Genomic DNA, 64,611 nt, shown 5'->3' with positions numbered 1-64,611 from the left:
GGGAGCTCTGGCGCACTGTGCAAAGCAAAGCTCAATTGCCAACAGGTTATAGCAACGACAACAACAATATCAACGACGTCGACAACTGTTGAGGTTGCGGCTGCAGGCGCAGTCTCAGTCTCCGTCGCAGTCGCAGTCGCAGCGAGTAGTAAAAAGGGCCATGACAGTGACACTTTGAAGTTTGAGGTTAAATTGTCAATGTTGTTGGTTTGCTGTTTGTACATTGCCCTGGCTCTTTAATATTTTCGACATAATTCGTGCGCAGGCATCAACACAATTGTTGTTGTTGTTGTTGTTGTTGTTGTTGTTGTTGCTGATGCTGCAATTGTTGCATTGCATGTAAATTCAAAAGACTTAGGCTACAAACTTGCCAGTGGCAATGCATTTTTCTAGGGGGGCCCAAAGCGCACGCACAAAAATGCTCACATGCTTTTATTTAGTTTATTAATTATTTGTACACACACACAGACACATAGACATACATATAGCTTACACACCGACACTTACATTTGAAAAGTGAAATTTCAAAGTAGAACAAACAGCAGCAACAACAGCAACACGTACAGCTCGCCGGGCCACGCAACTTGCAGAGAGGTTCCAATAAAAATGAGGTCACTTGTCGCTGACCAGCAACACTCCTCTCTCTCTCTCTTCCTCTCTCGCTCACTCGGTCTGGCTCTCTGCATTATTGAATAGATCACGCGCCACAGTTGTTGTCTGCCCCTTCAGAATGTTGCAGTATAAAGTGCGCAGCAATCCACGAGTAAATTAATTGCAGTCGCGTCGCTTTCGAGCTGTTCTTAGCTTTGGGTTTAGTTTTAGGCCATCCTATCGTATCGTGTGTGCCATTAAAATGCAACACGAACTTGACAACGAAAAAATAAGCATATGGAAATGAATAATTTGCATATGCTGTAGCTGTAGCTGTAAGAATTAAGAAAGTTGTTTATAAGCAGGCGGCGCTCATTTGAATAGCCATTGTGCACTTCTTCTATAGGGTATGCTCAAGTCCCACACTTTCGTTTGCAGGCGGTTGCTCGGCTCGGCTCGGCTTGGCGCAGCTTAACAGTAAATTGAAAGTTAATTCGACTTTATCAATAGCTTTGGCCAAACAGAATCAGCGCAGTCAGCTCCACTCGACTCGACTGTTAATCATTATAATCAAGTTTAATTGCGTATTTCATAAGATTTTCGTTGTGCACTGTTTGCTTTTGCAGTTAATTAAAGTTGAAACCGAATTGTTAGACGCACACAGGCAATAACAAAGGCAATAAATAAACTGGCACAATGCTTAAATATTAATTTAATATAATGTAATTATGGCTATGCTAGATTCTGACTAGAATCTTGGTCAGCTGGCAGCTGGCGAGGCGTGAAGACGCCGCATTGCAACATCGACATTAACTTGAAGTTTTTCTCAGTCTCTGCTGCAAAGTTAACCGAAAAAGGCGAGCGCATAAATTATAGCTACAATTTGTTGCGAAAATTGTAAATATTGCTAATTTTTGCCAGCCCTTCTGGCCCCCCTCTAATCAAGTCAAAGCTGCTTCCTGCACGCGAGCAACTTCCGTTCTGTTTAGTCAGCTTCAAATTGAAATCGAGTTCGATATTGAGCTTCTCCACAGCAACGGCAAGAGCAACATATAATGGAAATTTACGACAAAGCAAACGAACAAATCATGCACAGTGGGAAAAGACACAGCAGCGAGCAAGAGACTGAGGGAATGAAGCCACGCGTAGTTAAAGAGACAACACATAAACAGCAGTGACAACCAAATCGTTAGGCAAAAACAAAAATAACAATAAATATGTATAAAAATGGCATGCTGGCAAATAGCAACAATAATAACAAAAGCAACAGCAGCAGCAGCAACAACAGTCAACAGGCAGCAATAGCAAAAACACACACACACACACACACTCATACACATACATAGAAATGGAGAGCAACTTTCTCCCAAGGTCATTGTGTCTTTAACTGCGCCACAGCCGCAATGGCAACAACTGCCGGACAATATGCGACAAACGCTGACTGCGGCAGCAACAAGCTTTTTGTTTTTGTTTTTTTTTTTGTTTTTGTCAACTAGACAGCAGCAGCATCGACTAAAATGGATGAGGGCAACAGGCGTTGCCTGTTGCAAAGCTTTGTTGCAGGTGATGTTGCTGTTGTTGGCGCTGTTTGTGTTGCTGCTGCTGCTGCCGCTGCTGCTGTGTTGCATACAAAATCAACTTCGGTATGCTGCTCTAGTTACTGGCTTTTGTTTTATGCTTAGATTGTTGTTGATACGCCTACAAATGCTGAAATTATCGATGCCTTAAACAGGTGCATGCTAAATAGACACGTAGCTTGAGTAGTTTGAATATAAATTGTTTGCGTGTAGACAAAATTAAATGCAGTCCAAAAGTAATACTAAACTACAATTAGTTGAAGCTAGTAGTAGATAGCATGGCTTTTGTTCTTATTTAAGTTGCTCAGAGCAAAGTTTGTGCATCATTAGCAGCTTCAATCTATTTTCAAAACGTGACATAGATAACTCCTGCACCACCGAAACTGAATTCTATACTTAAATAAATATTATCAATGAACTACAAAGTGAAAATGTATAAACAACTATACATGAGATCAAAGAACTTCGTACTAAATAATTACTAAATATAAATATGTATGGTGCTGATTGTGGCGAATGGGGACTCAAATCTTAGAGTGTTTGTTTATGCCACAATATTACAATTTATTGTCTCATTATCGTTAGCAAGCTTCTAATGGATTTGAATTTAAAAACACTTATTTTATATGTTAGGAGATGCAAAAGAGAAATGCGAATAGATTTATTGCAAGATACAATCAAGATCAAGATCATACCAATCACTAGTTTGTTTAGCATTTCAATACAGATTATTTATTTAGTATAACAGATCATTGTTATTTAGCGACCACCCATTTCTGCTACAAATAGATACTTTTGTGCTTATCCTTCCAACAATTAAAATTTAACAGCACTTACTTTATCTTTTCTATATCTCCAAAGCTGCAGCAGTCGTTCCTGATTTGAGGGAAGATAGCAGAAGGACATACAGATGTTTGATCCTGAATATGCAAACTTTATATATATAATAACAATAGCTAATTTTGGTTATCCTGTTTTTGAAGCTACAAAGACTGCATCCAGTCTAGAAATGTATAAATTAATAAATCGGAATTTGGTACATTTTTGCATAGCCAAATATCTAAAGCTTTTGTCGCTGCTTTGGTTTATTGTTAATAAATTCTTTTGTTTATATTCGAATTGAATGAAATTCAATATACATCATTAAAATTTAAAATTGTCTAAAAACATACTTCACCTATATTTTGTGTAGTAGGAACTGCAGATGAATTGCCCCATCCAATCATTTTATCGCTCGTTCTTTTTTAAAAGCTTTATTTATGAGCTTTATCAATTTAAAACAAATACATTTTGCATTCATCAGAAAGTTTCAAATAATAATTTTGCACATTCACTGATTATAAATTTGTCCATAATTCGATTCGAATTGTCTAACTGTAACTTTATACTATACATTTTATGTACGGGCTCTATATAAAAGACAATAACTCAGCATGGAGTTCAGCTTAACTGTGAGTAGACTTACTGCAGTATACTGTGCATACGACATGTTGCACGTACTTGGGATACACTCCCACGTCTAAGCATTATGCGCAGCAGTGATCTAGTTTATATTGGTCCATGTACACATGTCCAGATGTTGTCAAGCTTGAAGTTAAGGCGCCCACGCTCACGCCCAGTGCCAAGCAGAGCAGTCTACCAAATGAGTCTTCTGGCTTGTCGGCTCTATCTTGGCTCGAAAGTGTGTCATGCTCAGCCTAAATGTAAATACGCAGTGCAGCATTTAATTGACATAGAACTTAATTTATAAGTAAATGCCGTAAGAAGATGAAAGACAAGCGCAGTGAGTGGGGCAACTCAAATTCAAGGGAAACATGTTAATAAAGTGAACTAATTGTTGTGCATTTGTAATTGTTTTAAATTGCAGTTTTTAGTTGCTTTTTGTTTTATGTTTGCGTCAGTTTGTTAATATTTTTGAGTTGACCTTTGACAGCAGCGCAAGAGAACACGTAGCACAGTTTGATTAGAACAAAACGTGGATGCTATAAAAGGGGCTGCCAAAGACGCAGCAGCAGCAGCAGCAGCAAACAGACTATGCCATGATGTTGCATAAATTTAAGTGCCACAGATACGAGGCGCAAGATACAGAAACGAGTTTAGCTCAAGAAAACTGAAACGCGCACAAGAGCAAGCATAGAAATGCGGATGCGATGCAAACACCAACACATAGATAGATACAGCGTCAGTCTTGAGCTTGAGCTTGAATCTGTATACACGAGAACGAGTATTGGCGTCTGGAGCTGGAGCTGGCACTGGAGCTCCGGCTACAGCTTTAAACTTTGAGCGCTGTGTACGAGTATCAGCGGTGAAAGAGCATGCGACCGGGCAAAGTATCTATGTGTCTCTCAGTGGCGCGTTCAAGCATTTTAAATCCGCTGTAGCTGCCACAGGCAGAGCTACAGCCATGTGCGGTTGATTCTTTGACTCGCCACAAGCAGCAGCGGCAGCGGCAGCAGCAGTGGAAGAAAACGAGTCTGGAAATTGGGTCAGTGGCACAGTATGCATGGCATTTGTCTCTGTATGTGTGTGTGTGTGTGTTTGTGTGGGTTTTGGGTTTGCCTCTGGCTCTTTCTTTATCGCATTGCTTTCTTTGCGGCGGCATTTGTGGTCAATATAATGGTTCTGTCTCTGACTTTGCTATGGCTTGGTTTGGTTTGCTTTTTGGTTTCTCGTTTAGTTTGTCGCTAAGCTTGCGCACCTACTCCATATTTTCTGCAGACGCTGCCTCCAAGTCAGGTTCTTCTGCTGCTCTATGGCCGCCAAGAGCAGATGCGTGCAGCATAAGCAATGCGGACTTAAAATTTCTTGAATTTCACGTAGGTGTTTTAGGCCAAGACGGCGTATGCTTAATATTTTCATTGTTGTTTTTCTTGTCTCGAGAGTAAGTGTGTACACAAATTGTTTCTGGCTTTAGATGATTATTATTTTGCACATTTAGAATGACAAATTTTTGTATATTTCTTTATTACATATTAAACGTTAAGCCTAAACTAAAAGAAATAATAAAAAAATAAATATTTACAGCGAAATGTTTGTTTGTTTGGTTGACAAAGCGATTGACAACTTGAATAAATAAAATTGCACGAAACTAGCATAAAATTAAATAGTTGAATTATTAAATAATATGTATATTTTTTTAGGTTTCAGTTTGATTTTTCTTGTGAATTTTCCTTTTACATACATTATGGGTATGTGCTGAGATTTTGTGTGTGATCATAAATAAGTAATTTCAGAATTTGTGTGGGAATATTTTTAAATAATTATTAAGTGTATATAAATTGTAGAATTAACATAAACTTTAGCAACAATTTATATTTTTATTAAACAACAAATTAACAACATTATTACTTGAGTACTTTTCTAATTTAATTGTAAGCTATTGTATGCCGAAAAGATTAAATAATTATAAAAATTGTAACAATTAATGAATTTGCCAAGCCCGCTACAACTTAGACTACAATTTAGTAACTAATTAGACGTAAGTATGCATGTTTAATATTGTTTGTACATTTATTTACTATTATTAATAATTTATAATCGTATTGCTGTTCTCGCTTAACAATTAATAATGTTTAACTTTAACTTTAACTTTTATGCGCAAGCTTAAAAAGTTTTCAACACAATGAGGTACAAAACGCCACACAAACTATTTATACAAACTACAAGTTCATTTAGCTACGGCTTACCAACTAAATATATAGTATTTAAAATAATATAATATTATTATTGCATATATATTTGCAATAACTTTATACCTGTGCCAGGCTGCTAAGGTGCACGAAGCGCGCAGATTTGCATCAAAACAGAACAACAGTTGCAAAAAGACAATTGGACGCTTCGTTGTTCTTACATTGCTTGTGGTCTCTTTGGATTAACTGGCCAACCAACTAACTAGCTAGCTAGTTAGCTAGTGACACTGCTTGGTTATAGAGTTTGATTTGTCAAATCGCGCGACTAGAAGCCTCTAAACAGACTAACGCATAATTTGGAAGGTTCTTGAGAGAAACTATTGGAGGTAGTAGGTTGAAAGTGCTAAGACCCAACTGCTGCTGATTTGCGTTAAGGCGAAGAGATCAAAAGCAACCAACAACAACGAATCTCAAATGCTTTGTGTATGGCCTTGCTGCACCCTGGGGGGAAACTTGTGCGCTACCCTTTGGGTAGCCTGTGGGGTGCAGCAAGGCGATACACGAGAAGCCGCCGCTGACCAAAGACCCGGACATGCAAAACGCGCAAGCAGCGAATTGAATTCGCTGCAATTGCACGCATTGGTGAGCGGGTGGCTTTGGCGTGCGCTTTCTCCAGCACAGTCCACAGCTGAACCGGAGTCCAGTGTGGATTTTGGGTGGCTGCTTGTTGTGGTGGTGGTTGTTGTTGTTAGTGGCGGTCTGGCCGCGGTCAGTCACGCCCAATTCTCTTATGTATCTGTTGATGTTTGAGCAAGTGCGCCTTCTGCCGAAAAGCCTTGGCACACACATCGCACCTGAAGGGCTTCTCGCCCGTGTGCGTGCGCAGATGCACCTTGATGTTGGACTTGTTCAGGAAGCCGCGATTGCAGATGCTGCAACGATGTACCGGCTTCTCCTTGCCCAGCAGTCCGCTCAGATCGCTGGCACTAAAGCTGGCCACGCCCGAGGGCGACATGGCGTTCAGCTGTGCCGCGCCAGCATCCGCCGACTGCTGCTGTTGCTGCTGTTGTTGTTGCTGCTGCTGCTGTTGACTGGACTTCTTTTGCGCTCGCGAGCGCTTGGCCTTGGGCGTGCCGCTACTTGTGGTGGTGGTGCTGGTCGTATGCGGATAGTTGCCCAACATATCGGGACTGCACAGACCGTTGTCCTTCATGCTGGCGCCGCTCATGCCGCCATTGCTCGTCAGCTGAGCGTAAGCAGACTGTTGCTGCTGCTGCTGCTGCTGCTGTTGCTGCTGCTGCTGGCTGCTGTTGTTGTTGTTGTTGCTGCTGTTGGTCAGATAGCGCGGATTGATCATCAGATTGTTGTCCGTGGTGCTGACTACAGAGCCCGGCGGACTGCAGCTGCTGCTGGCTGCGGACAGCTCATTGCAGTATGAGGTAGAACTGGGCGCCTCGCTCTTCAGCGTTGTTGTCGTCGTGCCCGCGCCCGAGCCTGGCGGCCCGTGCTGCAGTCGATTCTGCAGTAGCGGCATGTAGCCATGGCTGAGTAGACTCTGCAGTGTGGAGCTGCTCGCGTGCATGGGCAGCGGCGAGTGCGGCAGTATGAAATCGCTGAGCGTGTCCTGCTGCGAGACCAGCACCTTGCCCTCGGGCTGTATGCAGTTGCCATCGATCCAGGCATCCAGATCCATCCAGCTGTCGCGTGTGTCGTTGCCCTCCTCCTTGTCCAGCTGGTTGGGCACCGTGGTGTCGGCTATCGCGGAGCCAATGATGGCCGCAATGTCGTCAATGCTGTTCATGTCCACGTACTCCGTCAGGTCCTTGTAGATGCGCACGCCGCTGCCATGCAGCGAGTCCGCCACTTGGTCGATGGGCGTCAGGGTAGAGCCACTGCTGGCCAGAGTGGTGACGCCCACATTGTTGTTAGCGCTTGGCGCATTCATAACACAGCTGTCGGCTACGGAGTAGAGCTTAGAATCTAGATGACTATCGGCGAAGAGCTTCACATCGCCCAAACAGGCGTCCGCATCCGCGCTCAACACGCTCTCGGGCAGGCAGGTGGACGAGGAGACAATGTTGTGCTCCTGCGTCGAATTGCTATTGTTGATACCTCCATTGTTGCTGCCGCCGCCGCCGCCGCCTGTCCCACTGCAAGTCGTCGTTGCCGTTGTGGACGTGGGATTTGCATTCAGATTGCTGTTGTTGTTGTTGTTGTTGTTGTTGTTATTTGTCTGCTGCTGGTGATGATGCTGCTGCTGCTGATGTTGCTGCTGGTGCTGCTGATACGCACTCTGTATATAGTTGTTGTTGCTTTCGTCTGGCAGGCGCTGAGCTATTGCGTGATAATGATGACCCGAGATGCCATTGATGGACAAGTGGCCAGTGTAGCCGGTGAAGGGCGGCAGTGGCTTCAGGTCGGAGAGCGCGTTCAGTGAGCTGCTGCTCAGCAGCAGATTGTCGAGCACATCGAGCGAGTTCTTTTGGTCCGTGTCGCTGGGCAGCGAGTCGAGATCGTGCTCCAGCAAGAGCTTGTGGCCATCCAGCAAATACTGATCCTGGCTGCTGGTCTGCGTGGGTCCCCAGCAGGGGCTCATCAGCAGGCTTTCGACTTCCGATTCACTTGGGCCGTTCATGCTGCACAACTTCATTGTCAGTTGACCCCGTCGTGCGATGTGAATTCTTTGCTGTGGCGCCCTCTGGCGTTCAAAAGTTTAGCTGCCAACAATTGTAGCTGCAAGGAGATAGATAACGCTTTGATAAACAAGAGAGTTCGTAGATAAGCAACAGGTAAGTAGATTAGTAAGATATCACACAAACTTAAGCTTGGATATGCAATAAAATCAATTTAACTCTTAGCTGCATTTGCTATGCTCTTCAGTCATTTCCCACGAACCCTAAACTAACTTCTAAGCTTCGACTTACAAGCAACTTCCGCTAGCTCTTTAATCTGGCTTGTTTCATCTACAGATCTTGGCTTAAAGTGCATCAGCACTTGTTGACAACCAACATGTGGCCCCAAAATGCAAATACAAATACAAATACAAATCGAAATCCATTTGTGGCCGCCCGTAGTGTGAGCTGCATATCGGAAAAATAATATCCATTGGGGCTTTTCCTATTTCACACAGCGATTACTCACGACGAGCAGACGCCGCTGGCTGAGATCTTCAGGCATTCTTGGCACGATAACGAAGCGCTCGAGCGGTTCGAGCACAAACAAAAATAAAACCAAATATCAGAAAATCGATACTCAGAATGGCCAATAATAATTTTCAAGCGGTATTTGGGTCAAAACATTAATAAGCTGCTAGATTAGCATATAAATTGGGTAGAAATAATGCGACAGAGACTCACATTAGTAGTATAAGAGCGGCTACAACACGCACACACACTCACACACAAACAGACAGACAAATATTTCTAAAGCGGCTATACGCTTTTGGCCTGGCCGGCAATGAAAGTACTGTAAGAATAAGCACAGGTGTATCTACAAAATCAAGCGCAGCGACTGCGGATATATGTACAGACATTTGAGTTAAAGACGCAATGAAATAGAAAATTCGGCACTCGAACAACAGACGGACGGATAGATACGGCGTTTATATATAAATATGCGCGAGTGTTCATTTGCCTAACTTTTATACATACTTATGTATGTAATTGGGAGAAGCAAACGGTAAAGCAAACGAGGCAACAGCTAAAGTTGTTTTTGTGCATAAACAGTTAAGTTGATTTTTTGAGGCTTGGCCAGTTCTTTACTTGTGTGCGTGTGTGTATGAAGAAAGAAGAAAGCACACAACAAAGTTGGGCAAAAAAAAAATACTAGACTCTTTTGGTATTGGTCAGCACACAAGAGAGCCTGAGTAAATTTCGCTTTCAACAGGTTGTTGTAGTCGAAGAGCAACAACCAACGGCAAGACACCAGCAACAGCGACAGCGGCAGCGACTGCGACTGCGACAGCGACAGCGACGTTGGCAGCGACAGCGATTTGAACGTTAGCGTCAGTTAAGCATGCGCAGCTAAGCGTGGCAGCAACAACTGGCTGAGGCAGCAGCAGCAGCTAAACTACCGTTACACGAGAGACCTGCTGACATACTTCCGTGTTCGGGCGCAAAGCCGAAGTGCGCATAGCAGCCACGAAGCTCAGACTCAAGCGCAGCTTTTGCACTGAGCGAAAAAGAGTGAAGTTTACAATTGGTATACAACTATTTTTTGCTTTGACGTTAATAATTTATAATTTATTTTACAAATAAAAGCTGCTTATATTATGTGCTTTTGCTAATGCATTTTCGCTCAGTGTAAGCTCTTTAGCAGTTGCTTGCTCTTTCACTCTTTCTTTCTCAGTTACTTTGTGTAATTGTTGTCTGCTGGCGTTTTTGGCTGCTTTTTAGTGATTCCCATTGCTCATTACTTCTGCTTCTTCTGCGTCTGCTTCTTCTTTTCAGCTGGCACAGTTTCGCTTTATGCCTTTTGTTATTGTTGTTAAGTATTTTCTGTGATTTTTTTGATTATAATTTATTTCTTTCTTGATGAATTTTTAAAATGTTGCCGCTACTTTTCGTCGTCAACTGAGCGGCGACTGAGCTTGAGTGACGTTTTGGATGCGCCTACAAAAATTGGCGTGAAATATTTCATCAAAAGATATTCGGGTTCTGTCATTGTTTGACTGGCGCGTCAGTTCTTGCACTCTTTGGGTTTTTGTATTGTTTAAATTAAAGTTTTATTGTTGCTGCTGTGTGGCTACTCAACTCTTTTTTTTTTTTAATGAGCCACATGTAACGGTTGTCCGTTGCTCTTTTTGCATTTGAATGCCCCCAAACACCAACACCAACACACGCTCACACTCACACTCACACATAGCCAAAGTGCGTGGGTGCGCCAGCCAACAATAAAAATAGATAAAGCAAACAAACAATGCGCCGCTATTGTAATTTGAGCTTGTAAATGGGATTTTTGAGATTATGCTCAGAGAGCTTTTGGCTTTTGGCTTTCGGCTTTTGAATATTACTGTGGGCATTATAATTACAAACAGTTTGTGTGTGTTAACGGTTATTTTGAACGAATTAGTGCAATTTTTGACAGCTGAGTGATTTTATGACCCTGAGCTGTGAAGCTCTTTATATATTTATATTTTTAATGGGTCAGTCTGTGGGCGCACTTGAATAAAAGCCGTTAAACAACTTTTATTATAAATCAGCTGACAACAAAATCACATAATTTATGCCATGATAATGATATAAATTCAACGTTAAATTTATATTCTAACGTGATGCTGCTCGCAAATCTTGCAAACTTGTTTAACCATCAATTGACCCAATCAAATGAACTCTTTGACAGCAGCAAATTGAGCTGAACTGAGCTGAGCTGAGCTTCGCTAACAGCTGCTACAAGTCCAGAAAATTGAGTTCTTAACTAAAGCAAGAAGAGACCGCAAAAGACGGAAAAGAGAACAAGCTGAGTTGGAGTTGCAAGCTGGAGACTTTAACGGAAATTGTGCTTAACCTTTGGCGGCAATCAACTTCCGTTTAAATGTTCGAACACGAAGCGGCGGCAAAGGTCAAAACGTTTTTCCACTGCCAAACTCCAAACACCAAATGGCCAACAATACAGCCTGGGTCTGGGCCTGGGCCTGGGCCGCTAAGCTGCTGCTGCTGCTGCTGGTTTCGGCACAAAATGAAAAGAAAAATCGGGTCGTGCGCTGGCGTCGGAAAAAGCGAATGAAAAATTATTTGATTGCAAAATTTACAACCGCAACGATTTCCACTTGGAAAAATCGCACGTACAAGGCTGCCCCAGCGGTTTTTCAGCCAAACAAAACTTTGACCAAGACCGAGAAGCCGAAAAACAAAGCAACTACAACAACAACATCAGGCAGAAGCCCAGCCGCAGCATCAACAATAGCAACAGAGACGTGTAAGTTGGCTGGCATTGAGGTCGGCGTCACTCAATGAAGGTTGCTGCCCCAACGACTTTGACTGCAACTGCAACTCCGAGTACTCAAAGTTGCAGCAAATTGCAGCAGCCGCTTCAATCGAACGAGCTAAACTACTGAGAACAGCCAACTGGCCAACAACAATGGGCCATGGGCCATGAGCTTCGTTCTGAGCCAGCTGCGCACTTGACAGCACATGTGGCACGTGTGTGTGTGTTGTTGCCACCAAGTTAAGCCCATCTGCAAACAACTTGGACACAGTCCACTGTTGCCCCAGACTCAAACTCAAGATTGAGGTGTGTGTGTGTGTGTGTGTGTTCGGTCTTGTAGGCGTTGTGCACACACGTAAGTAGGTGATATATAATGCTGAAGGTGTAAATTAGATTGCAAATCGAGTGTGGAGCAGTTGGCCTAAATACTTGGCAACAATGTGTTGATGAGCGTTGAGTTAGCACGCGCCAATATCAGTAATAAATAATAAATGGAATACTGATTAATAACCCGATACAGTCCATAAGCAGGCAAGTCTCAAGTCGCTGCTCTATAGTTGACTTAATTGGATGTCCAAGCGCTGTGGCATGTGGTCAAGTCGAGCAGTCGAGGCAGCGAGCAGCGAGCAGCGACTGTAACGCTTTGTTAACTACTCGCTGACTCGGACTGACTGCGTTTCATGAATGGAATGGAGTAACGACCAAGCTAAGAGTATCGAACGCAAATTCCGTTACACGTCCCTTGAAAAGGTGGCACAAAGCTTTGTGTGTCCAACAAGCAGATGACAACCTGGCGATAAACCCAAGTTGTAGACCCAGCAATATCTGCTCTCCTCTCCTCTGCGCTGGGCTTGGCACTATTTTTATGACTGAGGCTGTACACGCGCTTCAAGCTAACTCCACACCCTGTGTCTATGTTGCTGCTGTTGCCGTTGCTGTTGCTGCTGCTGTTGCTGTTGCTGTTGCTGTAGCGGTCCAAGCAAACAGACGAGCAGCCAAGCGACAACTAACAACAACTATGCAAATTTTTATGATGTTTAACTATTTTTAGTTGGTTTTTACTTTGTTGTTATTTAAATGACGCCCTCGTGCCTCTTGCGGTTGTTTTTGCTGTTGTCGTCGTTGCCGCTGTGCGTGCCGAAACTTGATCTACTCTGTAGTATGTTGTTGGCTTGTTGGCCAAAGGTTGCATGCACTTCAAACTTGGCCAAGTTATGTTAAAATATTTAAACTAAGCAGCGTGACTTGAGCTGCTGCTTACAGGGTATTTGCCCAGTTCATACACCTGCAATGGCCTTACCAACTTGTTGAGCCGAATGTGATCATCTGAAACAACAACAAGCCAGCATGTCTGGCAAGTCGAATCTCCCAAAAAAATACAAAAAAAATTCAAAACATTGTTCAGGTCAGCGAACCTTTCAAAAGCGCGCAACTAAAATTGTTGTTTATTGTTATGATTGTTGTTGTCTGGCTAATATAGCTTGTTGTTGTTGTTTTAGCCAAATATTATCTAAGCAGCCAAAGGTGCAAATTGTACATAAAAGCTAATGCCAAGCTATATCAACGAACTAATTTTTGTAATAAATACAAATTGAATGATGAATTTGCTGTCGCTCTGCATGAAATTTGGTGCAAGTTCCAGCTACCGTTATACTCATAACCAATTGATTTCTTAGTTCTCGTTATGCTGCTGCATTCAAGTGAAGTCAAATCTTCATTTAATTGTTTATTCCGGGCCTAATTGATATGTTAGAGACTCAACCCCAATTTGAAGACTAAAGCTCAACTTTGAAGCCTCAGCTAATGATAAAGAAATCAAATTAAAACAAAATCTGTGCTACCAAAATGCAACTTAATGCTCAGTCGAATTTGCTACGCTCTTTGAAGCTGACAGATGCCGTGAGTTTTCATTGTTGTTGTTGTTGCTGTTGTTGTTGTTGCTGTGCCTATTTTTAAAGAGTGTAATGCGCACTGTGAGCTCAACTGCCGCTTTTAACTGAATTTGGAGTTCTCCTCTCTCTCTCTCTCGCTCTGTCCCTCTCTTTATGTTGGGGCTGACACCTCGTTGAATGAGTAAGCGTAATTTTGCGTCATCTAACGGTATTAAAAAACAGCCGCTACTGTTGTTTTTGTTGTTGCCGTTGCTTCTTTACTTTATTTTGGCTGCTATTCCGTTGTTGTTGTACTTTAGACCATTTTGGTAGACAAACAAACGGCTTTCTATGATTTATTTTTAGCTTGGCCACAGCCCACTTGGCAACAGCTTTAGCTGTAAATACTTCCGAATGCAGTTTGCCATCTAAATGGTCTAAATGGAAGGACTCAGCTCATAAGTTCAGCAACTCTGTAAGCTACTGCTGCTAATTAGCAGCTTGGGACTCGTGGAGTCTTTGAATAGACACGCGCCCACTTGTGAATTTTTTGGCATTGTAAAGATCGAACGTGGAAACGATTCTCAGTGCCCCCCGCCTGCCCAGAGCCCACCTGGCCTATTAGCTTATTGCGCTGTAGTATTTCATAACAGGTGAGTAATATCGGAAACGAATTCGGTCAATGACTTTTGGCTGATTTGTTTATAAACCAGGCTTGAGAATGTTCTTATTGCGGTGGGGCCAATGACATAACAACTCGTTGATCTCTAGACATGATTTACTTACTTTTATGAAATAGCTTCAATCAGCTGCTGTAATCTGTTAATTTCCTTGATCAAGTTGTGTTTTCTGTTTGTAATTTTTAGAACTGTATAATCCTGGTTCAGTTTTTAGCTTGTAATCGTTTCGAGCGCATTTTGTTTTATTCCTTTAAGAGTTAAATTATTTTTATATATCCATATGTGGTTGGCTTTGAAGTGTGAATTGTATGTCTGTGTGTTAAGTATGGCTTAGACTGATTCTGGGTTAGTACGATGAGGTTGCAGTTTTAGTAAAAGCCCAAAGAGAAATGATTAGATAGTTATGTATGTGTGAAGAGGCATGCAAAGTGCTACGAAATCATAAAGAGAGCATTGAAATAAAAAGCATAAATATATTTTTGTATACTCACAAAAAGTATGGGAGGAAGACATAAATATATATGCATAAAATAATGAACGGGGAGTAGTACGATTGGGTAAATAGTATATATATATATATAGAATATATATTAATCCAAGCCTTGATTGGAATATGTGTGTATAAGGATTATTAATTTTTTATATATTTTCTTTATATTTTTTTTTTGCGTATTGTATGTACAATGGGCGGCAGCTTTTGGTTTGGGCGGGGTGGGGAAGTAATTTGAAATATTTTTTGTGAAAATATTTATTTACAACAGCGTTTCTCAAATGTTTTATATGTATTTTATATTTGCTTTGATTTTGATTTGGTTGCTTGGACGGTTAGAGTATAACTTTTGATTTAGATTGCATATATCTTTGTTGTAGTTGTTGTTGATTTGAATTTTAACTTTTTTGCGTATTTCCTTTCGATTAAAAGATTGCACTGCGTTTTACACTTTGCACTTCAGCTTATGTATGTGTATGTATGTGTGTGTGTGAATATTTATTTAAACACAAATTGTGTAGCACTTGTTAATAATATAATTAGTTGTTGTTGCTGCTGTTTTGCCTCAAGCTTTTTGTCAACCATTTTCACAGATTTTATAGCGCACTTTAAACATATTGAATACACTCGTTCAATTGTTGCAATTGTGACTGCTGATGTTGTTGTTGTTGTTTCTTGCTGTTTTTATTGTACACTTATTTTTATTGTAGCGATCACTGCTTTTATTGGTTGTTCCAATTTCTGTTGCTCGCTCTTTTTCTTATGCCACTTGAGCTTGTATTTATGCGTGCGTGTATGTGTGTGTGTGTCCACGTTTACAGCGACTGACAGCGATTTGCCGAATCGGAAGAAGCACGCGAAACCAACAAGCGATTGAAATATTGCTGCGCGCCAAGAATCGCACAAATCCGAAGACGTCAACGGTAGAAAGCCAACTGTGCGCAGGCGCAATACGAAAAGAAATTTTCGAGCCGCAACGGCCCAAGAGCAACCGGCGTCGACGCTGACGCTAACGTCGAAGCCAACGCAGCAGCAGCAGCAGCAGCAACAGCAGCCGAAGTGGTTACTCACCTGGTGAGCAGCGAGAGACCACGAACAACTCTGCGAGCGGCGAGAGAACTGTTGCACTGCAACATGTTGTAGGTCCAACGTGTTCGGGTTTGGGTTTGGACGCAGGTGTTGTCGAGGTCGCTCTTGCTGTTGGCTGCGGTCAAAGTCAGGGCTAAGTTTGTTTACGTTGCTCAGCTGCAATCAAGCTGGGGTCAAACTCAACAATTTTAGATCAAATTAAACAAAGTTCAATTTAAACTGTTATTCATACATTTAATATTTATTTAAATTGTTAGTTTTTAGTTTCATGATCAAGTTCTAACATTGCTGTCATACCTGTTTGATGCTTACTCTTTTACTCTCTCTTGCTCTCTCTTACTTGTTTTGCTCTCTCCCACCGACAGTTCGTTCTCGCAGCACTACTTGACCTACTTAACAAAAGTTTAACATTTTTTCCTGTTATTTTGCCTTGTAAACATGCGAGCAACAATTACAGTTGCCGGCGCTGCTGCTGCGTCGCTGCTGCGGCGACGCGTCGCTGCATTTGCCATTTTGTTGTTGCATTTCCTCTTTGACTGCTCATTTCGCACTTGTTGTTGGGCTGTATTTTGTATTGTGCTGCGCTTATTGCCGCTTGTTGTTGTAATTGTTGCTTCTCTTTTGGGCATCGTTTTTAGATTTTTCTGTTTATTTCCAGCGTTTTGCAGTTAACGGTAATGCTTCGAAAATGAAAGCTCACACAGATACAGATACAGATACAGATACGCCGTGATAGATACAGATACACTTATAAAAACAGGGACTGTTTCAAAGACCTCAGACCACATCACGAAGCTTGTTGTTGTTGTTGTTGTTGTTGTTGTTGTTGTTGTTGTTGGTTTTGCGGGTGCATTAGCATATGCTCAAGCAACAGCAGCCGCCTTATCATCATCTTGGTCACTTGGCCAAACTCAAGTTACTTTCCCTCAATGCACCCTTAAACTTAGTCATAGCTTCATCGCTGCTTAGCCTTGATTTTGTATCAACAACAGTCTCCATGGCCGAAAGTAAGTTTGTTTACAATTTTGCTTTTATTTATATGACTCATGTGTATTACAATTTTTGCAGTTTTTGAATTTTTCTCGAATTTTGTCAGTCATCAGACAAGTTTGTTGCCTAAGTCATTTGTTTTGTTGGCCCAATAATAAATGGTTTTTGCATACGTTTGCATTATAAATGTGAAAAGTAGATAATGCACAACTAAAACAACTTGAATGATGAGTTTATTAATATTTCAAACTAAGTTTGTTGCCTAAGTTATTTGTTTTAAGACGATATTAAAATAGTTTGATATTATTGGGTAAAGAGAACTTATTTCACTAGCACAATAAAATATTTTAGGCCAGTCAAGCCAAATCATTTAAGCCAGTTTGTTGCCTTTGCTATAAGGCTAAATAAAAATATTTTTATTTTATTGGCTTAACAGAACTTTGACAATTTTAACTATAGACTATTTGAAGCCAGTTTTTTGCCGATTTAGCTATAAGGCTAGATTGAAATGAATATTATTGAAATTAACTTGAAGAGCTTACACTATGGAACTATTTAATGATTTAAAAATCAATATTAAATGATCTTTAAATATTTGGCCTGCCAAAGTGAACTGAGGGCAATACATTAGAATACCAAAGACCAAATCGGGCAGAAAAGTCAAAAGACAACAGAAGACAGACAGCGTCAGAGTTAGAGTGAAGCTTTATGGGCACGGCAATGAAACAAGGCAGACGCAGAGCCAGAGCGCGCACCAAAGGCAAAATACAGTTAGACAAATTCTATGCACGTCAAATGTCAATCTCAGAGACAGTACAAACAGTACAGCAACAGTACAGAGCAACAACAACAACAACAATGTGCAGGCGAAATAAGCACACACATATAAACGAAAGAAACAAACGAAAAATCAATCTTGGCCTTAAACATGGCAAGGCAGGGGCAGAGAACATCAGCCTCGGCGCAGCTTTTGAAGAGTGGCATACAAAACTAATTGAACTTGGACAGCGTGACACTTCATCAAAAGCCGAAAAGGCACCAAATACTGAACAATGTAGGTGAGTGCCACAGCTGAGACTTCAGGCCAGGCGAGGCCAGGCGAGGCCAGGCCGGGTCGAGTCCAGCACTCAAGCTATTTGCTCCAGACAAATAAAACAAGCAATCAAATGAAGCCAAACGCCACGGGAGTAACACCTGGAAAGGGCTACCACAACGGTAAAAGCCAAAGCTTTGCCATTACCCACAAACAATATTGACATCGCTGGGGGTCAAAGTCAAACCGCATGCGGCATCGACACGAATTGTGCATTTAACCAAACTACAAATATGAGCTTTCGAGCCTAAGAATATGGGTTAGGCAAGCAATCTAAGCGAAGCGCTGCCAGCGTTGTAATGGATATTGAATATCTTTAGACACATATATGGGCGGTCGTCTAGTAAATGAAGCAAGTCAAGTTTTGCTATAAATAAACTTTGAAATTTAAATTTAAACTACTCAAATTTGCTTTGCGCAAATTTATGGAAAAGTAATTTGAGTCAATTTCAGCTTTTTTATAGCTAAAAAGCATTGGCCGGCCGAACTGTGCTGGGCCCAAGATATTTATACACACTTAGACATTTGGCAGGCTCTTTGTCATTTGTGCGGGCCTTTCTATTTGCAACTGCCACTGTCTGTGTCTCTGTCACTGCCACTGTCACTGCCAAACTGCAAATGTGACAAATCTGTCTTTGCTCGACGGGTGCCATCGCCTTGGGTGGGTTTGAGCCTCAGTCTGAGTACCTGTTGCGTCTGAATTGTGACATGAATTGAATTGTTTGCTACAGTTGCTTGTTTGTGTGCTGAATTGGCAAAACAATTCTCACCCACGTGAGGTACAATGGGCGCAGGCAACAGTGGCAATAGTCGCAGCAGGAAGCGACCTAAAGATGCAAACTGCGCGTTCGATTTGCTCTCGACTCATTTGCAAGTGTTATGGCAATCATATTTGGAGCATTACCAAAGCTGGCGGCGAGTATATATGTCAAATATTGCATAAAATTCGCATAATCTAAAGTTGGAAAGACAACACAGCAAGAGAGCAAACAATAAGTAACATTTTGCATGCATAATTTTGTTGTAGATTCTTGTATTTAAATGTCATGCCTGGCAGCGAATGCGGGTGCGGGCGTGAAGCTCCAAGACAGCTGAGTAGAGACCGAGAGGGAGATGGAAGCTAATAGCACGCGAGCAACACAACTGAAGACAGCTGGAGCCGGAGTCGGAGCCGGAGCAGACGATAAAAATAGATGGCGAGCATAAAGAAAAAGGAGAACAACAAAACGCGCCACAATAAAAATGCTAAATAAATTGCCGTGTAGGAGAGCGAGTAATAGGGATAGCAATTGAGCGGGGTGAAGGGGTGAGATGAACAGCGAAACAATAAACAAAACAGAACAATCAACAGCAGCAGCAACAGCAACAAAAGCCACAAGCACAAGCAGAAGAAATGCCAGCCGGCACACACGAAAGAAATATGAATGTAGTGCAAAGCGTGGGTGTGTTAGCTGGCGCTGAAGCTATGGCTAAAGTTACCTAGGCGTAGACGAAGGCGTAGACTGGAGTTGAAGAGATGTTGGTGGGCTGCTGCTGCTGCTGATGCGGCAGCAACAAGAAAGTATTGGGGCCAGGGGGAGAGGACGAGACAAAGGTCAAATCAAACGCAACTGGCAACTGGCTACTAGCAACCGGAAGTAGGTCAAGTCAACGAAAACCGGATCCGCAAATGCAAACGCAGCTGTGTGTGAAGAGACACACACACACACACAGACAGACAGACAGAAAGAGATAGAGAGATAAATAACAACAGTAGAAACTGCAAACAAAACAATGTAAAATGCAATTGAGATGCAAATGCAAATTGCATTCGCCACATGTTGCTGCACTCAAGGAGTGCGTGTGTATGTGTCTGTGTGTGAGTGTGCCATGCTGGCAACAACATAAATAAACATGAAAATAATGCACACCATTAACATTGCCAATGGCCCCCAAAATGCAATCGCTCTCTGATGAAGAACAGACGCATGGCGCGGATGCAGACAGAATTGCATGAGGCTGCAGCTGCAGCGGCAGCGGCAGAGGGGGCAAGTGTTGCTGATGCCATGACCAAGAACCGAGCAGACATTTGACAATGCAACGCAACTGAGTTTGCCGTTGCTGTGGCTGCTGCTGTTGTTGCTGCCACGCTTGACTTACACTTTGGACAGCAGCGGGCGACAACTTTTGTAAGCTTATTTGTGGCCCGCTTTGGCTGCCTCTAATGAAGTTGCAGTGTGACAGCAAATAAAAGCGGCCACAAACAATTGTCAGTATTGACAATCTACGTGTTTGTTTGTTTGTTTGCATGCATAAAGATAAAGCTTTGGCCTATAATACTTACCCACAGCAATAAAGCTGAAGTTATATTGATATAAATATAAAATTTCAGCTGGATATCATCATCTTTATTTAAAAGCGCCATATTCAAAAATAAACTGGTCAAGAGGCTTGTACTGAATACTCCACGCTTCTTAATAAACAGCCAAGATATTTTGATACCACTTGTAAGACTTTGGACATAAAAAATTTACAAAAATTTGTTTAGCATTTTGACTACAAATATATATAAATGTGCTAAACACCAAATTGGATAGCTTAAAAGTTTACAAGACAATTCTTGCCACTGAAAATAATAAAATATAAATAAGTTCAATTAACAATAACCCATTAAAGTTAGGCGCAAGCATCTTTTTTATCCATATTAACTAGGGAAACCTTAAAAAAAAATTTTTAAAATGATTTTTAGAACAAATAAAGTGGATATTTTATTTACTTCTTCTTGCCATGCATTGAATAAAGCATAAGACTTGTTAGATATAAGTTTAAAACTTTTAAATTTGCATATCACTTAAAAATGCAATGTATTCCATTAGCTGATATTCGCAAAAAATCTTTACTGCTGCTTGTCTTTTACTTTGTATGGCTTGGTTTTGTATTATCAAGGGAGTTCTTTAACGGTCGCGCAACATTTATATATATTGTTGGTCTCTTTCGCACACGATGCTGTGTCTCTTTCTGTTGTTAATAATAATGTTCTTTAGCAGATTCGGCGTATTTATGCGATTTTTATTGATAGCCCAAGAATTTATTGCATTCAAAACGAATGACTGAGGCAACGAACTTGCCGTTAAAGTAACAATCCAGCAATTGTGCATTGTAAACTTTATGATACATTTGGAATCGCTTGTGGAGAACGAACGCTTTGTGCAACCAAGCGCAGCAACCACAGCAGCAGCAGCAACAACAACAACAACGCCTAACGGATAAAGCTACAAGGTATAGAAGAAGAAGAAGTAAACCAAAAAAAAAAAGCAAAACAATCAGTAAGCAGAATCCCAAAAAAAATATATAAAAGAAACATCGCTTGGTAATAATAACGCAGCGTTTTGTATAACGGTGTACAGCTGAGCCCAAGAAGACCCACAGACAACGGAACTTTTTTCACTTTTGCTGCTGCAACAATCAACTACAACAACCCGCTGCCACCTGCAACAGTGTAACAGTGCAGCAGCAGCAACAGCAAAATAGACTTTGTCACTGACTCCGTAGCCGATGCAGCTTGATGACTGCGCGCTTTGTGTGTTCGGTTCGTCTTGCCACCGAACAGTTGTGCTGTTGGTTTTTTATATATCTGTTGACTGTTTTTTAATTAAATTTGTCAAGGTGGAATTGGTGAGGGTTGGGGGGGGAGCCAGCGGCAGCTTTGGTCGCTGATAATCAGTAAAACGTAATGGGCCGTTACAGTCTGCAGATTGAAGAATACGCAGCGCTAGAGTATTTGGTTAACAGCGGGACAGTTTGGCTTGACTGGGTTACCGTTTAAGCGCCTTAATTGTTTAATTGCCAAAGGCATCGGCATCTGCCATCGGTATTGCAGCAGTGCACGCTTTGTGCGGCGGAATGGGATGCGACTCTTACCGTTGTGACAATCCAGTGAAGCAAATTAATCGATAGACAATCACTGCCGCGACTCCGACTCCGAAGAGACAGTCACATGAGCTCAATTACCAACGCTGCCACCGTTGCAACCGCAAACCGTAGCAACGTGGGTGACGCTCACTACTCAAAGGCGACTGCAACGATTTGCATATCTGGCTGACATGCCTCCAGCGATTCCCAAGCCCCGTCGCCAGCAAAAGCAGCGACAGCAACGCCTCTTGTTTCTATGTCACTTTGCAATCAGTTTGCAATTAAATTCAATGCAAGAATAGCACTTGGCTAATCTTACAGATACGAGCTGCCCTAAAAAAACGTAGTATCGTATATTGCTTTACAGCAGTAACTGTAACACAGTTTTATACGCATAAAAATATTTGCTGTCGATTTGTATCTATTTTATACCTAAAGAAATAGAATTAAATTAGCAAGCTATACAGTAATTTTATAGATATTCTCCTTTGCACTTGAATAGAGGCAAATAAATGCATGAAAAGAAACAACCAAATTCAACAAATACATTTTTTAAATTATTTAATGAGCGCTCCAATTTGATGATTTGCACTCTATATTAGACACTATCAGAGGGAGTGATACTTTCAAGAAAGAGAGAAAACTATTTCATTCCTAAGAGAATTTATGATAATAGTACTAAATATTTAAAATTAATATGATTTATATAACCTTACATATGTTAAATAAGTCAAAATAAAATTATTGCATTATAAACTTGAATTTTTCTAATTTTGAATTATTTTTTTTTTTCTCGTTTGTACTTTATATAATACAGAATTAAAACAACAAACGACTGTTGTTTAGGTCGAAAAATTCAAATTTCAAATGCTTTGGCTTCAGGCAAGTCTCTAATTAAACAAGCTATAATTGTGGTTGATATGGAGCTCTTCTTTTACAACTGTGTACATCTGTAAATTGCTTTTAATTTTTCATTAAGTTTTTTTTTGCGTTTTTCAAATTGATCACGCTTCTTTTAAGCTGTAACCTTTCAGTTGGTCTGCGTATCCTTTGCTTGTTTGTTGTTGATATTGCTTTCCAACTTAATGCGCCTGTCACAAACTTATCATAAACAAGCGCAAAAATCTTGGCAGTCGTTGCCCAGCGGCAGATTGTGGGGACTCTGGTTCGGGGACAGAGCGACTGCAGCTTTGCGCTTGCCACACAAAATTAACCCAATTATGAAAGGCGCAGCATAATTAAAGTGGACATATCGCTGCAACAGCAACCACTTGCGGTGAACAACAGCAAGAGCAGCAGCCGCATCACCGCCACCCCACCAAGCAGTCAGGAAATTAACCCGAACCAAATTGGGTCACGTGCTCAACTCAACTCAACTCAACTCGTCTCAACTCCACTCTTAGCGCAGCGGCGACTTCAACTGACAACTTTACGATATGGCTAGCTGGAGGGGTAAAGGAGTCTGTGGCGTTGCGCATTTGTAGTTGGGGACTGTTGTGCGTAGCCAAAAGGTAAGTTGGTGTCTTCAGTTTGCCTAAAAGATTCGCACCACTCGACAAGTGCAATGCATCTTTGTTGCTGCTGCTGCTGCTGCTGTTGTTGTTGTTGTTGCTGTTTGTTGTTATTGCTGGCGTCGCGCCCATAAATTAAATGCACAAACGAGTTTCGCATCGCACTGTAAGATTAAATGTAAAGGCAACAGCAGAGACACGCATGGAGACGACTGGAGGAGGACTGAGACGACTGCGACTGAGACTGAGACTGAGACTGAAAAGTTGCTGCTTTCGCATATAATTCAGCTTTGGGCTACATAATTAATTCCGCCAGGCCGCCCAGCATTTTATGTAGGCCCCAGCCCCCATTCCATAGCCAATGCTCCCCCCTGCGCACTCGCACTCGCACTCTCAGCTTTCGAGCGGTCAGACCAGTTGGTTGACAAGCGGGGGTATCCCGCTTCTCTCGGTAAGGAGTACGCGTAGTATGTAGTACGTGATATGGGCCAACAGGTTTTCCGGCGCACTTGTTGCCATCGCCCAAAATAAAAAGCCGAAAATCAAAAGCCAAAAGAAAAAAATTCATATGCATCGTCCGATGCCGAACCGTGGGCTTCAAGTGTTTGGGGCTCGTTTCGCTGGTGCTTCCACTTGATTTGATTTTGGTATTCCATGCACCGTTATTCAAAATATTCGAAAAACGTTTTATCTGCCTATACACACATACGCATACGTGTGTATGTATGTGTGTGTGTGTGTGCGTGCCTATCAATTTGGGTGTGAGTGCGTGCGGCTTTCAAGTTGCAATAACGCCGACAGCAACGACAATATAAGTGTACTAAATTGAAATTGAAATTTCATTATAAGTTCTTTAATAAATGTCGTACTACAACTAAAGCATTAAGTTGTTCGGCAATCAGCTGGCGACCGCATTCGCCAAGCAAATGAGAGATAAAGAAAGAAGTAAAAGGAAAATTGTGCGGGCAAGTTGAAAGCCTGCAACTTGAAAGCTTATAGTATATACTACAGACTTGAGCTGAGCTGAGCTGAGCGCCCCGCCCGAGGCAGCTGCAGTTGGTTGGTTAGTTAGTTAGACGGGCAGACATGACAGACGTGGACGAGACGCAAAGACGAGCCGAGTGGTAGACAGAGACTAGACCAGGCCAAGTGTGGAAACTAGTTAAAGTTAGTGTGTATAATAATTGTTATTGTTGCTGTTAGCTCGGCATGGTAATGAGCATCCAAGAAGAAGCCAAGTGGCGCGCCAGTCTCTCTAGGCCTGATTATCATGAGTAAGCATGATTATACTCATATACATTCATACTTCAGTCGCTCAGTTTCAGTTTATGATGGCATGTGAGTGTAGCCGAGAGTAAAAGTGTTCGCATTGTAAGTGCTGCTGGCTTAGAATGCCGAATGTAGGCCAAGTCTATTATGCGCTGCCGCTGCCACAACAGATACTTGGGCTTTAAAAAAGCAATAAGCCATAAAAAATGTAAATTAAGCAAATGCAATTTCAAAGTAGTATATACCAAAGTTAATAGAAAATATATTTATGTTTGCCTTTTAATTCAATTGTCGTGGCGTGGCGTCTAAGCCGAGTAGAGACCCACAAATGTCATCATTACACAATGCAACATGGCTAGCCGTCTAATGGGCACTATTGGGGCCTACAGATTGCCATTGGGGTTAGCGGGCAACGGCGTGAGCGCGCGGCAGCCAGTGACGTTCAACTTCCTTGTGCAATTTGGTCAAGTTTAGTGACGCACACGCTGGCTGAGCGCTGAGGCTCGCGTCAAGTCCGGCTTGGCCAAGTATGCCACAGTCTCTGTCTCTCTCTCTCTTTCTCGTTACTTCGCTCTTTCGTCTTTCGTCGTTCGACTAACTCTGAGTGTGTTAGTTTTGCCAATTATGGTGTCCTCCTTATTTTGCGTTGTTGTCTATCTAACTGGCTGCTAGTTGTTGCTTATTTGTATTTGTGCTTGTATTTGTATTTGTAGTTGTTGCCGTGGCAGTGGCTTTACCTCTATCTTTAGACCGTCATATTTCGTCTGTCTCACCGTCGCGTTCGTTGCCTGAGTCTTTCGTTCGCTGTCGTCGTTTCTGTTGCTGTCGCGCAGTAGTGTTGCCTCCAAGTGGGTCACTTGCGATTTCATGACCGACTTTAAGCTTTTATATATATATATATATATAAGTATTTTTTCATACATTCCTTCTCTTCTTCTTACTCGTCGGCTTCATTGGCGTATTGTCTGTCATTGTGCGCAGTTATTTATGATTGTTAGGCGCATCCCATTCGCATACAATAACCAGTGGCCGCCACTGTGTGTGTTGCTGCTCAAAGAAATGCTTTCTATGCCTTATTTATTTATAATTTGGCCTTTGTTCGAACGCATTTACATTCAGCACTTTAAATATTATTAATTAATTAAACGTTTTTGAAGCAAACCGCGCTGCCAATATTCTACTTTGTCCGCTATGCTCCATTTTGAAAGTGACAGTTACAGTTGTGTCTTGCTAATGGCTTGGCCAAATATAAGCTGACCACCAGCACCACATATGGCTCTATAAAGTTCTCTTCGTTAGCTTCGTTTGCTTTGTGGCCACAAATTTGTTTTCTTTTGTTTATGCTTCGGTTGCGTAGCTGAAATAAAAAATATATATCAAGACACCAATTATGCGTATTGTTCAATACCTTGTTATTATATCTTTTTTATATTTCTTGCTTCATGCTTTATTCTGTAAAGCTACGTGATTTACTGTACAAACAATTGAAATATAACTGACAAAAGACCAGCAATTAAATAACAAGAAAGAAAATTATCTGTTTGCATTTGCTTGAGTACTTTTCATAACTGTTTACCGTTGCTGCTGCTCCACTCCCCCAGTCCCTAGCCTGTGAGCATCACTGCCCGACAAGCCCAAAAAAGTTTATGGCCATTTCTCTGCAGCAACAGCAAATTGAATTTAATTACCTTGCCGCGAGTGCCAGCCAGAGAGTCCGAGATGCTTTTCTTGGTTTGCCTGTTTCTTTAACGACTTGCTGAAATTGTTGCTTAATTCTATAATTATTTATGCATTCCGCGACGCTGTTTACAAGTCTCGTTAAATCTTTATTGAATTTTAAACGTGTGCGCATGACATATCAAACGCCAGGTCGGTTGAGTACTGTAACTCTTTTGTTATAGTTAACTGTGCGCTCTTTATGAGCGAATATAAAACGCACAAATTACGCTGCATGTGTGTTGAGAGTTGCAAAAGTTAGCAGTTAATGATTGATAGCTGCTTACATTGTGCCACAATTTCTCCAAGGTATTGACAACAGCTGTGGCTGCCGCAGCCGCAGCCGTTGGGCAATTAAGTTGCAACAAATAATGCATATAATAAGCAAAAGTGGCAGCAACTAGAATAATTATTGAGCAGCTCCAATTGTTCGCTGGCAACAGCTGCTAAACGTTCATTATCAGCGTCATTTTTATTTAGTCGGCGGTTGGCGGTGCGCCAGCACATCAACGCGGCAATCAAAAGCGATTAACAAGATCGCGACTTTAGCAAAAGCACGCGGCTGAGGCTGCGACTGCTGCTGCCTCCTGACCCACTTGGCTCGCCTGACAGATGTGTGTCAACTGCAGCCGGAGAATTTTACAAGTTGTTAAGTGTTTTGATTAAAAAATAAATAAAAAATATTTACAAACCGAGACAGAGAGAGAGACACACAGCCAGGCAGATAAACAAGCTAACAGCAACATGTGCAACAAGTTTAGCAACAACTTGACTCCGGTTTATGTGTGTCCGGGTACAGGAGCGGCAACAGCAGCTCCAACGACAACAAATGTAGTGCAAGTGCAACACATTTGTGTCATGTTAGCCATGTCATTTTCGGGGTGTTTCAGTCACGGCTAAATATGGTCCATGTCACTTCGCTTGCCACAATCCAATCCGAGCCAGTCCGAGCCGAGCGTAACTATTTACTTAGCCAAGCGAAGACAGCAAAGCCTCAAACTTTAATTACCAATCATAAAGTTGACTTTTCCGCCCAAAATAATTTTTGGAACAGAACCAAAAGTTTAACAAGCATGACATGTGCAGAGCGCAAAAGGGTATCCCCCCTCCCTCCCTTCATTACAGCCGACTTACAACAAGTGTTACCATCTGGCGAGTCACGCGCGTAAAGCCCCAAAAATAAGTAACTTTAAGTTTTATGCCGATAATATCTGATTAACCCGAATGCCAGTTCCGGTTCTTGCATTTTTTATTTGGCACAACAACAATTTCACAAATCTAAGTACCAACTTATGTTGTTCTTACGCAAATGAAAATATTTAGCTTTAAATATTTCTTGCAAGCTTAATATAACTTTCATTTAAGTGTTTGCCTTTTGGTGCTGCTGCTACTGCAAATTCCAAATAGCTCAACAAAGCTGAAGCAGCTGACTGTCATAAAAATATTATAACGACGTGATTCTTTTGCATTGTCTGGCATCTCAATTTATTTATGTTTTTGCACAAGAAAAGGTAAATAGCAAGTAGAAAAAAAGAGAAAAACTCAGCCAGAAAGTGTGCGCATAATTAGCCCTTCTTTTGCTTCTTTTGTTGCTGTTGCTGTTGTAGCCACAGCAAATGCTGCCAAATGAGCATCTATTACACATCCATTGTTGTTCTGCCGCATGTTGTTATAATCTCAGCGTTTTGGCCCAATGTGAAAGTAACAGTTTTTATTTTTTTTTCTGTTTATTTTTTATTTTGTGAATTGCTGCTATTAAAGTCATTACTATGAATACGGTTCTGTGGATAAACATTTAAATTATTTGTATGGCAATCATTGTGCGTATTACGAACAGAACAGAAAGTAAACCAAAAGACTTAGACAACAAACTTGTGCTATGAGTTTTTTTTTGAATGTAAGTGGTCTCTGGAAAATCAAATATTCTCAAGCTGCAATTGTACACTAATCGAAATGTTTAATTTAAATGTATTGAAAGTCGAGAGCACATGTTTTATTAAGCGACTTGTCGTTTGAGTTTTCAATTTAAATTAAAAACTATTACTACTAATAAATATTAAATACACCTTACACTTATAAATTTGGTTCTTTTTAATTTTCATTTATGTATTCTAAGAAAACTATTATATAATTGTGAGAATAAATTCTCAGTTCTTTTAGTCGAAATGAGAATTAATTAACAATGATTTTAAGTTATTTATTTACTTTAAAATTACAGTCCCAACTAACTCTGTAGGGTCCCCAATTGCCTTCATATTCATCCATTTTTTAATCTGTGTATGGACATATGTTCAGAGATAATTCATATGCGTTGTCAAGGCCACACATGCGCGATGTGGGAGTCCTGGACAAAGGCTAAGCAACGACGCGTGTCGCTGCAACATTATGTAATATGCCATACATTTGGTGGCAATAAAAACTGAAGGTCATTAGAGTTAGTAACTGTAGCTGGGAAAGCCGCCTCATGTTCGCAAAAGGGTTTGGCATTTGAATTTCTTTTTAGTTTTTGCATAAGCATAAGCAGCTGGGCTTAGAGCATTTGCAACGCAGCGGGTTACACGATGAAAGCAGAAACTGGGTCAACATCAACTTAGACTGACTGTCTGTCTGTCCGCCTGTCTGAGTCGCATGCAAAGCAACGTCAGATGATTTACGACTGCTGCAGCTCGATGCTGTTGCGGATGTTGCGACGATGACGAAGACGAGCACGGACATTGCGACGGGGACACACTGTCATCTTTTGTCATGGTCATAAAATGCAATTTTTAGCATATCTTACTCTAAGGCGTGCTTGCTGCTGCCGCTGCCGTTGCCGTTGCCGTTGCCGTTGCCGTGATGCCGACTGTTTCCACTTAAAGTCGTCGATGTAGTTTTTGTTGTCATAAAAACGCGCATTTCACTGTTTGCTGTCCTTTGACACGCCTGCCCATCGACCTACCTAACAGTCTGACCATCTAACAGCAGCAACAACAACAACCACAACCTTTCTTTTGTTTTGTCATGGTCTAGCGAATGATGCAAAAGCGCATTTTTGCCTAATGACCTTTCAGCCTAGCATTCGCTCTCCTGTTCCTCTTGCTTGCTGTTGTTAAAGTAAAGGGTTCCAGTTTTGTAGGCGTATGATTGTCTCAACTTTATGACTGCCTGCAGCATATTTACATCATCGTTTGCTCTTTATGCCGAAAAATAAAGCGCGTTAATATACTCAATGGATATGTAACCGTTTCTAAGTTCGCTTAAGGTGAACAGCAGCAATTGTTGTGTGTAAATAACAGATCTCGAGCAAAAAGTAGGTCAGGGCACACCTCTTTATAGCTCAGGGCTCCAAGCCAAACCAAACCAATCCAATTCACATTTAACATAGCCCCCACCTGAAGGAACGCCTACAAATCAACTGACTCGCTTCACAACTTTTTCACGAGTCAACATCAACATCAGCATCAGCATCGAGAGTTCTTAATGAAGAAGTGTTATACAAACAGACAGCAAATGCTTATGATATGATGCCGACTTGTTTGAGCATTACTAATAAGCGTCGGATTTTGCCAATATAAATTTGGGGTTCTTTTTAAATTATTTTTAGGCAAGCCTTAGTGCTGTTGGAGCTTAAAAAACAGCAGAAGTTTTACTTGAAGCTGTCTTCTGCTTATTTTGGTTAACAACACTAACATATTTAGGTTAAAGAGATGCGACTAAAGCCCACTTTTGATCTCATTTGCTTTGCAAAAAGCGGCAGCAGCACCCATAAACAGCGACAACAACAACAGTTGCTGAAAATTCTGATTCACTTTCATGCGCAGCGCGCGATCGTTGATTCTGATTGTGATTGTGAGCTAAGCGGCTAAAACCAACGACGAACAAACAAATAAAAGACACAGTCAAAACACACACACACGCACACGCACAGAATGAAATGCAACAACAACTTCGAATACAAATACAACTAAAAGCGAGCTAAGACTGAGATTTTATTTGCTTAGCCAACACTGTGAATATTTAATTTGCGCACTCACACACACACACACACACACACACACGCACACACTTGCATATACTTAAAGATTTAACGACGCGGCTGACCCACTTTTGGGGCAGAGAGCCAGCTTTAAACTTGGCCACACCGCTAATAAGAACAGCAATGCCGCCATTACGAATACAAATACACTCACACACACACACACACTCACTCACACAGAGAAACACACTCACAAGCGCCAAAAGCATTTATTATTGTTGGTGCTGCGTGCGTGCTGAGGAAAGATACTCAGTAATTAACCAAACGAAAAGTCAGCCAAAAGAATCTACCAACTGATTTGCAAACTGTACCCATAAGTGCGAGCGAGAGAGCGCACCAATCAACTGGTGAAAGGGGTACGCAGCAGCAAAGAGGCAACACCCATATAAATTATACTTAGGAAATCCCAAAAAAAATAAAAATAAACTTTTGACCAACAAAAGAAATACTATTTACAAGCAATGACATCATTTTACATTTAGTCAGTGGGAAAGTGTAATGTGCAGGATTAAATAAATCTCAAACATATATTTTGAAAGCTAAGAAAAATGATTAGCTTTTGAATTCTAAGTAAGTATATTAATTCATTATCAGATCCTTTTGGAGAAGGGCCATTGAGATGCAAAAATTTACGTTTTACACTTGATGAATCAGCCAACAAATCTCTACGCACCTGCAACTCCCTCTGACGCTCACACAATCACACTTATTTATAATTGAGCAGCACCAACACCCACTTATACACACGCACGCACAAGCATGCTCATCCATACATATGGTATGCATATGTATCTTTCACATTTATTGTTCAACATTGTTAAGTAACCATCATCATCAGAGTTTTGTTTATGTTCGCTGCTTTGGCCCAAATTCTTGAATGCTGACATCCACCAACACGCAGAAATCAAGAGCGAGACAGCAGCAGCAAGCAGCATTGAGAGTGGTATAGGCAATTCCATTTCTATGCCCATTGGATGCCTTGGTGGGACGGCAATGGAAACTGCTGTGGGTCGTTTTCATTTCAATTTCAGTTGTTATTGTTGCTGTTTTCGCTGTTGCTGTTGCTGTTGTTGAGGTAATCAGTGTCATGCAGGCGATTCTGTTTCATTATTTCGTACCCACGCTTCTGTATACTGTCCTATGCCGTTTCGTTAGCTCGTTCTGCCCGCCTGATCATCAACATAAACATCATCATAATCGTGCATTTTTCGAGAGATGCAGATGCTGGGCATGATCATTTGTTGGTCACGCTGCGGTTGGTTTTTTTTTTTATTTTTTTCTCTTTTTTCGTAGGTTTTCAGTAAAAACGTACTTTTTTCCTCTTTCTTTCTTTCTTTCGTTTTCATTGTTTTTGCTTGTTTAACCAATATTTCGCCGCTCGATAATGAAAGGAAAGCAAAACAGACGAGTCGAGTGCTTCCAAAACAACAAAGCTTTATAATCATCAAGAGTGAATCTGCTTGCGCTTTGGCTCTCCTCCAACTGATGAAATGGTTAATGCTTCCCCCTCCCAGTTCCCACAATTTTTTGTGTACGCCCTACGGGCACTAGCAACAAGTTGGGCTCTGCTTGACTTTCATTCTGTTTTCGCGGGATTTCATAATATTTGCACTGGGCGTGCATGAGTGTGTGTCTCTTTCTCTTACAGGTGTCTGACCCACTTTTGTACATTTAAGATGCCTGAGAAAATTCTTAAATACCTAATGAATGATACGTTGTTCACTTCCTGGAACCACATTCCTTCGAGTACTTAAAATTGAATGCGAAATTCACGAAAAACAACTTTAATGTATTAATGCAAAATAATAATTTATTTAAACGACAAATTACTAAGATCAGAAAATTTATTTTGAGTCACATAAAAAATTATGAAGAGCCATATCTGTCTGTATAATCATGCTGATCTCACATTGTACGTATGTATATGAGCTAGAGACAGTCAAATTTGTATGTAGATAATAAAAAGTCACTAAGCTCTCTAACTATATACAGTGATTTTTGGAAGTTGAATTTTAATTCTAAATTAATAATCTTTGATCAATTTAATTACAAATGTGTCCGGATAATACATTTTGGTGCCATCTATTGTACAAGCTACATTGTTAATAAATCGTAGCATACTGGAAGGGATAGTTTTTAATCATGTATTAATTAAAAATATTTGTAATAGATCTGAATTTGATAATATTAAGTTAAAATAATAAAAAGAATTATAATTTATTGGTTTCTATAATCCATTGTAGCAAAGAAGTCGCTAGCACAAGAAATCAAATACCACCTGTTGCAGTGGGCAACGCCGTTGTGAAAATTAACGGCGCTGGAGTGTTGGGATGTCCATCGCTATTGTGGATGATACTTGCTAATTTTCGGAAAAAAATTCTTGCGATGTAGAGTATTATAAGAGTGGGATTCTAAATGTGCTTGGTGGCGCTTGGGTTGGCTCAATTATTTCAACGCAAGTGCCACCAAACGCTGTTTTCTATTTGGAAAATACTTGACACAAAGTCATAAAATGCTGAAACAGAATCGCTTCAGAAAGAGGTTATAGAAATATTACATCCTTTCAGCCAGGGCTCTACCTATTAATATAATATTGTATTACACATAATAAAAGCTACATATATCGTTGAATTTATTTATATATATTATTTATTTTTATATATAAATAATAAAATATATGTTTAAGAAAATATTTATTCATAAAAAAAAAATCAAAATTGTTGAACCATAATTTCTGTCACTCTCTATGCTCTGCTGATAAGGCAACACTGCACATGGGTCCGTGTATGGAGAGGCAAAAATTATTCAGTGGAGTAGGGGCTTTACTTGGCAAATTTTTTATACATTCTAGTAAAATGTTGTGTAAAATTAACTGGACGGACACTATATATTATTCTGAAAAATGTTTTTGTATGAAAAACTTTTTTGTTTTACATTGCATTGCAAAAAAAACTATAGATTTGTTCAATTAAAGCAACTTTATATAACCAGAGCAAGTTTGGTCAAAATCGGGAGACAAAATTATATGCCATAAGAACGATCGGTTTGAAATAGAATTTTGGTTGACAAACCAGCAAAAATGTAACACCAACCACCCAAATATTTAATATTATAATTTTATAATAATTAGAAAATATATTATCATGGTTATAATTAACAAATATAAAATAAAACATTGCAAAATGTGATTTTTTAAAATTTGAGGTTATGTTACATTTTTGCATATAGCAAGAGAACGGGCACCTCCGGGCAGCTGAACTAAACAGATATATAATCTTAAGATGTTAATAAATAACGTAGAAAAAATTGGTTGAGTTCTAAGGTGGCCTTCACAACTAAAACTCTATCGAAACACAGCAAAGACAAACACAGAAAGTCCACAATTAAGTACTAAACACAATAGCGGTTTACACAAAATACGATGCAAGAACATATAATTTTTGTTGTACATATATAGTAATACCTTTATTTATAATATTAAAACCCTATGGCATTGCCCAATAAACTTTGATTATTGGTTATTTTCTGGCGAGCTCTACTTGCAAGTTGCACACGCTGCAATACAAAATTATTATCATGCTGTCTCTTTCGATGCTATTTTTGAAGAGGACAGTTAGAACAAAACAAAAGCAAGTATACAGAAAAATAGCTAGACCAATTATGAAAAAGTGTTGATACATAAAAAGTCAAAATTTTGACTTTGCATTTTTTATTTTTGACCTATGGGGGGACCCACTGTGCACTGTCTGTGATTTTTTCACGACTATTGGTTGAGGTTACGGCTGTATGTATGCCTGGAAAATGCCAGACGCTGCTCCCCGACTCAATTACGCAATCGATAGTTGCTCTCTCCTTAACGAGGCAAATATTTAAACATAATGCCATCGGAGAGGATACAAATCTCTTACAATGACCCTGCCCCATTTAACCGAGCATGCGTTCTCTTTGGCATGCACCCAATTTATCGTTGACGTCGAAACCACGTCATCGTCATCGGAAGCCCAGCCCCCATTTCTGCGAGAGCAGTCTCGCAGTATTGCGCGACTATTTTTACTCATATACATATCTATTTAAAAACATTTTAGGCAGCAAATGTGTGCCTTATGAATAAACTTCTTATGCTCATAAAAAAATGAGAGAATCATGTATGTAGAAATATTTGTAGTTATTATGTACATACGTACATGTATGTATTTAAGCACACACAGAACAAGTAAGCGCATTAAAGTTGGGCGCAAATATCTCTTATATACACTTTGACTAAGGCATCGCAGCAAACAGCTAACGCGTCAAAGTTCGTGTTATCTATATCGTCAGCAACGACGCTGAATTATTTATCCGTCGCTCTGAAACTTTAAATTTAAAGATTTTTTTTATTTAATTTTTTCACAATTAAAAGCGATTTGCTTAGAAACTATGAGAACCTCCTTACAACATTTGATAATCTCTGAGTTGTCGCTGCTCATACAGACAGACAGACATTGCAATATCGACTTGTCTTGCTGATCAAGAATATATATACTTTATGGGGTCTGCCTTTAACATACAACTTTATATTACCCTTTTGTATTTTCTACATAAAATTTCAAAGTGTATAAAAAGCGCCAACGTTCTCTGAGCGTAAGACTGGCCGAGAGATTCATATAAACGTTGGAGAGAATGTCAACAACAACAGCTGTATATTCGTCGTAGTCACAGCGTGTTTTTGGAGAAACAGCAATTCAATTTCAAATGTTTTGCCGAGGAGGCACCTTCAGTTTATTTTATTGCGTGTCGCGTGGACGCGATTTCCTAAACATTATTTACTTGAAATATAAAAGTTCAATAATAGACAACAAATCAGTTTTAAATACGAGAATAATTAAAGTGCTAAGTAGGAAGCGCTTATCACCTGATTGCCAGACATGGAACGCATATTGAGAGGAATTATGCGCTACCGCAATACAACTCGCGAGCAAATGGTCAAAGAATTTCAGAAAGTTCGTGACAATCCAGAGGTGTGTGTTCAATTAAATAAAATGTTTAAACAACTTAAACAAAAAGCAACAATAAATAAACAATAAAGTTTAGTGTGTCATTGTAAAATACAATTAAAAAAGCTTAAAACATTTTAGTAAGCTAATCACTGAAGCATGTCATTGCCTTTGAAGAATACAATCATACATATTCATACTATCATACATATTATATATGTACACAAGTAAAGTCATTGTTGTTTTTGTTGTTAGGTCAGTTTCGCACTTTCAATAGGCATTCTAGAAGTCAACTCTCGCGTGTTCCATGCCTGTTGCTGTCTGTTTCAGTATATAAACAAACAAAGGTTAACCGGTCATGCTATACAGCTGAAATATTTTGTTGCTACATTTGCTAAATACAACATTAATAAAGCACTAATTAGGTAGTGTTCACAAGATTGATTTCTAAATATATAAGACTCTGATGGCAGTAATTTTGATCCGCTTTGAGGCTCATTTCCTCTAGGGTGATTTGGCTAACGTCCAACTATGCCATAATAAGTACAACAAATTATTTAACCTTTTTACTTATTTTTGTTATCAGCCGAAGGCCGTGTTTTTCACTTGCATGGACAGTCGAATGATACCGACTCGATATACAGATACGCATGTGGGCGATATGTTTGTGGGTAAGTATAGGATAGAGAACAATATTAGATAATGTTTAATCAAACACCTGTTTTATGTTCCACCGCTAGTACGTAATGCGGGCAATCTTATACCACATGCCCAACATTTTCAGGACGAATACTTTAGCTGTGAGCCTGCGGCATTGGAGCTGGGCTGTGTGGTGAACGACATTCGGCATATTATTGTGTGTGGCCACAGTGATTGCAAGGCAATGAATCTCCTCTATCAACTGCGTGATCCCGAATTTTCATCAAAGGTATGCTTTCATCATGCGAAACTTATCTGCTCTAATAGTTTTATCATTTTAGTTGAACCGCAGATTGTCTCCTTTGCGTTCGTGGCTATGCACACATGCCAACACAAGTCTGGATAAATTTCAGGAGTGGCGCAATGCCGGCATGAAGGATCCTTTGATTTTCTCTTCAGAAACGCCGCTCCGTAGATTTGTGGCCTACATAGATACGGAACAGAAGTTTGCCATTGAGGACAAGCTATCGCAGATCAATACGCTGCAGCAAATGTCCAACATTGCCTCATATGGTTTCCTTAAGGCGCGCCTTGAGTCACACGATTTGCACATACATGCGCTGTGGTTCGACATTTACACAGGCGACATTTATTACTTTAGTCGTGGCGCCAAGCGCTTTGTGGCCGTCGATGAGTCGAGTGTGGATCAACTGTCGTCGGAGGTGCGACGCTTCTACTCATAATCAGTCTACCTATAACTGCCTATGCCGTGCCTTGAATTTAAATATGTGTCTGTGATATGTTCAGCAAGCTCGTGGTTCTAATCCGTATCAGAAGTGGCATTTATACATATGTTTGTGAATATAACTTATACTTGGTATTTTGTATTTAGAAATGTTTGTTTTTACATATATTGTTACGTGTTGTTTGTATATAAACTTAAGGCCTAGAGGATTAAACTTTAAAGCATTCTTATAAATGTACGAAAAATCAACGCACGTCAACATAAGATACATATGCATAAAATGGCTATATAATATGGGAAGCAATAAGACTGTGGGTGCCTTGGGGCACTCCACTGCGCAACAATAAACCGTATGGCTTCGAAAGCCGAAAGAAAACAGAAAGCGGAACGAAACGGCAAAAAACTTAACAAATATCCCAGCGCATCAATGGTACTTGTGATTGTAATGATTCGTTGCAATATTATTTGGATTGTCCAGCTCCTCAAAGTATTTCCGTGCATTGCGTATATTCACTAGCGTGGCTTCTGAGGGCAGTGTGGGATCCGACATAACCACCATGACATATGTATTGCTTGTAAATGTTTCGATGAACGCGGCAAATGCATTGTTACGCATCTCCATGGATTGGAATTTTGCGCCTAGTTTAGAGCAACTAAGCTTGAATTGTTTTATAATGTTGGAGACCTTTTCGAAACGATGAGAGTCGCGATTCTGCTTGCTCTGGCAATGGGAGATTACCAAAAATGTGGCTTTCTCAAACAGAAGCACTTCGTCTGCTTCAATCACATTAGCAAAATGCGTTAAGGAATTCTCCAATGCAGCAACATTCGGTATCAGCATTGTGACTATAGAAGACCAGGCCCTGCACACAAAATACACACGTCAATGAATAGAATCCATATTGTATTACTTCATATTTACTCACTTGTATAAAGTCTCGTCCCAAATGCTGGTGCCAAAGCATGTTACATTCATAGGCTTGGATGCGCTTATAAGATCGCCTTCACGTACCTTAAACACTTGCTCGCGATGCTCCTCGGGTAGTAAGTCCATTTTGTGCACTAAACAAAATATCTTGGCATCTGGCGAATAGTGCATCATTGCCTCTAAGCAGCTTTGATAGTAGTGCACATCACGGTCCACCTCTTGGCTCTCCACATCAAAAACATAGATAAGCACCTCTACATTCCGAAAGATATTATCGCGCTGCGTCTTAAAGTACTGCTTCATAAACCCTTCCTGCCCACCGCAGTCCCACAGGTTAAGCACCAAGTTGCCCAGGAAGCGCACATGCGAATGCTCCACGTCGACTGAAGTTATTTGAAGTATTATTATTTTATATTCAGCTTAAGTATCGAAAATCTACCTACTTGTTGCACCGAGTCGTGTCGTATCACGGGCTATATAGTTTGCAAAAATAATAGAACGCATACTTGTTTTGCCCGATCCGCTCTTTCCCATAAGCAATACCTGAGAATATTCAAAAGCATTAGCACAAGTAAATTAAAATCAAACTCCTTTCACATTACCTTTTTCTTCATTTTATCACTATTTTGTTTTTATTTTGTTAATAACAAAAGGCTGGGTCGTAGTGTATGGTTGTTGATAATGTTCAGTGTTGCCATTTGCGCTTTTTTCCCATCAAATCTGGCTTTTTTTAAGTATTGTTAAGATTTGGGTGAAATAAAATATAACTGTTGTGACAGCAAAAATTATGAAAATTTAAATAATGTAGCTAAATGTATTTAAGCAATTCATCTGCTGTCTTTTTGGTTTATGTGTATATATATATTTTTAATTTCCCGTTTGTTATGTCCACTGTGGCGGAACACCGATTATTTTTGGTCGTTAGGGATGAGCAGAGGTTAGTGTTGGATAAGGGTGGCTGAGCGGGCCCTAACGTGTTTTTAAAAACAGTGAGAGAGTGGACATTGATCCCGACGTGAATCGAAAAATGTAAGGGCGCCGCCATTATGTAGGTTAGTGCCGAGGGAGAGTTCAAGGTGCGTGGAGCGAAGATTAAGGTTAAAAAAATTAAAATATATAAATTCGTGATCGAGCGTTAATTAAATCAAGAAGTGAAAAGGAGGAAAAAATAGTCAAGGGGAATTCCCAAAATGTATGACACGTTTAAATCGTGGAATGTATAGTGTTAGTTTTGCTTGTAAGGCTTTAGTTAATTGTGCAGCGTGCAGTGTTGAAAAGACAGAAAAATGTTTATTGTTGCGTGTAGGTGAAATGGTTGTTATACATTCCGCAGAGGATATGCCACAGGTGGCACCGCAGAGACCAGTTGCCATTGCTTTCAATTCCACCTGCTTTAATATTTCCTGGTTGCTCATAGGCCATAGGGTAAGCTTCTGTTAAATAGGTTGCTTTAACAGCTTATTAATCACTTTGTTGAAATATTTGAAGACCACGCACCAGGAAGAGGATTCGGTGTTTTATCTATCGCGTACCATACGTCTTTGATTGTTGGCTTGCAGCCGGACACGTATTACTTTGTTAAGGTTATGGCTTACAATGCGGCTGGCTGGGTCCTGAGAGTGAACGTACCGAAGGTACTTATTATAAAACAATTTCTTAGAATTTTATTAATTGTTTCTTATCTCTAACATGCACATATCGTAAGGCGCCGCTAAATCCACCGTCATCAGTGCATGTCTATGGCAATGATCCGTCTACAGTACGTTTGGTATGGCGTTATGTTTCACCAGCGCAAGATGAGGAACCCATCGAGGGCTACAAGGTAAATAAAATAGCCTGAGACTTTTATTTTTATCTAATTTGTATTTGTATTTAAGGTGTGCATTTGGGAAACGGATCAGATATATAATATAAATACAGTATTGATTATGAGTGTGCTGTTGTTTATCACCACCTTTTTTTACACTAGCACCAACAACTAGTAACGCACCTCATCCATTTCCGCATCTTTTAATTTAGAAAAGTAAGCAAGCAACATTTCGGGAAAAGCGCACAGCTTTACCGAACACTCAAAAAACTTAAGAGTCTCGTTTAGATTTAAATATCAGAAAACATTCCGTCTATATTGAATCATATGCTATACATTTTACACAGATTAAAAAAAAAAGTTACCTTATATACACGTAAGTAGAGCATATGTATTGAAAAGAAACATCAGCAGGTAAAGATATTTTTTGAACACCCATATATATATATATATATATATATATATATATATTATATCATATTCTGTATTTTTTTTAATGAATTTAGCAACGAAAGATAATATAATTAGCATAAGTATACAGCTGTCAATGTAACGCCTTATCAGTTTTTTTATCGTCCGTAACTTTTTTTTTCTATTTTTAGTATATATAAATGAAAAGTTTAAGTCAATGTAATTGCTTCCATTATACAAACATTTATTGAAACACAAAAATAAAATTTACATTTAAATTTAAAACTGAATAGCTATCAATTTCGTAATCGAACAGACACTTATCGATAGCTTATCGCTTCAGCAATTCTGTAAGCTCAACAACTGTTGGGGCATTAACACATGCTTACGCACATATGTATAAGTGCGGGGGAGAAACCAATGATGGCGCATAGGGAATTTTCGTGAAAACGCCAAAGCAACAGTGTACGATTTCAGCACAAGCAGAGAATCGTTCGCTGCAGTCCCATGCAAACATGCATCCGCTGTAGGTAACAGTGCTATCCAAACATGCACCCGCTCCAGGTAACAGTCCCAAATATGCACCCGCTGCACATTTACGACTTCACACCATCTGCCAACACGCATGCGTGATAAACTTAAGCAGCATTAGATTATGTTATGTTATTCCTCAACTACCTAAACCAATAAAATATGAGATAAGTATTGATCCACAAGCTGGACACAAATTGTAACTAGACCTAAGCAAACATTAAAATTCTGTATATAAACCCAGCATATTCCACAACAAAGTCAGTACAATACGAAAACTCGCAGTATTCATTTCTCCGTGCTCAATTTGTTTCAAGTACAGACATCGGCAAAAATAATTGTTACTGGTATCAAGAACAAATAATTCAGGCTAGCTGATTAATTAGGAATAACACTCACGGTAAAGCTTTAAACTCAAGCAGCGCAACAAAATGGAAATGACAAACGGGCACGGTTGGTCTATTGTTCGCGTCTCCTCTGCACCCGTCCCAAAATATTCAAAATATAACCGTTGCACAGAGCTGCGGCGCGTCTACGACAACGATATCTATAAACTGGCTAAAATACTGGATGTGAACAGCTGCTGGCGTAAGCTGATGTCCATCATACCGAAGCGCCTGGACGCACAAGCTTGCAGCGCAGCAGGGGCGCTCAAGTACCAAGAAATTTCCACAAAGGAAGGGCTTAAATACACCGCCCAAGAAATAAGCCTGATTGATGCAGAGCGTTTGTCGGCCGGCCAAAGCATATCACAGGTTATGATTGATGAGTGGAAAATCTCTGGCAAGCAGAACGAACGACCCACGGTTGGTGTATTACTGCAGTTACTGGTGCATTCTGAGATTTATAGTGCTGCCGATTTTGTAGCAACACATTTCCTTAATGGTGAGTCTTTACAGAAAGTTATAGCAGAAATGGCAAAAACACTAATTTATTTGCTTTTCAGAACCAAAACCAGATCGGCCTGTTGATGGGCCAGCAGCGCACATTAGTCTTGATCTGAGTAGTGAGGATCTAAGTCAAGACATGGAGGTAGATGAAGGTGCCAGCTTTCAGCCGAATACATCGGCCCTAAATGCAGCTGCTGCCCAGGGACGCGGCACTGGTATGAACTTGGATTACTTTGACAAACATATGGTTAGGCGTGATAAAAGCGTGCCACAACAGTTGGAGAATGGGGCTTCTAGTTCAGTGCCTGTACCGCCGCCGCGAGTGTTAAAATTTTCGCGCCAGCAAAGAAACACGGACAGCAGTGCTGTGCCGACAACAAAAACAACAATCAATACTGCCTCATCTGCATCTATAACCCCGAACATGCCTAATCTATCGATTTTGAATGCTAGAAGCGAAGAGCTGGCGCCTGCTAATGTACAACACGACAATTGTGTGTGATCCTGAAGCCGCACCACGACCTAAGCTCCAATGGAAAAAAGATGGCCAAAAGCTGTCTATGTAACGCCTTATCAGTTTTTTTTTATCGTCCTTTTTTTAGTAGTGTTTCTCCTGTTTTTAGTACATATAAATGAAAAGTTTATGTAAATGTAATTGTTTCTATTATACAAGCATTTATTGAAACACAAAAATAAAATTTACATTTAAATTTAAAACTGAATGGCTATCAATTTCGAAATCGAATAGACACTTATCGATAGCTTATCGCTTCAGCAACTCTGTAAGCTCAACAGCTGTATGGGCACTAACACATATAAGTGCGGGGAAGAAAACCATGAAGGCGCATAGGGAATTTTCGTGAAAACGCCAAAGCAACAGTGTACGATTTCAGCACAAGCAGAGAATCGTACGCTGCAGATAATATCGAAATGGCACAAAGAGCAGGGATGCATAATATTTTGAGCAAATACTTCTTGGCGGAAATATTTAAAGTAACTATGCAGTATGCATTAATTACGCAATGAGAGTATAAGAATATGGAAAGTTAAAGCAACTGTAGGAAATGGAAACTAAATGTTAAGTTTAATGGAATTTTACCTTTAACATTTCCCCGTTAAATTATAATTACATAGATTGGTCATGCCGTTCATGTCGAATGGAAATTGTTTAAAGGGACTGACTAGTAACTCATTTGGGTCATTACAAGACGAAGTGTACAAGCGTGTAGATTAAAAATGAGAAATATTAATTTAATAATTTCTTTGACTTTACTTAAATTTGTAATTATTTACGGAAAAGATCACAATTGTCCAAATCAGGTAGTTATAATAATAATTATCATTTATGAAACAAATTAAAATTTGAGCAGACATTATCTTTTACGATCTTATACGAAACACTTTGTCCCGACAGTCGAGATTTCTTGTCTAATTTGTGGCCGGTATTCATCAAGTACCACACATGCTTGAACATAACATTAGTTCCTTTCGGAAAGGCCAGAGTAAGTAATCGTGATATGGAGCATTATCTTAAAGATAATTTTCCAACAGATTGCTAGCGATAAAGTGATCTGCCAGCACGGCACTCTAGAATGCTGGGGAAATAAACTGCATAGCTGTGTTCTTCATGCCAATAGTATAAACGAATATCAGAAAATGATGTTTGTTGAATGCCAAATGAAGGATTTGGATATAATACAGAAAAAAGATATGAGCTGCGCTAATTCATTGGACATTAATGACCACATAAGAGCGTGCATGAAACCGGAAGGATTGGGTAGCATGTATCAAAAGGTAGCTGCTGGAATAACGGGTCAGCACGCGTTTAAACAAGTACCTGCAATTTATTTTGAAAATGTAATTATGCTGTTTTACTTATGTTTTCAAATATTTTCTTTTACCTAGTTATTTATTTTAATTTTAGACCGATAACCATAGGGTTCCAAATTTTATTCGGAGAAGTCTGTGTGTAGCTTTGGAAGGTCAAGAATTTTATCCACAGGACTTCTGCTAATGTTATGTTACATTAAAAAAATTTTTAAACCTTCGGTTGCTTGAATTATTTGAACTATGAATATATAATACATTACCAACAATTAAATATATTTATAAAATGTATTAAACTAATCTTAAAAATTATGATTTAATAAATACAATGGCTTATAGTTAAATCTTACATACATATATTATACAGTTTACATTACATTTTTATATCATTTCCCTTTATCAAATTTTGTTGTTGCTTACGTGCAGCTATAGCTTTGGATGATACTTGCTAATTCTGTATTTAATATTTAATTTATTAATATTGAATTAATAAAAATTATAATTAATAGTTCATTACTATTTTTTCAAAAATGTATTGAAAATAAAAACTACAATTGCAATTTAAAAGCAGCGGCAACATTACAAAACCAATATTAATATTAATAATATCAACAGCAACAAAAAGTTTCTGGCAAATTTAGGACAACTTGTTGCTTATGACCCGGTAGTACTGTTGAATAGTGAGAGTGCAGCCCTGGACACAACACAAACATCTGATCGCTATTAATAGTTGATCAATGTGCCGAACAAGTTTACTGAGAAGTGAAAATAGTTGAAAGAAAAAGGGAATGGCAGCCTCTTCAAATACTGTAGGCCAGTGGGAGTTTATTCGAAAACTCGGCCAAGGCGGCTTTGGGGAGGTGCAGCATTGGAGGAACCTCTCCACGAAACAGGAAATAGGTAATATATAAGGCATGTACGTGCCTCCCATGACCACATTAGTATGAATGAAATATATATGTATATATATATATATATATATACATGCATATATATACATACATATGTATATCAAACAGACTAACACACACTTGCACAAAATAAAGCGACAGCCGATTCCTAGAATTCGCTGATGCAAGCAATTTGTTTGTTTATAGTTTTGTGCGCTGGTGTGTGTATGTTTATGTTTATGCACATATATACAATGTAGGAAGCTGATAAATGAGCTTAGGCTCTAGGCCCTACCATTACTTTAGCAGCGCTGAGTCAGCCTCAGAATTGCGCTTTATTTAAAGAAATGTGTTTCTTATTTACAGCTGCGAAAGTTATCAAAAATGGGAACAATCTTAGCGTGGACCAACAACGCAAAATGAAAGAGCGCTGGTGTCAAGAGCACAATTTTACGCTTGCATCTAAGCAAATGCCCAGCATAGTAGCAGGTGTAAAATTGGGTGAGGAATCAGCAGACTTTGTAAAATACTTAAATAGCCACCACATTTGGCAACTGCCGGTGATTATATTGGAATATTGCAACGACGGTGATGTACGAAACCGACTGAAACGAGCGGAAAATGCAAACGGCCTAGCCGAGTACGAGGTGAGGGAGATATTGCGTGCACTGCGTCAAGCCGTACACTTTTTGCATACGCAATGTGGGGTGTGCCATCGCGATCTAAAGCCGGACAACATTGTGATACAGCGTCTACCCAATGGCCGAAAGCTTTATAAACTAACGGATTTTGGTTTGGCGCGCAACTCGCCGGACAAAACGATGCTGCAGAGCGTAGTGGGCACACGGCATTATTACGCACCCGAAGTTATTAACACTGGTGTATATAATAATACTGTGGACTACTGGTCGATGGGCATAATTGCCTATGAAATCGCGTGTGGCGAGCTGCCATTTATTCCCCACCAAACGCCATTCAATATCCATGTTAATTTGATGAAAAAAAATAGCAATTGCATTGCTATAACCCAGGATTATAAAAACGAAAATGAAGAGTCGTTCACCTATCACAACGAAATTCCTGTTGTGCATCATTTGAGCAAGCCCTGGCAGGCATTATTCACCAAGTGGCTAACGATTGCGCTTGATGCTAATTATAAGCAACGTGGCACTCGTGCTTTGATAGCAACTGATGAAGTACAAGCTGTTAGTACAGCTCAGTCCATATTTACGGGAATTGATTGCTTGCTGGACATGAAGATACTAACACTCTACGATGCCTGCAGCTGTAAACGGCTGGAGATTGAGCTAACACCCAATATGACAATGCCGCAGTTAGGTGAACTTATTATAAAAGAGACAGGAATGACCGAAATAAAAGATATGTACTTGGTACTACCTACTGGTCATCCGCACAAGCAGCTGAAACCATCGACACAACCACATGATCTATATGTGGATGCATGGGCTGACACCAGCGAGGATGCTGGCAATCCTCCAGTCATGATGTATATTTTTAATGCTGCAGCTGGTGCCAAGTACTCGGTGCCAAATCCTGTCTTAACGGAGTTGTTGCAGTATTGCATTCAATCGACGTCTGCAAATCATAAGGCTTGGTTGATGGAACGCCGAATGCTGGACATGCATTATTTGCTCAGCAAAGAACAGACAAACCTAAAAACATTGCTGTTTGGTCTTAAGGAATATGCAATGACATTGGAGCATGAAATGATCAACTTTGAGCCATATATTTCGCAGATAAATGTTGAGAATATCAAATTACTCGGTGCTATGGAACACTTTAAAATGTTGACAGCCACCGCAGCGCAGCAGCAAAAGTTTGATATGGTGAGCATATAAATACATACGTTTTTATTTGATTTCTTACTATTGCATTTCCTTAGAATAATAAAGGCGCATGGAAATCGGATTGGCTTAAGCTAGAGCTCAAACATGAGGAGACCAAAACTGCCATTGATAAAATAATTCGTCACTATCAATCCGCACTGCGCAGCATACGCGATACGACAATAAGCCAAAGCAATGAACTTTATAATACAATGAGCCAGGCTGATAAATTAAGGCTGTAAGTAAAGTATAAAATACTACAAATTTATCTGCTAAAATTATTTATTTATTTGCAGTCTGCCATTTCGCAAGAAATATGTACAGCGCGGAGCTGTACTACCTTGTGAAGAGTTGCGTGATAATATTGTCATAGATTATGCTAAAGCGCGTCATGCGTTTTATAGCGATCCCTACGTAGAGCAGCTGCGCGAGAACCTAAATAAATCGCATTGCCGTTTTCGCATAATACCCAGTGCTCTGTTCAATGCTCGCCAAAATCTGACAGCTATTCAAGAACAGCTGTTGCAGTTGCAATTGCAAATGCTGCCAAGTCCTGCGGAGCCGCAGCAACCGGTAATGAATCAGCTTAATAATGCTATGGGCCAACTAAGTTTTGATGCTGCTGACGGAGAGTTAAGTGTGCTTATGAGTGTTCAAACGGAAAGCCTTGTGTCTGAAGCGTTACGCACTATGCAAACGTAAGCATAACGAAAGATTCTGTTGATATTTATTTCTCAAGCTTCTTGTTTATTTTTGCAGACTTCAACATGATATGGAAGTCGATCGAGCTGAACAATAGACCATGTGAGCTCCACCGTCCCAATGATATTATTGAATAAGTCTGCTTTTGAATTTAAATGCTTAAGTTTTATATTCATTTATTTTATTGGTGCTTTATATGTTTCACAGAAACCAATTCGACTGCTGTTTTAAGCTTTTATATACAAGCGTACTTTAAGTTTTTATATATTTTTTGTTGCATGTTATCCACTTCTCATTACTATATTTACTTGATTTTGTTACAAAATATAAAAACACACAGGTGTGAATTGCTTACAGCTTTAAAACTTAGTTTCTCTCCGATTTTAATTTTGTAGCTTGCCAGTTGCTTTTATATATTCACGATTGTTTTCTTATTAGTTGAAATGAATTATAATTGTTTGGAAGCAGTCTGTTTTGGCGAGTTCTTTAGAACAAAAACATGCAGTGGATTATGACGTGGCTAATGCTTCAATCAAATTGACAGCTTTAAGCGGAATTAGGCAACGATTGCACATTCGTTAGATCGAATCAACACTCATTAGATTAAAGCTGTAAATGTGTTTCTTTACTTTCTTTGTTCTTAAACACTACGCATGAGTGCTAATTAAATAATATATATACTCAGACTCACATGGCTTGTGGCTTTGGAAAATTGCTGAGGATTGCAATGTCACGTGAAATTGCAACTGCGGCAGAATTTTGTGCGCCAGCTTTGAGCAACAGCTGAAGCTGAGCTATAAAAACGCTGCAACAGTCGACAGAACTCACAGAATAAAATTGGCAGCGGTTGGAGTTAAGGCCTAAACAAAATGAAGCAACAATTGTTTATAACGTTGGTAGTGTTCGCGCTCGTGCTAAATGCACAAGCTAAGCCCAATGGCAAAACTAGCCGAATTCGTAAGTATTGAATCATTCTAATATATTAGCAAGTTCCGATTGAAGCAATTCCGATTTGCAGCTGATTTTGTCAAGATATGTTATCGTGACTCCCCGGATATAAACACCTGTGCCCGTGAGTCCTTCAACACGCTTAAGCCGCGTCTTATGAAGGGCATACCAGAACTTTTCATACCACCAATGGAACCGCTGGTTGTGCCAGAGATCAAAATGGATCAGGACTCCGGCGCTATTTATCTTCACTCTATATATAAGAACATGAAAATAACTGGCATGTCTAAGCATACTTTGAACGATCTTACCATTACGCCCAGTAATTTAAAGTTCATGGTTTCGATGACATTCCCTAAGCTGCATCTGGAATCGCAGTACAGCATTAAGGGCAAAATCATGATGATGCCACTGATGGGCGATGGACACTGTACTATTGACATCAGTAAGTTGATCTGCCTATTAAACAAATCTCTATTAACCAATGTTTATTGCCAGGCAATTTATCAATGAAAACGGAGCTGTTCGGCCAGGAGTACCAGAAGAACGGTGCCACATACTTGAAGATCAAGGATATCAAGGTCAAATATGAGCTATCGACTGTGCACATGCATCTGGATAATCTTTTCAATGGTGACAAGGCGCTGGGCGATCGTATGAACACTTTCCTTAACGAAAACTGGAAGTCACTGGCCGAGGAAGTGCGTCCACTTATGACAAAGGCACTGATTGACATACTACGTGCCTCCATAGACAAACTGTTTGATTCCTTCAGCTACGATGAGCTGCTGCCCAAGCTAAAGAAATAAGCAGCTAGTTATTTAAATACTATAGTTTATTTAATCATAGATTTCAGTATAAATGCAAAATATTATTATTGCTAAATAAATTATGTACTATGATACAAGCCTACAAGTTCCGTTAGATCAGCCACAGCTTAGTGGGCATCTTGGAGAATACATTGTTCCACAGGCCATGAAATATATCAGCCAATCCCATCTCCAAATCGGGCCGCAGCTCGGCTATAACTTCGTTGCCGTTTTGATTAAGGAAACCGTTAATAGAAGCGGCCAATATCTCATTGCCATTGAATAGATTCTTCAAATGTATTCTCATGGCGCCGACTTGGAAGCTCACTTTCATCTCATCAATGTGAATGATCTCGTCACCAGTCTGTGTCTCGTTACGCAGCGATATCTTAGTATAAACTGCCGTATTCACATTCTTTAATGCCATGGCCACATCGCCGCTGCCCACCAGAGGCAATAACAGTATATTACCCTTCAGATTATACTTGGCCTTGATACGCAGGCGTGGCAGCTCCAGCTCAAAGTTCAGCTGACGACGCGCCAGATCCAAGCTGTTGACAAACGAATTAATTAAAACTGTCTAATATTTGGGCTTCTTATATTACTTTGCACGTCGTACGGTTGCGTTCGAGGGTCCGCGAATTATCAAATTCTGAAAGCCACCGGATAGGACTAGATTGCCGCTACCCTTTGACACAGATACCTGATCAATGTTCAGTGGCTCAAAGCTTCTAACGCCAATCGCGGGTATGCCAGCAGCCAAGGCGGGAAAGCAGCCCTCAAACAGTTGGCGAAAGCATTTATTTTCATTGGGATTGGCACGTTTACAGGTCTGCAGCCAAGGAGCTATTGAAGTTTAAGAAATTTTTATATTTTGTAAATATAGTCTTGTTGTGTTTATTGATGACTCTTTAAAAATAACAAAAATATTATTTAGCTATAATGTGTTGTAATTTATGTTCACACCACTTAAATCATGTTAAGCTCTAACTCTATATTTGAGCTTTCTATTCATTCTATTACTCTACCTTGAATTCTGACATAATGTATTATAATTTTGAGCCAAGTCTTCTTTTCATATTAATTTGTAGTTTGCGGAATCGGATATGATAAACTGCATCTCCACAGTATGTCTGGATACGATATTTTATTTTGCTATTTAACTAACATTAAAATATATTTAATTTGAAATTATAGCTCGAAGGATCTCTTATCATTTAGGATTTAACTTATTGGTGCGCTTTTCGATTATAGTTTTATTTATGAAATGTAATATTTAATTGAAGCTATGCTTATTTAGTGTAATTTCTTTCACTTACGTCGCTCTTGCAGTGGCGGCTTATCATTTATTATTTCTCTTGTATAAGCCGCAGCGCTTGGTATTAAATATAAAAAGCCAATAGCACTTAAGCTAAATTGCAATTTCCAGTTCCAGTTTGTTTTATACATTTCTGAATACAATGTTAAAAATCACTGAAACACTTTTCCGTTACAAGCGTCCGAACGCGTTGACGCTCCAAACCGAATGCCGTGTCTGCCGTTTAAAAGATTGTACGAAACCGTGACATTAGTTTTGGTATCTCTACGGTAAGTCTTGGTTCACTTTTTGTTTACGTTTTATATTCGTGCTACGAATTCCGCAAGTCCAAAACCCGAATCCAAAACCCCAAAGACCGAACTTGCACTCGAAGCCATTACCCGTTTACACTTGAATGAGCTTTCCAACTTTACAAGTTGCTTGAATGTCACAAAATTGTTGTGTATACTCTACAATAGTTGGTTACGATTTGATATTATTTAGTTATATTTACTTTTTGAGCAAAGTCCATTAGCAGTACGTCCAAAGTGGTCACATTAAGTGCTTAATCACCCATTTGTTGTTGTCTTAATATTTGAATTATTGCTTTGTTTTGTTTTTAAATTTTACTTTCGTTTCATTGCGTACATGCCACCAACTTGTTTTGTAACAGGCCGACTTGTTGTTGTTGCGGTTGTTGTTATTGAAGTTGAAGTTGTTCACCTGTTGACTACTTCTGGTATTACGCAGAAAGTTGTTATTGTTATTGTTGTTGTTGTTGTTGCACCATCTCCACCTCCACCTGCAGCTTTGTCACTGTCATAGTTTAGCTTACTTGTTGCTTTATGCTTGATTACCACCGTCCCCAGCACATGCCGCAACAGGTTGCAAGTCTTTTGTTATGCAGTCAATTTGCTTTATCTTTGCCGATGCCTAAGATAATAAACGATTTTTTATAATAGACATTAATATGCATGACCATTGGGCCATGGAGGCAGGCCCCCAGCCTATATGTATTCATATTTTCCACTTATTCGTCAGTTGCATGTTCAGAGTCAGAGTCAGCGCTCCCCCTGGGCAAGGTTGCTATTGCGGCAATAGACCACCTTTCCACATTCAACAACATTCACCTCGCCATCTCTTTGGCGTCGCGTGCGGAAATTACCAAATTTGCTGACTTTTGTAACGTTTTTATAAGTTTTAAGTTCCAGCCTCCGTTGTTGCGTTAATGCTTTGGATACTTTAATGCGAATTTCTGCTTCCTCGGGGACTGTGTGTCATCAGCAATAAATTAACGAGCTGTGCAATTTCAATTTCAGCTTCTTGCTTTTATTGCCAAAATTTGTGCAATAGTCTTTTTATTAAAACTGCATTAAATACGCTCGCATAGCTAACAAAATGTATTACAACCCATTTGAGTTCAATAGCTTTAGTTCAGGTATTTTTTATGAGCCATTTATATGCAAGGCAGGCAAATTACGGTCAGGCTTAAGTATCATTACTTGCGGTGTTTTTAACAATCGACATTGACCGCTTAAATAGTTGTCATCTATTGTGAAAATAGTTAATAGGGAATTTCAATAAGCTTCTTAGGCAAAAATAAAAAGGGTTTGGTATACTATAATTAGTCTGCATAGACTTCATTACAAATTTAAACTTCATCACATGGTACTATATTATTATAAGTTACTACTCTCTTTGAATATACAAAATATATGAACAGCGCAAATGGTTTGATAAATAGCAATATGTAAACAAAACATATATTTCTGAAGTATACATTACGGCGCTCTTTAGCAGAGTATGATTACTTTATTGCATACTTCTGGATGCATCGTGGAAATTAATGCTGTAAAGAATTTTTATAAATTAAAAGTAAGTATAAGTTGTATAAAATGATATTGTACTTATTTGTCAAATATATTTGACGATTGCCATTTATAACAGCCGAACAGCCTAAAACATTATTTTTTGAATAAAAAGAAATCTATCGCAACTTATTTGCTATAATTAATCACTAATATACTTAAATATTAGTAGAAAACAAGCAAATATCAAATATCGACTTTAGAGTTTCTAGTAGAAGTTTTTTGTTTTTTTTTTTTTTGCAAAAACTACATACTGACTAAAAGATGTCGGCAATATAGGCGGATCTATTGGTAAAATCTATAGATATCATTGGCATAGGGTTGAGTCTTTCATTATTTTATATGTAGAGGTTTGTAATATGCAAATAATAATTTCTTTTTACTTGTTTTTTTTTCGAATTAAAATTTATTTTTATTGTAATATGCATGAACTTAAAGCTAAACTAAATTAAACATACATAAGTGTAGCTAAGTGTTTTATACATAAATATAACTATATAATATTTATTTTATGAATTATGAATTTTAATGCTAATTGGAGAACTTGGGCTAACTGATAGATGGTGTAAACTAGAACTATGGCGAGCAAGAAAACAGATCAAGCAATGGAAAATAAGTTTGTACAAATTGTTGTGCGCGGTTGAAAGTTATTTACAGTGTAGTGTAGGTGGAACTTATCGGAAACTAGAAACTAATGCAAAAGTCTTTTCAATTCATGTCCAACAGAGTTTCAATGCTGTGTGTGTCGTGGTTTAGAGATCACAGTGCCCGAGGCGCCTCTACTGATGAACTGCTCAGGATGTGGCCATCAGCTTGGCGGCTTGGATGACATTGTGCTGATGATGGTAGCCGGCCAGCTCGCTAGCTGCCCCACTGGCCATGGCAGAGGACGCAGCACCACCAAGCGCACCAAACGAAGCGCCAAAGTAACAGTTATTCACATAGTCATAGTTGGTTGCGCTCGCCTCTGTTTTGACGCCGTAGGCAGCAGCAGCAGCTGCCGCATGTAGATGATGATGAGCAGCGGCCGCATGGTGTCCATGTGAGCTGCTCGCGGCGGCGGCGGCATGCAAATGATGATGCTGATAGTGCGGCGAGGGCGTGCCGTTGCTCAGCGTGGGCGTGTCCGCGGCATTGCTGCTGTGCGTTGTATAGGCGGAGGCGGCGGAGCTGCTGCTAGGTGTGTAAAGCTGTGAGCTGGCGCCATGCAGCTGCCGCGCACTCAGCTGCGCCTGATGATCAAGCTGGGGATGCTGCGATTGCTGCTGCTGTTGTTGTTGCTGTTGGTGCTGCTGTTGCTGATGCTGTTGCTGCTGCTGTTGGGCGTAGTGCGAAAAGCATTGCTGGTGTGTTGCTGCCGCCGCCGCCGCCTGTTGCTGCTGTTGCTGCTGCTGCTGCTGCACATGATGCTGGCTCATCAGACTGCTGGCTGCGCTGCCGACCAAAGTGCTCTTCAGATCCGTAGGCAGCTTGCTGAGACTATGACGCTCCAAGCTAAGCGTTGGCTTGAGATCTGCATGCGTATAAGCAAAAACTAAAGTTTGTTGCTCCAAATTTGGTTTGTTGTTATGCTTACCATGCTCCTCTTTGCATTCCTTGCTGGTTTCAAGGCTGTTGCTGTTGCCACTGGTGCCGCTTGTGGCGCCGCTGCCCGTTTTCTTGGGCTTGCGCTTGCGGGTTTGAATTCCGTCCTTGCGCATGGCCAGCGGTCGATTGACGCCATGCAGCTTAAAGTAGAGACCACAAGCATTGCACACCGGCTCACCATCGTTGTTGCGTCGCCAGAGCGTCGTAGTGCGCGTCCCACAGTTGGTGCAACACAGTCCCATGCGCCGCGTGGCAGTCTATGAGAAAATATCGCAATGTTAGCAAAGATATTCAGTGACAACCGCTTGGACTTGGATTACTCACTGCACTCACCAGTCGCTTGCTGGGCTTGATCAGCGGCCGATTCATGCCGTTCATCTTGTGATACAATCCGCAAGCATTGCACAGATAGTGGCCGGTGCCATCGCGTCGCCAGAGCGGTGTGGAAATGGCGCCACAGTTGACGCACTCGCGTCCCTCGCCAAACTGAAAGTCCATTGCGCTCTCATAGGGCGAGGAGCGTTGGAATCCCGTGGGGTCATAGGCGCTGCGCCAAGGCGCCATCATCACTGCCGCGTTTTGTGTATAGAACTGGGCCTGCAACTGCCCATGGGTGCCAAAGCCATCCGTAGTCCAAGCATTCTGTGCAGCAGCCGCGCTGCCAAAATGCGCCGCCACATGGTTGTACTGGCGATTGGAGGGCACATAGACGGGATTCACTGCCTGCTGGTGATGATAGCCTGAGACGCTGGCCGCGCCGCCAGCTGCAGCCAAATCTGTGTAGGCGGCAGCGGCTGCGGCGCTGCTGCTGTGATACATTTTGGAGCTGGCGGCAACGGCGGCCACCTGCAGCTGCACGTTGTGATAGTCGCCGCCGAACTGCGGATAGTCTCGCGTCGACTGCTGATCCGAGGTGGACTGCAACAAAAGCAAAGCAAAGGCAAACGAATTAGACGCATTGCTATAAGCTCCCCACCCCCCTCCACAAGCAACCGATTGAGCTATCGTTTGCTCTCTCTTTCTCATTGGCTTGCAGCCTCCGCTGGCTTGGCTGCCATTGGGCAAGTGCTTGTTGCAAGCAGCCATTTTGGCCACAGACACAGCTACTTGCTGCACTTCTTTGACTCTCTCGCCCCCCACTGCTCCTGCTCAGTGCTCAGCAGAACTTGTTTTGGCTCAGACAGTGCCCTTTCATACCCTTACCCATACCCAACTCAAATTAATGGCGCGCTGCATCTTTTGTGGCTGCTTGCTGTATCTCTTGCATTGCCAGCACTTATGGCTTGAGTATCTTATGGATGCGATGCGTAGGCAACACCACTACACTACGCTTTATATATTAATATGTTTATGTGGGCTGCATATTTTATGATTTTTAGTAGCGAACCTAGATATCCTTTCATAATCATATTAGTTTTATAAGCAGTCGTGAATAATTTAAGAAATTTTATTAAACTTAAACGAGTTACTGTTTCCATTTAAGAAATATTTTTAAGGAGAGACTTGACACTGCTCCATATAGATAGTTATTTTTCTTTCCTTCTCTACTTCATAAAATACCATAAATTTGTAATATATAAATAAAATATTTATATAAATTTTATTTACAAAGTCTAATATCACTGTCTCTCAATATTCGTTCCATTTTATTTCCCTTTTAAATTAAATTTCTCTTCATCAGCATTGTTCAAAATTTTTGCACCACATGAAAATTTTCAAGTGCCGTACGGCTGAAATTTCTTTTCCGCATAATTTTGTTTTTACAAAGGTTCAATAACCAAAACAAGAAAACATATATATATATGTATACTTGTGTATGTGTATATAAAAAACAAGCAACAAAATGCGTGTTTCACAACAAAATCAATTAAGGCGCCAATTGCAAAATATTCTTCATTTTCAGACAATCGAAACAAACATTTGACGTCTTTATCTTATCCACAAACAAATTTAATGCGATGATGTATGAAATTTTTAATTTTCAAGCTCCAACGAATTCACATCAATTTACAATATCAATAAAACAGATGGCTGCTGAAAATGGCGAATTTGTTCAAAACATTTGACTAAATTGAAGAGAGAACTAAAAGTTACATAAACTAAAATGAATTCATATTCATTAGCCGAATATTGGCCGACGGCGTTTTAGAAACAAGATATATGCAAGCTAGTTAATCTTTGAAATAGCCGGCGGCTATGAAGAAAAATATATTTAAACGTATAAGAGACTAAATCTTAATAATTTTTAAATCTTGCACGACATATTTCAATGTTTACTTTAAATAATATTCAATGCAATATACACTTAAAAACAAATTAATTACAGTATATTAAAGTTTATTTCAGAGCTATTAATTTAAATTAGGCTAAATTTACGCAAAATGTCAACATAATTATCGAAATTCCAAAACAAATGTGCAGCATTCCAAAAGATGCTCGGACTGGTCAAAGAGAGGTGCGGGGTACTGAGGCTGGTTGCTACAACGCCATGGACAACAAATCCATGCCATCAAAGAGTTGACCACGCGTGCATAATGATGTCGCTCCCTTTAGAAGATCAGTCGATCAAAGAGAGCGCCGGCAAGCGGTGCTGCATCAAAGGAGCTCTGCGCGACCACCACACGAAAAATTGTCAACATGTTGCAGGCTGAAATGAGCCGGCGGACCCCAGAACCAGAACAGGATCGAAATGTGGATCAGAGCAAGTGACTGCAGAGGCGCTTAGGCAAACCTAAAAAGGTAACAGCAACAGCAAAAAAAAGGGCTCAACGACGGCGTTGAAGAAGGCGAGGAATTAAAATAAACAGCAATAAAAAATCAATTTAATAAAAATGCAACACAACCGCACTGATGCGCAAGTGCCAGAAAGAGAGCAAGAGAGAGCTGGAGTGTGTGAGAGCGAGAGGAGTGTAGACGATGAGTAGAACGTTAATAATTTGTCACCGCCAAATGACGGAATAAAAACAAACAGAGAAAACCACTTGAGCGACGGGGCAATAACAAACAAGCCAACGAGTAGTCCCCAACCGACCAGCGAACACTTAGGATTAAAGAGGCGCTTTAAGTGGTTGCTCTTTCCTTTTTTGAAGACCGCAGACCGCAAAACCGGGTGCGCACTAGTCTACTTCGGGTCTTAGCTCTATGCTAAGCGAATCCTGTTTTGCATTTCTCCCGCGTACACTTGACTCATTCATATCTGTCCATTCTTTAACGAATACGTTAGTTAATAATGATCTCAGAATAGGCAAATGCGACAAATTGAATTTGAGTTCTAAGTAAATAATGCGATCATTAAAATTATATCGTATAAAAAAATATTTGAAGCAATAATTAAGACCATTCGCTGAATTTGAAAGCATCTGTTACCCTGCAGTACAGCTCTCAGATGAAGCTCTATTAACTTCAGGGCTGACTACCGACTTACTAGTCACCTGATTTGGTTACTCCACCAGTTACCGCCTATGCGAAATATTGGTGTAATTAATATGGAAGATAAGATCTTCTATCAAAAAATGGAAATATTAAGTGTCATTACTAATCAATCAATTCAATATATTTGGAAAATAATGCTCAGTGAAATATTCTCAATTACTATTTATTACAATTACAAATAATGGAAATGTTGAATTTCACACCAATAACTAGGAAATTCAACAACACCCGCCTGCTTTATTTCTTATTATTATTCTTATTATTAAACAACAAACTGGAATTTATATGCTTGAAAAAACATTTCATTACTTAATTAATTAATTACTTCACTCTGCACTATCTAGCATTGTTTGCTTTTCATTGTTGAATTCACCAACAAAATCACCAACAGCCGTACTGAAGGCAATTTATGAAAATGAAATCAATATTAACTGTTCAAGCGCTGCTTTTATCGCAAATAATTTATGTTTCTCAAATGATAATGTTGATTTTAAATGAGTGTCTGATAACCGTTAAGCTTATGTATATTTTATTAAATTTAAATTTAAACTTACATCACCATCGCTTAGTAAAATGCCCATGCTTTATATAAATTATTTGCTTGTATAAGTTTGGCTTGTGTTATTGATAAACAATTATTAGCCGCTACACAAAAGTTACAACAATTTGCAAATGCAGTTTGTTTTATTATTACACTTATTAATTGATCACTGTGTATTTTGCATCGTTTAAGTTGGCTTGTCAGACTTTTGATTAATCCTGCCCATAAAGCAATAAAATCATTTATGGAACACTTGAAAGTTTCAAAATACGCGATTTATGATGTTATTGCATTGTTGTTGTTATTGTTGGGCACAAACGAATACAACGAACCGACTTCCTTGAGGCGTACAAACAAACTAAAAAACGCCTCAAAGTAAACAAAAACTTAATCCCAAAAATCCAGTTTCGGCCAGCGCCGACTGCAGCAGCGGCAGCGACAGCGACAGAGACTGCGCCACGCAAAATTCGAAAAGAAGTCAACGGCAACAACATAAAAAGTCAATTTCATCAATGGGCAGGCAACCTCAGTCTCAGTCTCTCAATCCGTCCGTCCGTTTGCTGTCCGTCTGTCTATACGTCCGCCTTCTGCCTCGAGTGTCACTTGCAGGCGTCGCCTTCACACAAGCGAGCTAGCAAATCAAAAGAGCGAGAGCGAGCAACAAGCGCAGCTGACAGGTAAAAATTTGTAGGTGCATTTTCCAATGCAGCGACGCAACTGCGGCGCTTCCACACACACACAAACACTCACGCATACATGCACATTTGAAAATTAGTCAATTTCATGTAAGTCTTGAAATTTATTCATTGCACTTGAGACGCTGCAAACAGGTTCTCAGCAGAACGGTAGGCACTTAAGTGCGTCTGCGTGAAAGTAATCCCCTGGCCAAAGAAGATCTAATCCGGCCCGGAGCGAGAACCGAAGCTACATTGACAGAGGCGGGCATAACAACAGCCCCGTTCTATCACCAATTCCTGGGCGTGTGTCTGTGTGTTGACAAGGATGCAAGGATCAAATGCTTGGCTTTAATTAATTGACGCCTCATTAGCAACGATTAATCTTGAGAGTTACCCAAGGCGTATATAAGAAATTGTTACAATTTAGAAGTTCGTAGGTTCATTATTCAAGCAATTTGGCTTAGTTACGGTTCATGCAAAAAATTAGGCATTGTGAGAGTGAAAAGTGAGACACACTCGAGGTACGAAATGTTGTCAAAACAAAAACAGCAGACAGCGCATGCAAAGAGCCAAGAGAGCAGCGAGAACAAGAAAAATATAACCGCAAGGTAGACAAGCGCATATTTCAATCGACGCTGACACATCCTGCTGCGCTAATGGACCTTAATTTGTGAACAGCTTTATATATCATGCGCCGGCACCGTTAATGTGATCATCCACACGATCTTGTTGACGCTGCGCTGAAGCTGAAGCTTGAAGCTAAAGATGATGCTGAAATTAAAGCTGCAGCTAAAACTGCGCGGAGCGGAGCGCCTTAGCCTTAGCCTGGTGATTAAGTTTTATGACGTTTATCGGGCCAATGCGCTAAAAGAAAGCCGAAGTAAGCACATGGAAGGTCTGGCACGCGCTTGACTGTATGGTAAATGGAAATGTATTCGGCGATTTATGGCAAACTGCCAGTTATGGAAATTTCTATGGCGCATAGCAAGAACTTTCATCGATATGCATGCATATTATTTTTGTTTTTTGTAACATTCGCTGATAACGTGCAGACAAATGATAATTGCTCTGGCTCCACTAATCCTGAACCCTTTCAATTGACTGAAACCAAAAAATGCTGGAAAATGTCACCAAAGAAATTTCAAAGTGGCGTCACCGCCAACGCCAACCCTAATGTTGAAGACTTTCTTTTGGGCCTAAGTCCATTGATTGTCCCATGATTGTCATCGATCAGCAATGACTCGCTCGCTGTAGCTATCTCTTTCTGGCTCGCACTTTCTGTTGCCATCTCGCGCGCACCTTCGGCAAAGATGAAAGAAATCTTTATTGGTTTTTGTAGTGATTTTAAGTGGATTTGTGGTTCGATTCTTAATGGCAAAGTACGCAAGCCCCAGCAGCAGCAGCAGCCGCCGACACAGATCGACTTCACCTTCCACTTGCAGAGTGTGCAGCACAGTTGTGAGGGCTCCATGTCTCTCTGCTTATATCGCTTTTATTCAAATTTGTATGTTTATTTCATCTTATGTGTAATTATGAGAATCGCTCTCCAGAGCAGACATATGCAGCTCACTTGAGTGTTTTGGACCATTTGTGCTTGTAATTATTATGTTTTTTATGTAGCAAATGCATTTGCCGAGATGCGTTTGTGTCTTCGGCATGGCGCTATTAAGAGCCAGGCATTCATAAATGGTGTGTGGAATTCGAATTGGAAGCTCATAATTTGATTAGCCAAAGAGAAATGCTCAAATTATGAAAAAATTGTAGGCAAGAGTCTTAATAATGAGACATATCTGCAATTTATATGTTGAGTTAATTAATTAGGCTACATGTACGAATTGAAACAAAACAATCCTTTGCCTGAAGCTAATTACTTAGTTGTAGGCACTTAAAATAAACCTTGAGTGCAAATAAGTATCCGCCTAGCTTATCGCATTGCCATTAGGGCTTTTCCTTATTGCAGCTGAGGCAATTACTCATCCATGCGACACTTGACAGCCACGCAGCAATTGTCACACACACACATGCATACATACACTTGTCTTGAGTATGTAGAGCTGCCCAAAGTACTTGACAACAACTAAAACGCAATTGAAACGCGACTACTTACAAAACAGAGAATAACAAAAAACAAAATAACAAACTCAATTTGAATATTTCGACTGATAAGCAGAGTCAGGGCAACAACTGATGGGTGGCGAGCAGGGCAGAGTAGAGAAGTATAAGAGCTTGCTGAGGACTAATAACAACAATGCTTAAGCATTTAACTGATTGTTCCAATCGTTGATTTTGTGAGAAACTGAGTGTCAGTTCATATGCATACCGTATACACTTGTGGCTTATCAATTGCTGAAATGATGGCGGAAATGGTGCGTTATTGTTGCTCGCGCCTGGGGTATAATTGCTGATAATGTTTGTAGAATATTTGTATGCATTTCGCTTTAGAATTAATTACCGCACTTTTATGCTGGCGAAACAAAAGACTTAAGCAACGAACTGTTAGTTAGTTATAAATTGTCGCCAAGTTGAGTATTTTTAATAATGCATCATATCATCAGCTTCAGCCCAACTGCAGCTTGCCTGAAATCCAAACCTGATTTTGTTGCTTGGCTGGCGTCTATATTAGGCAGCGCTTTCGATTGATCTTTGGCGGCCAATATACAACTGATCTCTGATCTCTTAAGATCTGGCTATCTCGCTCTCACTCTCGCTCTCACACTCTTGTCCCGCGGTCGACCACACTGGCTGCAGTGGTGACAAGTTTTCGGCACGCGGGCAGACAAATTCCAACTTGAGCAACTAATTCCCCTGCACCGCTTGTCAGTCGAAGTCGTAGCAAGTCCAAAGCTCTTAAGTGTCTTGGCGTCGAGCCGGCTTAAGTCGTCGCTCTCTTTCGCTGTTTGTGCCCTCTACACATTGCTGCGTTTGTTTTGTGACATTTACATTTTATATTTTTTAGAGACTGTTGACAATTCATGCTTGGGAATATCAACATAGCTTCGCTTAGCGCCGAACTCGCCTAATTTTTACTGCTGTTTAATTAATTAATTACGCTCGTTAAATGCCAGCACTTAAAATAGAAAACATATAAAAAAATCTTGCTATTATTTATGTGATATGGCATACGACGACAAAATTGACTGCGAGCTGCTTTTGTGAACTGTTTACTTATCGTGCTCTTGTTGTATAACTTGAATTTCAGATTTAAGCGCATATCGCTTAACTTATAGCTGGAACAGCTGCTTCCTCAGTGCCAACGATAAAAGGCGCTGATTTCACTCGCAGCTTCGATATGAGAGGCATGTGTAATAACCAGAATCGTTATGAATAATGCCAGGCTTATCGTTGAGTGTTTCACAAAGCCTTTAACGATAAGTATTTAATTATGCTCAGACTTTAAACAGTTTATAAAAAGGCAATATATTTTAAGTATTCCTGGGGGCTAAGAATTATGTGGGCTTTATACACTTATCGAGGCGCCAAACTCCTGAGACCTATTATTCCCTTGTTTCAATTAGTTGAGCGATAAATCAAATTCAATTTGTGCAATTATAAAATATTTGATTGTAAATGTTTTTTTTAAAGAAATTTTCTACAAATTCGCCACACAGCAAGTAGCACAGACTAGCGTCGCCAGCGTCGTGGAACGCACGACATGACTTCTGTCTCAGTCCTGGCCTCGCACGCCCTGGGTCAATGGGTCTTTCTTCTTATGCTCAGCTCAGACTACACCTTCCTATTGGGTTGTTTGCCCCGTTGACCTGCTTAAAATGCAATTTGCACACACACACACTTGTTTATTTATTTGTTGCTGGTTTTAGACATTGCTGTATTGCGTGTTGCATACAAGTCTTGGGCTACCTGCACGTGTAGGCTGCGCAGCAGCGTTAAAAGTTGCATAATTACATTTGTTACTGGGGGTTGAACTAAATGCAAGCAGGGTTGCCAGCTGCTTGAACAATTACTAATGTGAATATTATGTAAATTTCTATTCTACTATTTTTGTTTTCTTTCTGGTTGTAACTTGAGAATTCTTGGCCTGAATCTTTCCGGTACGTAAACTCGACTATTGGCTCTTAGAAAGCGCTTATTTGTTTCGCCGACCTGGCAGCCCTGCTACACATACCACTGACCTTAACTTCTTGCCTTTTGCTAAACGATTCCCGGTCAAGATTTATGATGCAATTGTCCAAGAAGGCCACTATTGGTCGGTACTTTGTTTAGCCGATTTGAGTTTTATTTGCTGGTCTCATAAAAGTGTCATAAATTAAAAGGCGCTTCGGCACGCACACTCAGCAGGCAAATACACACACACACATATATATATGTATGTATATGTGTATGGCATAACCTGTGCCACTGGGTCACACGCAGCGTTTTTGAGGCTCAGTTACCTTTTGGTCAGCAAATTTTATGGTCGGAAAAATGTTTGCCTAATGACTTCATAGCACTTTTTTCTTTTATTTTTGGCAATGCACTTGCAGACACTGCTGTCATGTTGTGTCATTGTTATTTAGCGTCTGACTTGGGCTGGCGCCAGCAGTTAATTGCTCTCATGAAATGGCACTTGTCGAATTGTCGAGCTGCAACGCTCACTTGCCTCTAAATGAGCGAAAGTGTGGCAAAGGGTTAATGAAGCTGAAGGCCAAGTCTGAGAAATGAATGAGGCAAGTTAGAAAAGTTTTTTCACACTTGAAATCTATTGCATAGCCTAAGTTCAAAGGCTGCTAACAAACTAATTAACGCTAGCTGCATTGCAATAACATTTTTTTATTACGCTTGTTAGGCATATTAAATAAAAGTTATTCCAGCTTATCAGCCGCTTACACATTGCACTAATTTATGTGCATTTTGCACGATTTATTTGCTGAGCACTTGATGAATAATCATGCGCTTGACGCCTGCTCTGCCGGCAAGTTTCGCGCTTAAGTCTTTTGTTTTGCTCAAGCCCAGCTGCCACATAGATTTAGACATAAAAGAAGAAAAAACAAAGTTGTAACTCTGCCAGAGTGTAATGTCTTGGAAAAATGTGTTGATGATAAAGCTTCTGTTTAGCTGTTGATTTAATTGGCAACGCTTGAGCAGTAAATTATAAATTGATATCAGTCAAAGGGGACAGTTTGAACTTTCAGTTAATGCACCATGGCCAAAACAATGGCAAGCTTTCAACGTATCAGTGTCGTAAAAAGCTAAATTAATGTTTGTTATGCGTGTCATAATTAAATTTATACTTAATGTGCAATTCATTATTGTTGGCTTTTTGGGTTACACATTAAGTGTTTTGTATTGTGTTTTAGTTAAATTTATGACTGCGTTTTTATTTGTGTTTTTATTGAAATGCTCAATTCAGTTTATTTTTCATTCAATTCAATTTGTTGCGCTACCGCCAGCGTTTTCACGCTGTTGACAAACCGTTTTGTAGTTGGCCATAATATAGCAACAAATTGTTGGCATTAGCAGCTAGATGGCCTTATAAAGTGTTGCCGGCTAATTGAGTTGCTCAATAAGCATAAACTACGCAATTTATGCGCCAGCTCAGTTCAGCTCAGTTAGTCGTGTCTCATTGCAGCCTAATTGAAATGGCAACGTTTAATAATTGAAAGAGCAGCCGCCTAACTAACGAACTAACGAATCTGTAGCACATGTAATTACGCTAAACGATTAATGTGGCATGCCACAATTAGCAGCGTAAACTGGTTAGCTAGACTAGCGGAAGTCCGACTGCTGAATGAACTGTGCTCCACAATTCTGATTAATGATGTACATTATGGCAACCAAATCAATATAGATGGCTGCAGATAGAAATGAGATCAAACTGGTTTACTTCAAAAATATCACAAGCGTTAATTTTCTAATTTGGTCATAAAAAATGTAGCTGCAGTATAATTTTTATGGTAAGCTAGTTTAACTTGGATAATCATTTATCATCATAAAGCAGTAGAGTTGCGCTGTTGAAGGCCAAATGTATTTATAGCTCACATCCTTACCTGTTTATTTTACTCAGTTCCAATTTGCTGCCGTATGCAAATGCTGTCCAGTGCGTATTTATATTGTATTGATTTTTGTTTGCGTTTTACAGTAATTTAATTGCTTTTATTGTTTGACAGCAAACGTTTTGTTGTGTTTCAGAATTTAATTTGTATGCGAGTGCCTAAACATTAACATTAAATGACACAAAACAAGCGAAGCACAGATACAGATACAGATACAAATACAGATACAGATGCCGCAGTCGATATGAGAGATACGCGTTGTTGGCAAATATTTCAATTAGCATAACACACATAACAACAATAACATTAAACACATAATTAACAATAGAAAAAACCCACAAAGAGCGCGACTGAGAGCTATAAAATGCTATGGAATTGTTTAATTCTTTATAAATTGCCACTGTGCACTGTTGTTGTTTTATTTGTATGCAAATATTTTTTTTTATATTGATGTGGGCTTTTGAGTAAAATTCACAATTGGCGACGGCTTTTTCATAAGATTTTTATTACAAAAATTTTGCACGCGACGTCTTGGCTAATTCGCATACAAACAACGTTCCAAACTAAACTGAATACCAAACGTTCAGAATTTCAGTTTTGCCACTGGCTTTCGTTGCTGCTGCTGCTGTTGTTGTTGTTCTGATTGGAATGGGGAAGCACTCACGCAGACGCATACACACGGCGTGGCGCACAAGATGGAGCTGGAGCTGGAGCTAAGCGAGCTAACAAACGAAACGAAACGAGAGAGCTTCCGGTTGGACGTACGCTGTGAGCGCGACTGTGGCTTGAGTTTGCCAGTGGCTGCCACAATGGGCAAACAAACGAGTTTCAAGCACACACACACACACACACACTTACACATGCTGCAAGAGAGACAGAGAGAGGGACGCTAGCACGCTATCGCGCTATAAAAGTGGGTGTTGCCTTTATATCGC

The 64,611-nt window shown here is 40.0% G+C and overlaps 8 protein-coding genes across 10 annotated transcripts; 4 read left to right on the top strand and 4 right to left on the bottom strand.

Annotated features, from left to right (window-relative positions):
- Positions 1-6,466: 6,466 nt before the first annotated feature.
- Positions 6,467-8,447, bottom strand: LOC108601601 (ichor). The gene is made up of 2 exons (XM_033294149.1): positions 8,080-8,447; positions 6,467-7,995 (listed from the first exon to the last, which is right to left on the bottom strand). The coding sequence occupies exons 1-2, from the start codon at positions 8,445-8,447 to the stop codon at positions 6,567-6,569; spliced, it is 1,797 nt and encodes a 598-aa protein (XP_033150040.1). The 3' UTR covers positions 6,467-6,566.
- A 26,635-nt stretch (positions 8,448-35,082) lies between these two features.
- On the top strand, positions 35,083-36,713 carry LOC108601738 (beta carbonic anhydrase 1). Its single transcript, XM_017989658.1, has 4 exons — positions 35,083-35,334; positions 35,897-35,981; positions 36,051-36,238; positions 36,291-36,713. The coding sequence occupies exons 1-4, from the start codon at positions 35,242-35,244 to the stop codon at positions 36,690-36,692; spliced, it is 768 nt and encodes a 255-aa protein (XP_017845147.1). The 5' UTR covers positions 35,083-35,241; the 3' UTR covers positions 36,693-36,713.
- On the bottom strand, positions 36,699-38,389 carry LOC108601737 (ras-related GTP-binding protein A). Its single transcript, XM_017989657.1, has 4 exons — positions 38,225-38,389; positions 38,066-38,165; positions 37,621-38,005; positions 36,699-37,557 (listed from the first exon to the last, which is right to left on the bottom strand). The coding sequence occupies exons 1-4, from the start codon at positions 38,234-38,236 to the stop codon at positions 37,119-37,121; spliced, it is 936 nt and encodes a 311-aa protein (XP_017845146.1). The 5' UTR covers positions 38,237-38,389; the 3' UTR covers positions 36,699-37,118.
- A 2,413-nt stretch (positions 38,390-40,802) lies between these two features.
- LOC108601599 (protein Tube) lies at positions 40,803-41,763 on the top strand. The gene is made up of 3 exons (XM_033293900.1): positions 40,803-40,824; positions 40,891-41,256; positions 41,318-41,763. The coding sequence occupies exons 1-3, from the start codon at positions 40,803-40,805 to the stop codon at positions 41,761-41,763; spliced, it is 834 nt and encodes a 277-aa protein (XP_033149791.1).
- A 2,049-nt stretch (positions 41,764-43,812) lies between these two features.
- LOC108601955 (inhibitor of nuclear factor kappa-B kinase subunit beta) lies at positions 43,813-46,890 on the top strand. The gene is made up of 5 exons (XM_017989940.1): positions 43,813-43,988; positions 44,345-45,825; positions 45,882-46,063; positions 46,122-46,523; positions 46,585-46,890. The coding sequence occupies exons 1-5, from the start codon at positions 43,877-43,879 to the stop codon at positions 46,622-46,624; spliced, it is 2,217 nt and encodes a 738-aa protein (XP_017845429.1). The 5' UTR covers positions 43,813-43,876; the 3' UTR covers positions 46,625-46,890.
- A 476-nt stretch (positions 46,891-47,366) lies between these two features.
- LOC108602103 (protein takeout) lies at positions 47,367-48,352 on the top strand. The gene is made up of 3 exons (XM_017990127.2): positions 47,367-47,484; positions 47,546-47,920; positions 47,974-48,352. The coding sequence occupies exons 1-3, from the start codon at positions 47,397-47,399 to the stop codon at positions 48,282-48,284; spliced, it is 774 nt and encodes a 257-aa protein (XP_017845616.1). The 5' UTR covers positions 47,367-47,396; the 3' UTR covers positions 48,285-48,352.
- Positions 48,353-48,396: 44 nt separating this feature from the next.
- On the bottom strand, positions 48,397-49,733 carry LOC108601598 (protein takeout). Its single transcript, XM_017989498.1, has 3 exons — positions 49,604-49,733; positions 48,890-49,130; positions 48,397-48,835 (listed from the first exon to the last, which is right to left on the bottom strand). Exons 1-3 carry the CDS (start codon positions 49,731-49,733, stop codon positions 48,397-48,399), a joined length of 810 nt encoding a protein of 269 aa, XP_017844987.1.
- Positions 49,734-51,954: 2,221 nt separating this feature from the next.
- Positions 51,955-63,754, bottom strand: LOC108601992 (GATA-binding factor A). Of its 3 annotated transcripts, none has more exons than XM_017989991.1 (4): positions 63,671-63,754; positions 53,361-53,954; positions 53,026-53,293; positions 51,955-52,962 (listed from the first exon to the last, which is right to left on the bottom strand). In XM_017989991.1, the coding sequence occupies exons 2-4, from the start codon at positions 53,853-53,855 to the stop codon at positions 52,244-52,246; spliced, it is 1,482 nt and encodes a 493-aa protein (XP_017845480.1). In that variant the 5' UTR covers positions 53,856-53,954; positions 63,671-63,754; the 3' UTR covers positions 51,955-52,243. The 3 variants fall into 3 exon arrangements, with proteins under 3 accessions (XP_017845480.1, XP_017845478.1, XP_017845479.1); XM_017989989.1 differs by lacking the exon at positions 63,671-63,754 and adding an exon at positions 57,023-57,104; XM_017989990.1 differs by lacking the exon at positions 63,671-63,754 and adding an exon at positions 57,023-57,104 and having other exon boundaries at positions 53,370-53,954.
- Between the last annotated feature and the right edge of the window lie 857 nt (positions 63,755-64,611).

This window comes from Drosophila busckii, chromosome 3R (genome assembly GCF_011750605.1).
Source record: "Drosophila busckii strain San Diego stock center, stock number 13000-0081.31 chromosome 3R, ASM1175060v1, whole genome shotgun sequence".
Taxonomy (NCBI): domain Eukaryota; kingdom Metazoa; phylum Arthropoda; class Insecta; order Diptera; family Drosophilidae; genus Drosophila; species Drosophila busckii.
Note: the sequence above shows the minus strand (reverse complement) of the source record. Positions and strands in the feature narration are given on the sequence as shown.

Bases quoted from the DNA above. Each gene is read 5' to 3' on its own strand.
- LOC108602103 (XM_017990127.2), top strand. From the start codon at position 47,397: ATGAAGCAACAATTGTTTATAACGTTGGTAGTGTTCGCGCTCGTGCTA. The intron at 47,485-47,545 runs GTAAGTATTGAA...TCCGATTTGCAG, and splicing joins TGGCAAAACTAGCCGAATTC to CTGATTTTGTCAAGATATGT. The intron at 47,921-47,973 runs GTAAGTTGATCT...GTTTATTGCCAG, and splicing joins ACACTGTACTATTGACATCA to GCAATTTATCAATGAAAACG.
- LOC108601601 (XM_033294149.1), bottom strand. From the start codon at position 8,447: ATGAAGTTGTGCAGCATGAACGGCCCAAGTGAATCGGAAGTCGAAAGC. The intron at 7,996-8,079 runs GCAGCACCAGCA...CAACAACAACAG, and splicing joins TATATACAGAGTGCGTATCA to CAATCTGAATGCAAATCCCA.
- LOC108601737 (XM_017989657.1), bottom strand. The intron at 38,006-38,065 runs GTAGGTAGATTT...AAATAACTTCAG, and splicing joins GACACGACTCGGTGCAACAA to TCGACGTGGAGCATTCGCAT. The intron at 37,558-37,620 runs GTGAGTAAATAT...TTTTGTGTGCAG, and splicing joins TGGGACGAGACTTTATACAA to GGCCTGGTCTTCTATAGTCA.
- LOC108601992 (XM_017989989.1), bottom strand. From the start codon at position 57,049: ATGGGCATTTTACTAAGCGATGGTGAT. The intron at 53,955-57,022 runs GTAAGTTTAAAT...CTTTTGTTGCAG, and splicing joins TTTTACTAAGCGATGGTGAT to TCCACCTCGGATCAGCAGTC. The intron at 53,294-53,360 runs GTGAGTAATCCA...ATTTTCTCATAG, and splicing joins GCAAGCGACTGGTGAGTGCA to ACTGCCACGCGGCGCATGGG.
- LOC108601598 (XM_017989498.1), bottom strand. From the start codon at position 49,733: ATGTATAAAACAAACTGGAACTGGAAATTGCAATTTAGCTTAAGTGCT. The intron at 49,131-49,603 runs GTAAGTGAAAGA...AAACTTCAATAG, and splicing joins GCCGCCACTGCAAGAGCGAC to CTCCTTGGCTGCAGACCTGT. The intron at 48,836-48,889 runs GTAATATAAGAA...GTTTGTCAACAG, and splicing joins GCAACCGTACGACGTGCAAA to CTTGGATCTGGCGCGTCGTC.
- LOC108601955 (XM_017989940.1), top strand. From the start codon at position 43,877: ATGGCAGCCTCTTCAAATACTGTAGGCCAGTGGGAGTTTATTCGAAAA. The intron at 43,989-44,344 runs GTAATATATAAG...TCTTATTTACAG, and splicing joins CTCCACGAAACAGGAAATAG to CTGCGAAAGTTATCAAAAAT. The intron at 46,064-46,121 runs GTAAGTAAAGTA...ATTTATTTGCAG, and splicing joins CAGGCTGATAAATTAAGGCT to TCTGCCATTTCGCAAGAAAT.
- LOC108601738 (XM_017989658.1), top strand. From the start codon at position 35,242: ATGGAACGCATATTGAGAGGAATTATGCGCTACCGCAATACAACTCGC. The intron at 35,335-35,896 runs GTGTGTGTTCAA...TTTTGTTATCAG, and splicing joins AAGTTCGTGACAATCCAGAG to CCGAAGGCCGTGTTTTTCAC. The intron at 36,239-36,290 runs GTATGCTTTCAT...TTATCATTTTAG, and splicing joins ATCCCGAATTTTCATCAAAG to TTGAACCGCAGATTGTCTCC.
- LOC108601599 (XM_033293900.1), top strand. From the start codon at position 40,803: ATGGAAATGACAAACGGGCACG. The intron at 40,825-40,890 runs GTTGGTCTATTG...ACCGTTGCACAG, and splicing joins GGAAATGACAAACGGGCACG to AGCTGCGGCGCGTCTACGAC. The intron at 41,257-41,317 runs GTGAGTCTTTAC...TTTGCTTTTCAG, and splicing joins AGCAACACATTTCCTTAATG to AACCAAAACCAGATCGGCCT.